The sequence below is a fragment of the Scleropages formosus genome, chromosome 6, assembly GCF_900964775.1.
Source record: "Scleropages formosus chromosome 6, fSclFor1.1, whole genome shotgun sequence".
Taxonomy (NCBI): Eukaryota; Metazoa; Chordata; class Actinopteri; order Osteoglossiformes; family Osteoglossidae; genus Scleropages; species Scleropages formosus.
The window spans coordinates 4506155-4558228 of record NC_041811.1 but is presented as its reverse complement, the minus strand read 5'-3'; the positions used below and the strand labels follow the sequence as shown (position 1 = coordinate 4558228).

At 45.6% G+C, this 52074-nt stretch overlaps 1 protein-coding gene across 3 annotated transcripts; it reads left to right on the top strand.

The window, feature by feature from the left end:
* Positions 1-2420: 2420 nt before the first annotated feature.
* Positions 2421-12405, top strand: LOC108923600 (leucine-rich repeat LGI family member 3-like). 3 transcript variants are annotated; one of them, XM_018734451.2, is made up of 10 exons: positions 2421-2605; positions 2744-2998; positions 3660-3785; positions 5054-5125; positions 6908-6979; positions 7197-7268; positions 7441-7610; positions 8014-8178; positions 10428-10518; positions 10776-12405. In XM_018734451.2, exons 2-10 carry the CDS (start codon positions 2808-2810, stop codon positions 11503-11505), a joined length of 1689 nt encoding a protein of 562 aa, XP_018589967.1. In that variant the 5' UTR covers positions 2421-2605; positions 2744-2807; the 3' UTR covers positions 11506-12405. The 3 variants fall into 3 exon arrangements, with proteins under 3 accessions (XP_018589967.1, XP_018589968.1, XP_018589969.1); XM_018734452.2 differs by having other exon boundaries at positions 2421-2998; positions 3714-3785; positions 10776-12403; XM_018734453.2 differs by lacking the exon at positions 2421-2605 and having other exon boundaries at positions 2723-2998; positions 3714-3785; positions 7181-7268.
* Positions 12406-52074: the final 39669 nt, after the last annotated feature.

The following is a 52074-nucleotide window of genomic DNA, read 5'->3' as shown; positions in this document are numbered from 1 at the left end:
TCTTGGAGAGGTTCTGTAACCAGGTATGCAGGCACGGCTTCCTTTTACCCTGCCTCTCTCATTAGTGGCAGGTGTGGGTGTCAGGCGCAAGGTTGTAGGTATCAGAGAAGTTGTTAGTAATGACAACACCTCAGCATACAGGAACGTAGAACAGATGTTTACAGCAGGGCTGGCTTAGTCCAGACAATTATACATATTAGTCAATCATTTTATAGAATATTCACTGAAACCAGGGCGCTGCCAGTAAAGATGTCCTGATTTCTGCAGCTCCTGTACATTGACAACCATTGAATACAATTTAATGCTTTTGGGCAGCAAGTCACGTAATCAGTTCAGCTATTAACTTTTAATAAAAGGACCAGGATATCAGTCCCTTGTACTGTTGTAATACTCTTGCTCAAGGTATGTAGCATGAATTACACACACACACACACACACACACATTTTCAGAACCGCTTGTCCCATACGGGGTCACGGGGAACCGGAGCCTACCCGGTAACACAGGGCGTAAGGCCAGAGGGAGAGGGGACACACCCAGGACGGGACGCCAGTCCGTCGCAAGGCACCCCAAGCGGGACTCGAACCGCAGACCCACAGAAGAGCAGGACCCAGGCCAACCCACTGCGCCACCGCGCCTCCCTAGCATGAATTAATACAGTAGAATTTTCTGAGCTCTATGAAAGGGTTTGTCACTGTAAGACACTTAGTAAACAACTTGAAATCACTTCATTAAAAAGGTGGAGGATAAATATTTCAGGATCTGCTGCAGATACAGTGGCAACAGTGAAAGTTGGTTTTGAATATATTGTGAATGTTACTTATGGGTTCCAATATTTTCGCTTTTTTTACGTTGACAGACCTTTAAAAACCATGCATATCTTCAAGTTTTACAGTTTACACATCTAATTTGTTGAACCAGTTAAGGTGAAATGGCCTCACCAAAGGTCCAATACAGGCATTATCATATGGAATATTTCCAGATCATTACTCTTCCTAATGCTTAAAGTAGTGACCACAGGAAGCCCTCAATTCCAACAGATACACCCACCTGCCATTATTTGTTTTCCCAATACTGGGTTTTTCATGTATTCAAGATTATAACTTTTTGCTAAATGGTCTGGATTTTCCTTTACAACATTTTTACAACATCCAGTCCAAATCTGAGACCATATTCAAAAATTTTGATAAGTAGCTGTATGACAGACAATGTGAGACGCACTGCATTGTGGGAACAGTGCTCCTAAGCTGTAAATTGTGATACACTGTGGTCTTGCTTTTGTACTCACATGTTTGTGTTTGCATCCTGTGTTTTGCACCATTGTGGTTTAATTTAACCTACCAAGTGGTCTTGCTGGGCTCCCGTTCATCTCCTCAGCCTCTCTCAACTGAAATCCTACATGGCTTGGTACTGGGCCCCTTACTCTTCTCAATCTCTTTCCTCTGCCCTGTCACTGCCTCTCATGGATTGAACTACCCCTGCTACTCTGATGATACCCAGCTCTTCCTCTCATTTCCACCTGGAGAAATAAACATTTCAAGCACATCGCTGCCAGCCTGGATGTCTGATCACCATTTACAGCTCAGCCTCTCCAAAACAGAGATTCTTCACCTCCCAACTGGCCTGTCTTCCTGTCCTGAACCCTCTGTCAAACTGGATAACTCACTGATTTTGCCCACCTCCTTGACTGAGAGTCTGGGACTAAGGATTCACTTAAGTCTGTCTTCCTCCCAGCATATCAAAGCCACAATTCAGACCTGTAGATACATCCTGCATAACATTCGCAGGATCCATTCCAGGCTATGGTGATATCCCACCTGGACTACTGCCACTCTCTCCTGTCTGCCCTTACAGCTACTGCATCAGACCTCTACAGCTGATACAGAATGCTGCTGTACAAGTTGTGTTTGATCTGCCAAAGCTTTCCCACACGTCTCTCTACATTGGCTTCCTATAGCTGCCCGGATCAAATTCAAGACTCTGGTTATAGCCCACAAAAGCATAAATGGAACTGCTCCTAAATATCTGCAAGATCTGATCAGTTGCCAAACTGCTACACTCCTCCGCCTCTGCCTGCTTGGTGGTCATATGTACTAAAGGTCCAAAAGCAAAAGCACAAAGGTTTTTTGGTTCTGGTGCCGATGAGGTGGAATGACCTCTCTCAGTCAGAACTGCTGAATCACTGTCCACATTTAAGAAGGGTCTTAAAACTCACCTCTTCTGGACACACTTCTAGAATGACCTCTTAAATTTATGTAATGTGTAAATGTTCCTGCCAAAATCACCCATTCCACATCAAACAACATGAGGACTCATGGGGACATTGTTGAGAATATGTGCTGCTCTGCAGCTCCCCCTAGTGGTCATGCAACCTCTGCCTGGGTGCTAGGCAGGCTGTTCAATTCGGTGTTTAATAATTCAGCACCGACACACTGGCCTGGGGGCAGCAGTACCAATGCACACAGTGCACGCCCCCGATGTGCAATGTGCAGAGCAAAACAAACCCACACACACACTGAGCGACAGAACAGCCGGGGTGCAGCTTCCGCCCCCTCCATCACCCCGTCTGATTCTTTTCCTGCTGCCTTTTTCCATCCACTTTACCAGGTCTCCTGTCCTGTTAGAGACGATCCACCGCAGCAGCCTTTCGCCACAATGACTGTTAGACTACCGTGCATATTTGCCACAGCGACACTTGCAATCCTGTCGTTGTTTACTTGCTTTTATGTGTTTGTCTCACTGCAGGAGGTGAAGGACCAAGCCGGTGCTGCTGCAGCCCCCACTCGGGCCCCTCTCCTACCGAGGAAGAATGCCGGGAGCCTGTCTGCTGCGTGGGTGGCTTATCCTGGGCCTCCTGCTGTGCCTAGCAGGGGCCACGGGGTCCAGGAGGGTCTCCAAAGTCACCCGCTGTCCATCAAGCTGCTACTGCACTAAGGACAGTGCCTTCTGCATGGAGGCCAAAGCCATTCCCAGGAATTTCCCTCCAGGGATTGTCTCCCTGTAAGTGGACAGTGTCCCCCCCCATGTCTCTGTGTCTCTGTCCTACTGGATACCTCTGTATGTGTCTGTGTCCTACTGTGTACATATGTCTCTGTCCTAGTTTGCCTCTGCTTTTCTTTCTATCCTAGTGTTTTTGGAGACATGGAGATGCTCATCTGATAGATGAATACATGTAAATATAATGTATGTGTAGATTGTATTGTTGTTCCTTTATTCTCCTGCCTGTGTGTCCATGCTGTTGACCTGTCGGTGTTTCTACTCTTCACACTGTCTGTCTTATGATTTGCATGTCTGTCCATCTGTCTGTGACCATTCTCAGTCTGGCTGTGTCTTTGCATTTTATCCTGTCTACAGTGGTTTGAAAAAGTAAGTAAAACCCCAACAAACTTTTAACATTTTTACATATGTCAACACATACATGTCTGATGTTCATCTAAATGCTATAACTGCCTGTAAATGGTAGCAACTGCCTGTTATTCTCTTATGTTGACTTTTTCACATTGCTATAGTGTATTTCATTGGCACACACACAGAGTTTAGTACTCTGTCTGTAACCAGAATAAGGGTGTCACTTTAATGAGTGCCAAACTGACAACTGGTTGAATCCCAAGTCTACTGATAACTACAACATGCCAGTGACTCCTGCAATCAATGACCACAGTGCTGATGGACCAGATGACCCCAGGCGCACGTCTCTTTCTGGTCTCACCTGCAGGACCATGGTGAATGCAGCATTCAGTGAGATCTCTGAGGGAGCCTTCTCCCACTTACACCTGCTCCAGTTCCTGTGAGTCCACAACCCTTCTGTGTCTCTCTGAGAACATAGGCTTAATTCCTAAATTAATCCCAAATGGCATGCTTCTGATTCTTATTCAGATTCTAAATTCCAGGTTATACCACCCCATCAGGTGGCTCTGAGAACTGCACTACTTTTTCTGCTGGCGCTCAGTGTTTGGCTGGATGCTGTGTAGCTGACGGAGACAAAATCAAGCAGAGTGTCAGAGTGGTACCATGGAGGAGTTGATTGTCAGGGCCCTGATTTGGAGAAGATCATTGTTATGATCATGGATGGAATAAGTGGAATGTCAGGGTTGTGATTTGGAGGAGACAAGGATTGCCATTCTGAGAACACTGATAGGAACTTGACTTGGAGAAGCACATTGTAGAGGTTGTGACTTGGAGGAGAGGATGGTCATGTTGTGACTCAGATGTGGAAGAATTGCAAGGACTCTTGCAACCACCACAGTTAAAAAAAAAATGATATTAATACAACTGAGATTCAGCTAAAGCACTACACAGAATACTGCCAGGAACAGGAAGTTACAAAGTGCTTCAAGGTACCAACCCAAAGAGGACAGATATTTAATAAAGAGAGAGACCCTTGTCCACTTCATGGTTGCATCTCATGAACCATTCAGATTTAAAACAAAAGAAAAAGCACTTCAATAAAACATGAGAACTTAAAAATACAGCATCAGCCCTCACAAAAATAAGCAGAGGAGTGATTTAGGGCTGGCTAGACGAGCACCCAGGTGGATTTTGGCACCACTGCCCACAAAGATAAGGAAGGTGCAAGACTAATTATACAGAACAAGTAAGAATTCTTCAAAGGGAATTTTTTGCAAAGCTGACCAGAATTTCACCCTAGATGAAATTTTCAGAGCCTTCCACAAGGACCAGATGACAGTATTCTTACAGGCCTAGAGATGGCTTGAAACACACACACACACACATTTTCAGAACCGCTTGTCCCATACGGGGTCACGGGGAACCGGAGCCTAGCTTGAAACATGGAAGAGAATTAAAAACAATTAAACTCCTGTAAATGGCTTGAAAATGGTTTAAACAGTAATAAAATAAACTTCATTAAACATTTCAACTGTGATTCTGTGCTTTTATAGTTCAATTTATGAGAGCAGCATGTGACACAGAAAGCTGTCAGGTTCAGCCTAGCCATGATCATGTTTTCAACAAGGACATGAATGCAAACCCAAATGTTCTTTTCAAAGCATATGTGTGTATATGTGTGTCTGTCTTCTGTTGCTGTCCTCACAGGCTACTCAACTCCAACAAGTTCACCATGATTGCCAATGATGCCTTTGCAGGTCTCACACACCTGCAATACCTGTGAGTATATCCTCCCATCCTGTACCCTTCCCCCACCCCAGTAGAGCCTGCTGCCTTATTCCTGCATGAAACACACAAATACAGTTTCATTATCTAAGAAGAGTCTCAAAATGCATCTCTTTTCAGAGCCCCTTCTCTCACAATCTTCTATCTGTTCCATAAACTTACATCCCATCACAGTTTTTGTTCTAGAGGTAGTTAGATCTGTTAATTTCTAATATACCTGGATGGTTCCTCTTTCTCTCAGAAATGTTGAATCCTTTCAAACATTCAGGAAGGGTCTCAAATTGCATCTCTTTTGGAATCACTTATCTCTTGATCTCTTAACAGTTCCATAAACTTGCATCACATATATATCGCTAAGCAACTAAAACTCTTAAAAAAAATTCCAAAACTTGTCAGCATACTTTACTCTGTTCCACATACTGCTCACTGCAAAGCAAAAAAGGGAACTGGAAGGGTGTCAGAAGAAAGAATATGCTTTTTTCATAACAGTACTAAAATGATGAGTATTAAGATAAAGATTCATTACTGACTGCCAGCAGGATGGGTGAGAAAATGGGCAGTCTGCTAACTGGGACATTGCTCATGCAAGGAATAACCTGCTCTCTTTGAACTTTAAAGTGTTTCACCATGCCCCCATCCTACTCCATATAGCCAGTCCTGCGTTGCAGGAGGGTAATGTTGAATAATATTTGTGAAGAATACCAACAGTGCTGACTTCTAAAAAAAATTAAAAATGCTGACTGCAAAAAGCTTGTGGCCTCCCTGATATGCTTCCTACTGAAAATGTTGAGAAGGGGGTGCGGTGGCGCAGTGGGTTGGACCGCAGTCCTGCTCTCCGGTGGGTCTGGGGTTCGAGTCCCGCTTGGGGTGCCTTGTGATGGACTGGCGTCCCGTCCTGGGCGTGTCCCCTTCCCCCTCCGGCCTTATGCCCTGTGTTGCCGGGTAGGCTCCGGTTCCCCGTGACCCCGTACGGGACAAGCGGTTCTGAAAATGTGTGTGTGTGAAAATGTTGAATGGTTTGAGCATGCTTCTGATCTGACTGAATTAATTCTGTTTTCATGGTGACCTCAAAAGGATCAACTCAAAAAAACTGGCAATAACTGTATCTGACACTAAGCAAAACTTAATTAATGCTTTTTAGGAACTCTTTAGTAGTTACTGTACTTGGTACATACCTTTTTTTTCTTTATTAGGAGCATAACTGAACATAGTACAGCGATGTAATCAATATAATAAGAACATGAAAATACATACAAGTACATAGCACAATTTAATAGAAAAAGTTTACATTTACATTTATTCATTTAGCAGACGTTTTTGTCCAAAGCGACGTATATCTCAGCAAAAGGACAATTTATGCATTACATTAAGAGAACGAGACATGGCTGCAGACATGTGACTCCCAAGTAAAACTAGTTTGTTACCTTCCACTTGCTGCGCCGATGTTCATCATTCAAGTAAGTGCATAAAACACAGGATAGACAAATCCTGAAACCCTCCTACCATTTTTTTTTTTTTTAATATTATAAGATACACAATCACATACAATGCCAGAGTAGCGGCTGAATAAAGGCTATTATTCAGTTACAGTAAGGGTACTCATAGAGCCAAGTCATTTTACTGTTGCAATTCAGGTAAGTATTGGGTTGATCAAGGGTTTCACAGTAGGAACAGAGAGTTGGACCCAGGTCTTTTGACTGCAGGGCAACAGCTTTACCTACTGTACACCATCTTACCTGTGGCATTAACAGTGTCCTCATTAATGTTTTCTTTTAGGTTCATTGAGAACAATGACATCCAGGCACTGTCCAAGCATGCCTTCAGAGGGCTCAAAGCCCTTGCTCACCTGTAAGTGTCACATGCTTGGGACCATGCCTCTTCCCCACCATTTTTCCTTCACAGCTACTCTCCTGCATTTAGAGCCATAAACGTAATTATAAAGCAATATACAATAGCTCAATGCAATAAATGTCTCATGAACTCAACAACACAACCAGCTACTTTAGCCTTTGGATTGGGATTTAGCACAGGTTGTCTTTTGACATTCAGATCTTCTCACTGGCAGATCCCTGTCCAATAACAACCTGCAAATCCTGCCCCGGGATCTTTTCAGACACCTAGACATTCTGACTGATCTGTGAGTTCACAGTTGACCTGCCTGGTCTCATTCATTCTGCAAATTTCGGATTATTAGGTCAACTGGACTGAAAATTTTTGATCACCTTGATTTTGTTTTACCGTCACCTCTGTTGGGTCCTGACACCTGTGTTCTATGCTTGCACTCTGTTCCTTTCCATTGGCCCACAAAGAGACCTGCGGGGGAATACACTTCACTGTGACTGCAAGATAAAGTGGCTGCTGGAGTGGATGAGTGGCACTAATACATCAGTACTGCCCGTGTACTGTGCCAGTCCACCTAAGCTCCAGGGCCACCAGCTCCACGACCTCTCGGTGCAGGACTTCTATTGCATCAGTTCAGGTCGGGATTCAAGTCCAATCAAAAATAAAATCTGTCATACCCTAATCTAACCATAGTAAGGGAGCAACATGTTGCCACAGTGTTTGAGCATAATGATTAACATATGCTATGAATTCAGTAAAGTTGTCATTGGTATAACCATTCAGGTTAATTCTCTTATCCTTCTGGGTTCAAGCCTAATTAATCATGACTGGTCATGACAGTGTATTTATTAGAATTTAAATAATTGGTCTAATTTGGTTTAAATTATACTTATTTCTCAGCAAATTATTGATTACTTAGCAATCACATGACTGGGCATTCAGTGTAGTTATTACTCATCACAGAGTTGATCATCATAAACTTGTAACTCTAAGCTTATGTTTGTATTTTACTCTCTTTCTTGCTCTTTGTCTGCACATAGACTTTGTGGTGCACGAAACCTTCCAATTCCACGCAGTATCAGTGGAATCCTACAGCTTCAATGGAGATGTGTTTGTGGTCTTTGCCCAGCCTTACACAGGAATCTGCATGCTGTATGTGTGGGACCACACGGACATGGTCTTCAGGAAACACTACAACATCACCTGTGAGTCTGGTTAAGGATAAGGAGCATGAGGCTAGAAATCATGGTAGTCACTACAGCATTGCCTGTGAGCATACAAAACAAACTTAGAATGGGATTCATATTTATTGCCAACAGCTGAAAGAGATTTTAACTTCAGAATATGGGCTTGAGGTCTTTTTGTGAATCAGGCTTTTGCTTCAGAAACTTTCAAATATGTGCAACAAGTGCTGTTTGGTTTTAATTCTTTCTACATTTGAATCTGGGCTCAGTTTGTTTTATTCAGAGGAACAAACAAGCTATCCCTTTGAAGAGTTGATTGTTGTTATTAGTTGTAAAATAACATGAAAGCCTTTTTAAATCTAGAATGCCCAGGAGGAGTGGGCAGTCACTGGTACTTGGACTTCTAGAGGTTTTTTTCTTCTTTGACTTTAATTCGGGAGTTTTTTTGTTCCTTTTCTCTGTGGCAAGTAGGCATATGCATTGCTTTAATAATTACATGGATAATGTATTACTCTAGAATACACAGGCAGTCCCTGAGTTACGAAGGTCCAAATACGTATAATCCGTAGTTATGAACCACCCCTTGTGAAGCCTATTACAGTATATCCCATAAAGCCTATTATATCAAAAATTCAAGTTACATACAATCATTCATAATAACAAACGGGTGCTACTTTGTGATGCGCATCAAAACATTGCCTATCTAAAGCAGTTTGTCAGCTTGTGGGCGCATGGGCCCGAAGTAGAACAGAGACTTTGTTCTTTTCAATCGGACTGTCATGCCCACGACCTTACCTCGAACGTCTGCACCTGCCCGAAATCAGAGCAGCAGGGTACGAAAAAGCTGCACCTGCACACCCTGGTTGCAAAATCTCATTTGAGAAACCCGTCTCTCCAGTGCTCTCAAGTGAACCCATGACAACCTACTCATCTTTCCAAGTACAACGTTCTCCTCAATCCCTTGTTCCTGCTCTTGACGTTCATGGCTCCTGACACTTGCATTGCCTCCTCAACTACGACATTGGAGTCTCCTCAAGACATACATTTGTGCATTGACCAACCCATGCTTGTCTCAGACTACAAATCTCGCGTGCTCCCTTATGTATTGACAATAAAGATCTCGCAACTGGGTCCACGCCTACCTCAGTCTCCTGCCCACTCAGTATGACACTAACCACATTGTTATTAGTGTCTTGTGTGTGTTACTGTATTTGACTTTAATTTTTTTTTGTTTTTATCCTCATTACCATGTGCCATGTTCCGTGTCCGGATGAGAAAGGACGGACCCAAGTGCAAGACGAGCAGGAAGTTTATTAGGGAAATCCAAAGTCATTGTCTCAGACAGGCAAGGGTCACCGAGGGGCTAATGTCATTCAAGGGGATGATCCAGGAAGTGAAGTTGAGAGGAAGGCAAGGGGCTGGTACACAGGAGAGCCAACCAGGTAGGAGGGTACAGGGATCAGGGAGGAAGGAGCAGGGAACACAGGGTGAGGAGCGAAGGCAAGGAACGATGAACAAGAAGCAGGGAGTAGTAGAACAAGTGTCTCATGGGAAGCTTGGGCGCGAGCTGAACAAGGTTCCACGTCAGACTTGGTTTCGTCGTTGTCTTTTATGCTCCCGCCCTGACTGGTTCTCAGGTGCTGGTAGCGCTGGCTTGGCACCATGGCACCAAAGCATAAATGTGATGCAAGTGATGGTGATGCATCAAAGAAAAGGAAAACAATCACAACTGAATCTAAAGTGGAAATAATGAAGTGATTGGAAAAATGTGAAATGCCAGCGAACATTGAAAAAGCAACCATTATAGTTTCTTTAATGTTTTTTCTACCTACTCCACACACACACACACACACACACACACACACACACTCTCCTCCTCGCTCTCTCTATTGTAAATACTGTAGTTACATTTATTATTATTATATTATTATTATGTTAAAGATTTTTTTGTGTATCTAGAAGTGTTTCCTTAATGTTTTCTATGCATAGAAAGGTACACTATATACGATATAATAAGACAAACATTTGAGTTACTGACGGTAGATACGAACTGTACCTAACAGTTCCAACTACTTACAGATTCAATTTACAGAGACTTAGGAATGAAACTCATTCATAATCTGGGGACTGCCTGTAGTTAATTATCTTATCATTTGTCTTTTCCCTTTGTTCAGTGCTCTGTGTCATTGTGTGAGAAGAGCGCTCTATAAAAATAAACTGAACTGAAACTGCATTTGTTTCTTTCCTTCCATATGCACCTTAATTTGAAGCTCGCTCTGCTGTATACTGCAAGCCTTTGGTGATTGAGAAGACGGTCTACATGGTGGTGGCACAGCTTTTTGGAGGATCTCACATCTATAAGTATGTTTGAACATTTATAACATTACCAACCTCCCTCATTTGACATGTGCATGAAACGAAAAGACTTTAAACCTGAAAAAATAGGGTCAGATATTACTCATAAAGTTTCATTTGTGTGTCCATTGCAGAAATCGTCAAATCTCATGAAAATGTATTATGTCCCTTTGCCTTTCTTGGCTTGCAAACAGATTTATGTCAAATCCCGCTTTACAAATTTCCTTGTTCCCACTTCTGACCATTGCTCTTACTCTTGGAAGGTGGGAGGAGGTACCCCAGCGCTTTATGAAAATTCAGGACATTGACACTGCCCGTGTCCTTAAGCCTAATCATGTGGAGGCCTTCCATCTTGAGGACAATTGGTTCTTTGCTGTGGCTGACAGCTCCAAGGCTGGACTGACCACACTCTACCGCTGGAACAGCAATGGTTTTTACTCTTATCAGTCGCTACACCCCTGGCACCGTGATACCCATGTGGAGTTCTTGGAGGTGGATGGTATTCCTTGGCTTATCTTATCCAGCGCCTCCCAGCCCCCCGTTGTTTACCAGTGGAACCACGTGCAGAGGCAGTTTACTCTCCATGGCCACCTACTTGATGCCATTGATGTGTGGATGGTGAAGCACTTCTATGCCAACGGGGTCCTCCATCTCTGCCTCATCCGCTTCATCGGTGACTCCAGGGTGATGCGCTGGGAGGGTCAGCAGTTTGTGGAGGTGCAGGTGCTTCCTTCACGGGGCTCTAAAGTTGCACTGCCCTTTTCTGTTGAAGGCCGCCTCTACCTGGCCATGGGCAGCGACTACTCTTTCTCAAGGGTGTATTTGTGGGATGAAGCTGCTCAGCGCTTCCAACCCTTCCAAGAACTCAATGTGAGGGGTCCCAGGGCGTTCAGCCTGCTCTCTGTAGACAACAGTGACATCCTGCTAGTCGCCAGCTTCAAGGGAAACACCTTAGCCTACCAGCACCTGTTGCTGGACCTCAGTGCCAAGTAGGGGAGAATTTATTACCAGTGTTGGTGTGGTGTATGAGTATGAATGTGTACTTCATGAATGTATGTTTGCAGGCAGATAAAGGATACACTTTTGTTTTTGCATTGATCTCAGATCACAGAAAGATGATTCTCTTGTTGCACAGAATGAGTTCAGCAGTTGTTCACTCAGGTCAGCCAGTCCTGGCCTGTGGCTGTATAAGTCTTACCCACAGATAGCGACAAACTGTTGCAGGTTGCTACAATAATTACATGTGCTTGCAGCTCCTCTAGGTGGTGCTACTCCTACAGCGTAAAGCTGCCTGGTCTGAGATGTCTACCATGGGGAACCCCTGTATAAGAAATGCAAGACTTCTAACTGCATGATAAGAAATGTGTTATGTAATTTGTTCATGTCATGTACAGCATCATTTAACTAAAGCAAATAGCTTGAATCTATTAAAATATAATTTGACAAATTGCAGTCATTTCAACTAATTTCCTTTTGATTGATAAGTTGTTAAAAAAAAAAGACCAGCACTTTTTTTGCTTGATGAATGTTTTGAGTCACATTATGGAATTATATGTGTTTAACCTTAATTGCCGGTATGCTTTTACAGCATCAGCTGTACCCTTACCTGAACTTAACTAAAAATGCATCATGAGCCATGTACAAGGCCCTGTGGAACCCATCAAAGAGTTTTCTGTATTTCCTGCTCTGGTTTCTTTTCCTTAATGTCCTTGAGATGTAAAGTGAAATAAATACTGTGGGAAGGTTTGTAAATTAAAATACTGCTTATATCAACAGAACACTCTGTTTATATACATTTTGCTATGTAGGAAGTTTTGATTTGCTTCTGTTTGTTAGTGTGGGGGGGGCTTTGCCAGGTCCTGCTCTCCAGTAGGTCTGGGGTTCAAGTCCTGCGTAGGGTGCCTTGCGACAGATTGGCATCCTGTCCAGGGTGTTCCCCCCCCCCCTCCCCTCCAGCCTGGCACCCTGGGTTGATGGGTTAGGCTCCAGTTTGCCATGACCCCACTCGGGACAAGCGGTTTCAGCCTGTCTGTGTGTGTGTGTGTGTGTGTGTGTGTGTGTGTGTGTGTGTGTGTGTGTGTGTGTGTGTGTGTGTGTGTGGAGTGAGTTAGGAGGTTAACCTTAACCCTAACCCTAGGCAAATTCTCAGAAGACAATGATAACTAAGCATGAAATTCTATTATTCTCTTTGAATGGGACCAATCAAATTAAAATTTATTTCTGCATTCCATTATGTTCTCATTTGGTATATAAAGTTTTATGAAAGTTCTGCAGTGTGTACCAACAATATCTTTGATGGTGTTAACACATGCCAACTTTATCATATTTCACAGTTATAGTAGATAGTTCAGTGCAAATAGTTTTTTCAAAAGTTTAAATGTCCAAGATGCCCAATTAATAAAAATGGGAAGATTTTAAGTGACAAAGAGAAAGGTTCACAACCATCGACCCAACCTGTGTTAAAGAGCTGAAGCGGGACAGCTGGTAGTGTAGTGGTTAGAGCTACTGCTGTTGGACCCAAAGGTTGCAGGTTTCATCCCCACCTCTGGTTGTAGTAGTTTTGAGCAAGGTACGTACCCTAAAACAGCTCCAGTAAAAATACCCAGCTGTATAAATAGGTAAGTAATTTTATGCTTGTAACTGTAATAATTGTAAGCTTAATATTGTAAGTTGCTTTGGAAAAAAGCATCAGCTAAATGAAAAAAAATAAAGTGATGGATCTAAATGCAGTTTATTATAGAAGATCCTGAGCTCTGAAAGAAGGGGGGGGGGGGGGGGGGGGGCAGGCAGGACTTTCTGAGAATGTGAGTTGAAAAAAATAACAACATACACAATGTTGCAATGCAGAAGCAGAAATGGCAGACTGCTCTTGGACCAAGCGAAAGAAAAATCCTTTGGAAGACAGATTATTAGTCTATTAATCAGTCACAGGTGTGCTTCTTTAGTCCAGAAATGAGATGACAGTGACCTCTTGTGGGTAACAGTAGCAAAACAGGGCAGAAATGTGACACCCTATCTACATGAACGGCCATGAAGCTGATGTTCTGTCTGGACAGTCCGTGTCAGAAGTCTTCAACTACTAAAGAATCCCAGATATCATGAGAAGTGACTAAGATCCACTCCTGGTGCTGTAACCATCCCAGTCCACGAGGCATAACACTGAACACGCTTGTGTTTGAAGTATAGAACACAGAGGTCAGGTAGACAGGAGAGATTATTACTTGGTGGAGCAGAGACTGATCTGATGTTTCAGCTACCTAGTCACACTCTGATCCAGATGCAAAAGGATAGACAGAAAACACCAATGAATTGCTTTGATTTTTTTCTGACACCAAATGGCTTTTGGCAGTGCATAGATGACAGGATGTAATCCCTTTATGCCCATGCATAAAAGGCCATCAAAGTGTTTCAGAAATAAATTCAATGGTTTTTAACCAAAGAATATGGAAAGGGAATGCGATGAAGGTAATAGGTAATGTTGGTTAGGTCCTTTGAAATAGAAAGGTCCTGAGTTTAGATACATTCTAACTGTATTTCAACCTTTTAATGACAGAGCTATTAATATAATCATTAGTTCTAGGTGTGATTGTCTCATAAATGGTGTAACACGATATTGAAAGTTTAGGTTGGAATAAAGAGTATGCTGTCTTTTCGATATCATACGCAAATATCAGATAAAGCTGCAGATACCAGATAAAGACAAAGATACCAGATAAAGGTGCAGTTAGAAAAAAAATGAAATAAGAAGCTCAAGCACACCTCGAAGATTCATGCATTCAGAACCTCATCTAGAGCAACGGCAGCACTTCGCATCATTCTGAATTCTTCACCAGTGTCTTTCCTCCTGTTCGGTTCCTCGACTCTTTGCTCTTGTTTCCTTAGTTCTGATTTCTGCTAACCACTCTGTATGACATTTGCTGATTGACTGACTTGTGCCTGCCCCTGATGATTCTCTTGCCTACCCCAGCTGAACAAACAAGTTGAGTCCTCAGCTGGATCCCGGAGTTCAAAGAGGACAGTGTCTCAAGATAGTTGTTATTGGTCCCTTCGGGCAGGAACTCTGCCTCACCGCTATTTCCTTTTCTCTTTCTCCATCCGTTGTCACCTTTTGCCGCAACTTAAAATCTCTCTCATCTTCCTGCTTTGCCTCTGCTACTCTGTCTGCTCTCCCTTCTGCTGCACAATTCTTAGATTTATCAACAGATGATGCCACTAACATTTTCCTCTCTGCCCCATCTTCCTCTCTTGACTCTCTCTGTCCACTGTCTTTCAACCCAGCACACCCCATGGCTGTCTGATATATCACATGCTAACAGGACCAAACTGCAGGCTGCAAAGAGAAGCTGGCAGGAATCCAAAACTCCATCAGACCTGGATGCCTACCAAGTCAGTCTTAGCTACTTTTCACTCTGCTGTCTCTTCAGTTAAAACCTCCTTCTACCACAACAAAATACTGTCTGCATCTAAAAAAACTACACAGACTTGTTGCCACCGTCTCATCCCTTCTGTGTCCTCTACCACCTCCTCCTCCCTCTTTGCTGATGACTTTGCTTTGTTTTTCAGAGACAAAGTCAAAGCAATCACTGATAAGTTCTCAGCATCACCCAGCCTTGTTCATGCTGGACCTCCATGTGATGCTATCCTCTCCAAATTCAAGCCATTCTCTGAATCTGAAATCTCTGACCTCCTGATATCGCGCAAAGCCACCACCTGCTCACTTGATCCTATATCATCGTCACTCCTACAGAACATTTCCCTGCAACTCTCCACTTTCATCTCTAAGGTCATCAACTCCTCACTCTCCTCTGGCTGTTTCCTAGCTGCCTTCAAAACCCCTCTCATTTCACTTCTGTTAAAGAAACCCTCCCTGGATCCCAATCTGGTCCAAAACTACAGACCGGTCTCCCTCCTCTCCTTCCTGCCTAAAACTTTTGAGCAGGCAGCCTGTGAGCAACTGTCTGATTTCCTCACCTGGAACCATCCCCTTGACGATTATCAATCTGGTTTCAAAGTTGGTCACTCTACTGAGACGGCTCTACTGGCAGTGTCTGTTGCTCTCAAGCCGTTAGAGCCACCTCCCTCTCCTTGGTCCTCATCCTCCTCGATCTGTCTGCAGCATTTGACACAGTGAACTACCGGACTCTACTCTCGTCTCTCAGTCAGCTTGGGATCAAAGGAGTGGCACCAAGATGGTTTGAGTCCTACCTATCTGACAGATTCTATCAAGTAGTCTGGCGGAGCTCTCGTTCTCTGCCTCTGTCAACTGGTGTCCCACAGGGAGGTACTGGGTCCTCTTCTCTTCTCGATCTACACCTCCTCCCTCGGTTCAGTCATAGGCTCCTATGGATTCCAATACCACTGCTATACTAATGATACCCAGATCTACCTCTCCTTTCCTCCTGGTGCGTCAGACATCTCTGCACTCATTGCTGCCTGCCTGTTGGACATCTCTTCATGGATGTCTGATCACCACCTCCAACTCAACCTCTCCAAAACAGAGAATCTTTACCTCCCAGTTGGTCTGTCCTTCTGTCTAGATCAAAGTGGAAAACACATTCATTTCGCTAATCTTGTTATTCATGGAACTCAAGGAGGACAAAAAAAAATGATGTGGCTACGTGGGATGAAAACTTCCAAAAAAGAACCTTGGAAATGTAGGTAGTTTGCGACTTCCAGGATGGGGTCCCAAAGACTCACTGAGTAAATGGCTAGAAATATTTCAGGATATGGCAATGAATCGACAGCAGTGGTGCTTGTCTCGTCATTACCTTTCAGGGCAGGTTGCTTGACTATGACTGTACGCATTCACCCTTGTTTGTTGACCAGATGGCACACCTTTTGTGATACATGTTTAAAGCCCCACCCGTACCTATTTCTAATCAATTTGTGATTGCACTCACTTATGGAAGGTGTGTGTCACGTCCCACGGGGTCACTGCCCCTCCTGGTCAGAGGCGGCGCCACTCAGTGCCGCTAGGTAATGCTCACATATCACCTCACAGTCTCATAGGACACGGAGGTATAAAAGGAGCCAGCGGAGCAGAACTACTTGCGGATTCTTAATCAGCGGTTCTATTGTGCTCTCTTGGTTATTCGTAGTCTCTTGTTCCCTCAGTCTGTTTCCTAGGTGTTCATGTTCCAGTCCCGAGTGCCTGTCCCGTCAGTTCCTGCCTCTTGTTCTTCAGTCCTGGTCCAGTGTTCCAGTCCGGTATTTTGTCACGTCTCGGGGTTGCGGTCATACTCACAGAGTAGCGTTTCACTGTTCACCATAGTTCAAACACCGTGTGTGTTTCCTGGTCTCGTGTTTCCCGTTTCACTTCCACCGAGTGTCTTACAGCACGTACAGTGCACTTTTAACATCACACTGCACGTGAGGTCATTTTACATTTCGTCTGTGTTTGGACGTAATAGCAACGCAGCGTCCGTGTCGGACTCCACAGTGTGGCAGTAAGCAGAGGTTTTTTTTAATGCCTTTGTAATGCTGATGATTTACCAACCTTGTTGGCTAAGAGTCTGGGAGTAACGATTGACACGTCTGTCTTTCTCTCAGCACATCAAAGCCTACAACCTGGTCCTGCAGATACACCCTGCATAATATTCGTAGGATCCGTCCCTACCTCACTACTGACTCTGCCCAACTACTTGTCCAGGCCATGGTGACTTCCCGTCTGGACTACTGCAGCTCTCTCCTGTGTGGCCTTCTTGCTACTTCCATCAAACCTCTGCAGCTATTACAGAATGCTGCTGCACAAGTTGTGTTTGATTTGCCAAAGTGTTCCCACGTATCTCCTCTACTCATTCCTCTGCACTGGCTTCCTATAGCTGCCCAAATCAAATTCAAGACCCTAGTTATTGTCTACAAATGCATCAATATAATTGCTCCCAGCTATTTACCGGACTTGAACAACCACTACACCCCAGCCAGACCCCTTCGCTCATCTACTTCTGCTCGCTTGGTGGTCCCACACACAAAAGGTAAAGTACGGAGGTTCTCAGATCTGGTGGGATGACCTCCCTCTCTCACTCAGAACTGCCTGGAACTTGGTCCACATTTAAGAAGGGTCAGAAAACTAATTTCTTCTGGATTCACTTCGCCCATGATCTCTCAAACTCATTTATGGTGTAAATGTTCATGCACAATAACTTTATATTCATGTCCAGATAAGCCTTTACACAGCCATTACTCCTGTATTGTACATAAATGTTTGTGTACCTTTAAAAAAATAAATTTTGTAGGAAGGTGGTCAGACATAATAGTCTTATGGCTCCTGGCATGTGATAGAGTAGGGTGGCAGTGAGGAGCTCTGCTGATACATTACATTAATATGGTCATCTGAACCTTCAAAAGTTAATTAAGTAGGAACTAAGTGTAATATAACTACCTTAAGGCTTAATATCAACATTCTGATATGAAGAAAAATTTACGGAAGGGGAACATGAAACAAATTCAAAAAACGCTAACTCCTTTCGCAGTCGGCAGTTCAAAGATGGCGCATAACATGGCGGAGACCTCTCAGGATACCACACCGGAGAATACACTCTCTCTTCGGACTTTAAGAGAGGAATTACAGGTAGCTATGGAAGCGATGCTGGCGCAATTAAAAGCCGAAATGGCGACATCGTTTGTTGATATTACAGCAAACATCTCTGCTCTGTGTGAGAAAATGAAAGCAGACATTCGTGCTATACGTGATGAACTAGCACATCTTCGCTCGGCACACACAGAGATAGTTAGTAATGTCGAAGAAATGGGAAACACAGTCAGTGAAACGATAGATAGAGTGATGGCGCTGGAACAAGCACAACAATTGATCGCTAAAGAATGTAAGATAAATGGCTGGATCTAGAAAACAGAAGCTGGAGACAAAACCTGCATCTTGTAGGTATCAAAGAGGGAGTTGAAGGTGGAAACATGATCAGATTCCTTCCCTGAGGTGCTTGGTGCTGAGCACTTCGACTCTCTGGTGATAATAGACAGTGCATCGCACTCTAGCTCCGAGGCCGACCGGGGACAGGAGACCCCGTACTATACTTGTTCACCTGCATTACTACGCGGACAAACTCAAGATACTGGATCTCGGAAAAGTGAGAGGCAAACTCACATACAGAGGGGTCCAGGTACATATTTTCCCTGACATCACCCCAGAAGTCAGCAAGATGCGCGTGGCTTTTATCCAGTGAAAAGGAAACTCCGCGATGCCAATGTCACTTACAGCCTATTCTACCCAGCCAGACTTACCATCACTGTGGACGGCATTAGGCACTCATTTGATTCTCCGCGAGCGGCCGAAGAATTCTTCAACCAGAGCTTTACTAAAACGAGCTGAATTCCATGCAAGTAACATGAATGTCACTCATATTTATAGTCTGATACATTTGGGTATATTTTGATAAAAAGTATTTGTTGATGTAAGGTATTATTACGTATCGAGAACTGAACAAATACAAGTGAACATTACTAAACTGCAGGAACTCAGGTTTATGATTATGTTAAACTGACATGGATGAAAAATATTATTTTTAGTTTCCTTTGTGGTTATTTGCTCTTGCTTTATGGCTAAATTTAATGGCTGATTGAGGTTCAGATGTATAAAATTGATAAATATCAAAGAAGAGCGGAGAGAATTTTATTTGGCTGTTGTTTAGTTTCCTCTCTCTCCTTAAGCTCTAGTGTATTTTTTGGTAAACACGTTATTCCCCTGCTACTTGTTTGGGAGGTGGCAGGGGGTAGGGTGGGTAAATGTTAAAGCGTTTAGAGTTCTTATAGGGTTGAATGTTATTGTATGTGTATGTATTTATCAGATTTTTTTTCTTTTCTTTTTTACTTCTCTTTTGGGAGGACACAAGGATATTCATTCATTTATTTTACCCTCTACCATTATAGAATGTTGTTAGAAACATGAGGGGATCAGTGTCACGTCCCCCGCAGCTGGCACATCGGCGACACCTGCCGTTTCCTAATGGGAACGGCAATAAAGAGGGAAACCGAGGAAGCCCAGATGCGCAACCTTGTTTTGCCTCCTTGTTTCCCTTCGAGCCGTGCTTCAGCAAACCTACTCCGACATCAACCTTTTGCCTGTGTATTCCCAACCATGTCCTTTGCTTAGCCCTTTGTACTACGTTTGCTGATTGCCTGACCCACGCCTGTCCCTCGACTTTGCTTTTTGCATTCTGATTTGGCTTCATTAAACTTCGGTGTATGACAACTCTGCACTTGAGTCTGTCCTTGCTATGCGCAACCATGACAGAAGGTTCCGCCTCCTCCTACCAGGACTCAGTGGAGTATGCGCAACTGCGTACGACGCTCATCACGCAAGGCGACATTTTAGGAGCGCAAGACCAGTCACTGCAGCGCCTACAAGAAAAGATCGAAGGATTGATCCAGGTTCTCCTGGCAAGAAATACTCGAAAACCCGCCTCCCAGACGGCACCCGCGACTCCTGCTGAGCCTGTCCCGCCCGCACCACCCGAGGCATCCGGTAAAGTCGCAAGGATGGCGACCCCAGAGAGGTATGATGGTTCGCCCGATCATTGTCAGGACTTTCTGATGCAGTGCAAGTTGGTTTTTGAGTGTTCTCCTCGCATGTATCAGATGGACGCAGTTAAAATCGCTTTGGTCCTGTCCTTGTTGACCGATCCAGCCTGGGCGTGGGCAGCCGCTGGGTGGCGCACTCGCCTAAGGACTACCTATGGTGCTATTCGCGAGAAGTTCGAAGCGGTTTTTGACCACCCGCATGCGGGGCGCGCGGCAGACAATTGTCTCATGCGTCTCACCCAGGGAAATCGAAGCGTGGCTGAGTACGCTCTTGAGTTCAGACCCCTCATGGCCAAGAGCAGATGGAACTCTCCTGCCCTCCTCACCTGTTTCTGCAACGGGCTGAACCCCCGGATCCAGGACAAGCTCACGTACAGGGGTGAGGATGGGTACTTCGACCGGTTTGTAGAGACCGCCATCGCCATTGACAACCTTGGCAAGAGTCGACAACCCCAGGGAGACCAGATCCTCCCCCCCGGGGGCCGGCCCAGAGGAGGACCGGCTCAGGAGAGAAGAAAGGAGACGGCGCCTGGTGGGGAAACTGTGTCTCTGTTGCGGGTCCCAGGAGCATCTCTGTGCCGCATGCCCTGTGCGACCACCTCAAGGGACCTCCACAGACACGAAGGCGAGTCCAGGGGGTACCGGGGACAGTTGCGGTTGCCAGTGAGTATTTCCTGGGGGGCAAGCTGGGTGCAGGCAAGTGCCCTCATAGATTCCGGAGCAGCGGGCTGTTTTATGGATGTGGGCTTTGCCAAAGTGTACCATGTCCCTCTTAAAACCTGTGAAGTCACCCTGAGCGTGAGAGCCCTGGATGGTCAACCCTTGGGAACTGGGGTGGTTGATACCCGGACTGTACCTCTCCTGCTCGAAACAGGAGCTTGTCACCACGAGAGACTCACCTTCTTTCTGCTCCGAGCTCCAGACACCCCAATCATTTTAGGTTACCCCTGGTTGGCACGTCATGAGCCAGTCTTCAAATGGAGTACCAATGAGCTGGTTTCTTGGGGAGGGTCCTGTCACTCGTCTTGCCTCACCCTTCCTTGTCGGGCCACGTCGGTGGAAGGGGTAGAGGGCCTCCCCCCCACCGGTCATACCCCTGGTCTACGAGAGGTCTTCAGTAAGGTCTGCGCCGCCGAACTGCCTCCTCACCGGTCCTGGGACTGTGCCATCGACCTCTTACCAGGTACCACACCACCTCGGGGTCGGGTGTATCCCCTGTCATTGCCAGAACAACGGGCCATGCAGGAGTACATCAGGGAGGCCCTCGAAGCTGGTGTGATCCAGCCGTCCACGTCACCGGCGGTGGCAGGGTTCTTCTTTTTCGGTAAGAAGGACGGGGGACTGAGGCCATGCATAGATTACCGGGGGTTGAACGCCATAACCATCAAATACCCACACCCTTTACAGTTGATCACCTCGGCCCTGGAAGGTATTCATGGGTCGACCTGGTTTACGAAATTAGACCTCTGCAGTCGTATAACCTTATTCGGATCCGTGAGGGGGATGAATGGAAGACGGCCTTCTCCACTACACTAGGTCACTATGAGTACAGGGTCATGCCTTTTGACCTAGCTAACGCCCCCTCAGTTTTCCAGGCCTTTCTGAACCATGTGTTGGGTGAGTTCCTTCATCACTGCGTCATCGTCTACCTTGACGATATACTGATCTACTCAAGGACCCGAGAGCAGCATATCCAGCAGGTCCAGGCGGTCCTCAGGCGGCTCCTACGACATGGACTGTATGTCAAGACAGAGAAGTGCGGGTTCCACCAACGCCAAATCTCCTTCCTGGGCTACGTCCTGAGCCAGGAGGGAGTCTCCATGGACCAGCACGGTAAGGGCGCTCCAGCGCTTCCTTGGGTTTGCCAATTTCTATCGTAGATTCATACGAAATTTTAGCACAGTAGCCACACCCTTTACAGCACTAATGGCTAGCAAGGACCGAAGACTCCCTTGGGGGGGCAGAAGTGGAGAAGGCTTTCCAGGATTTAAAGAAACGGTTCACCTCCGCCCCAGTGCTGAAACAGCTGGACCCTTCCTTGCCATTTGTGGTGGAGGTCGACGCCTCCTCGGTAGGGGTGGGTGCAGTCCTGTCCCAGAGGCAAGGGGACCCTCCGAAGTTGTACCCCTGTGCCTCCTTCTCCAGGAAGATGACCCCTGCCGAACGTAATTATGACATTGGGAACCGGGAACTCCTTGCTATCAAACTCGCGCTTGAGGAGTGGCGTCACTGGCTGGAGGGTGCTGTCCATCCCTTCGTGGTACTCACGGACCACCGAAACCTTGAGACTGCAAAAAGGTTGAACTCCCGTCAGGCCCTATGGGCCCTGCTCGTCACCCGTTTTCACTTTACTGTTTCCTATCGACCAGGTACCAAGAATGGGAAAGCCGATGCTTTATCGCAGATTCATGACCCAGAACCGATGCCCACCAACCCAGAGGAGATCCTATCTCAGGGATGTGTGGTGGGTCCAGTCCACTGGCAACTCCTCCAGGACATCCAAGAAGCCCAGAACAGCGAGCCAGAACTGCCCGGGAGACCAGCAGGCCGTGTGTATGTACCCATTTCCTTCCGCACAGCAGTGATGAAATGGGCCCATGAGGCTCCGGAGGCAGGGCATCCCGGGATCCGACGTACCCTCTCCCTGGTACAAGGACGGTTCTGGTGGCCTTCACTGTCTGATGACATCAGGGACTTTGTCCAGGCCTGCACCACCTGCGCTCAGACCAGGACTGTACCCAAAAAGGCGGCTGGTCTCCTACAACCCTTGCCTACGCCGACCCGACCCTGGACCCATGTGGTGCTGGACTTCCTAGTGGACCTACCGATCTCAGAGGGTAAGACCGTAATCCTCTCTGTCATAGATCGTTTCTCCAAGGCCTGCAGACTGGTGCCCCTTCCGAAGCATATTTTCAAACTCTACTGTTACCAAAATGTGCTTACAGCTTACTGCTAAATTTATCAGAGTACTCTGCATAATTGACAATCTATGAGAAAGCAATTTACATTGCAAAATCCATAAACTTTCCTGACATTAGTCACCTTTACAGGTTAAAAAATGTCCATGTGGGAAAAAAAAATAAAAAGGAAATAAAAAAAAATAATCATAATAATAAAAATATTATTGAATGGCGGGGGCATTAGGCTATTAAATACCTCATATTCATTAAATCCACTTCTTACTTTGATCACTGTGTATTAAGGGGTAGTATTGTTTAGCTGTCACCTGTAGAATTAATCTCCTTGAAATCTATGAAGTGTTGCCAAATTCTATAAAATTTTTCTTCTTTCTTTTTCAAGGAGAACCTAATGTTCTCCAGCTCCACATACTTCATTACCTCTCTCATTAGATTTATATGTGTAGGGGCAGATTTATGTTTGCAATATAATAATATTAATCTCTGTGTTAGTAAATTGACAAATGAAACCATACTGTATTGAGCACTGTTTTTTTTACTATCTCGTATTCTACTATACCTAGAATCGCCACCAGGGGGTCTAAATCAATAGGCCTTTGCAATACTCTTGACAGTGTCAGAAAAATACCTTTCCAGTATGCTGACAATTTAGGGCGGCTCCAAAACATATGGGACAATGAAGCCAGCGCAAGCCCACAAGTCACATGAAGGGTCTATATCTGGAAATATCCAGTTCAGTTTTTGTTTAGACCAGTATAAACGATGTATTATTTTTGAATTGTAAGCGACTGCGTCTAGCACACACCGATGAGCTATGAATCTGTTTAAGGGCTGCCTTCCACTGCTCTTCTGCAATTTCTACACCCGACTCTTCCTCCCAGGAAGACTTTGTGTTCTAAAGTTGGTATTCTTATCAACTGGAATAGCGTTTTTTTTTTTATATATATATATATGAAATATCCCCTTTCTTGTGAGGATCACGTGTCAGTATCAATTCCATTACAGATTGAGTTGGCAAGTTGGGGTATAATGGATTATTTTGTATAATAAAATTTCGTACCTGTAAATATTTTTAAAAAGTTTTACCTAGGTATGTTGTATTTGCTTTGCAGCTGTTCAAATGATGGAAATTGTCAATAAACATGTCTGAAAAGTTATAAATTCCTTTTCCAACCCAATCATCAAATATAGTATTTTTAAATTAGGGATTTTAGTAATAGGGCTTTGGAGAGAACCAGCTTGCCAATGGAAAAACCGTTGAATTTGTGACCAACTCCTGAGTGTGTGCAAAACCACTGGACCATCCAACAGATCAAGACTCAGAAGGTAAAGGCGAAAACAGTACAGCTGAAAGTGAAGGATAACAGCATGCTCCTTCTGTTTACCCATAATTGGGGTTGTTTTTGTAACCAGTAGGTCATCATTCTTATATTACTTGCCCAGTAATAAAACTGAAAATTTGGCAATCCCATGCCTCCTTTTGATTTGGGCCTCTGCAAAAAAGCCTTCCTTATTCGAGGAATCTTTCTATTCCAAATAAATTCTGAAATGACTTTATCTAGGTCATTAAAAAACATTTCTTTAAATATATTGGTATATACACACACACACACACACACACACACACACATTCTTGGAACCGCTTGTCCCCTACGGGGTCGCGGGGAACCGGAGCCTAACCCGGCAACACAGGGCGAAAGGCCAGAGGGGGAGGGGACACACCCAGGACGGGACGCCAGTCCGCCGCAAGGCACCCCAAGAGGGACTCGAACCCCAGACCCACTGGAGAGCAGGACCAGGTCCAACCCACTGCACCACCACGCCCCCTATATTGGTATACATTGAAATAAAAATAAAATCTTAGGGAGGATGGTCATTTTTATTATATTAATTCTTCCTACTAACGAGATGGGAATATGAGACCATCTTCGCAAATCCCGTATTGCTTGATCCAGTAAATTCGAAAAATTTTCTTTGTATAAATCTGCAAAGACCTTAGTGAGATTGATCCCTAAGTATTTAACTTGAGTAAGTTTTAAAGGGAAAGGTTTCAAAAGAATTTTGGTCAGCCAAGTTGTTAATTGGAAATAGTACACTTTTTCCCATATTAAGTTTGTACCCTGATATTTGTCCAAATGTTTTTTAAAGCAGAGACTATCCCAGGAATAGACTTGGACAGGTCAGAAATATATAATAAGTCATCCGCGTATAAAGATACCTTGTTCTCCTCCCCCACCTTGAGAGACCCCACTATAAACAGTGGAGCTTCACAGACAGATTGCCAGAGACTCAATTGCTAACGCGAAAAGCATCGCCGATAATGGGCAAGCTTGTCTAGTAGAGCAACTTAACATGTAATCTGACCTGACATTATTTGTCTGTACTGACGACATAGGTGATACATACAGAAGTTTTATCCATGAAATAAATGTTGGGCCAAAGCCAACCTTTGACAGGGCCAAGAAGAGATAATCCCACTCAACCCTGTCAAAGGCCTTTTCTGCGTCCAAAGAAATAAGTATCTCAGAATGACATCTTAAACCAGAGGAGTATATTATATCAAGTAATCTATGGATATTATGAGCCATTTGTTGATTTTTAATGAAGCCTGTCTGATCTTCATGAATTATTGTTGGGAGCACTTTTTCTAACCTAATAGCCATTATTTTAGCTAATATTTTGTCTACATTTAGCCGACTTACCAGTCTGTATGAGGCTGGATCAAGTGGTTCCTTTCATGTTTATGTAATAAAAAAATTGATGCTTGGTAAAATGTAACTGGAAGAAGATTCATTAAACAAATCTAGAAGGAGAGAGGCAATATCTGCAAGAAACATCTTGTAAAATTCAGGTGTATACCCATCTGGACCAGGTGCCTTTGAGGATTGTAAACTACATATAGCAAATTTAACCTTGTCCAGCGTAATAGGTTCCTGCAATAACTTCCTATCGCCTTCACAAATGGAAGAGACATCTAAATTATTAAAGTCATCCTAGAGTTTGACATCTTTTGTTGACTCAGTTGAATACAGTTTAACATTAAAAAAAATTGCTTAAATAATTTCTAATTGGTCTTTTGTTATACAACCAGAATCAGTGCGGATTTCCCTTATTAATTTTGATGTCTCAGAAATTCTTACCTGATGGGCCAAATATTTTCATATTTTGTCCCCATATTCATAATATTTATGTCTGGCGCGATTCATTAGTTTAACAGTCTCAGCCGATGATAAAAGATTAAATTCCTTTTGCAATCTTACCCTTTGTCAGAAGTTCAGTATTAGGGAACATTGCATACTGGTGATCGATTTCTGAAATTCGTTCTATTAATTTTTGTCTTTCCTCTTTCTGTTTCTTAGTCCGATTAGCAAGAAGAGAAATAATTTGACTATGTAAGTAGGCTTTCAGAGCTTCCCACAACGTGCTTTTAGAAACTCCTGGAGTTCTATTAATTTGCAAGTATAACTCTATTTGGGACCTTATAAACTCAACATGTGCCTCATTTAATAATATACTATTATCCTTTTGCTAGGTTCTGGAAGTATATCTATAAGAGAAGGTTAGTTGTAATTTTAATGGGGCATGATCCGATAAAACAAAAGCATCATAATCAATATAATTCACTGACAAATGCAATTTAAAATCAAAAAAAAAAACAAAAAAAAAAAATCAATCCTAGAATAAGAATTGTGTGACTGTGAGAAGAAGGAATATTTTTTTCTGAATTGGGTGTGAATGTCTTCAAATGTCTATTTGCTGATTTCAAAAAGTTCTGGATCAATTTGGCTGATTTAGACACGTTGTTGCCTACTTGATGATCTGTCCAATACTGGGTCAATCACCAAATTAAAATCTCCTGCTAGAATTAGGTTATGACGATGAAGGATTGCTAATCTTGACCTTATAAAGTTCTCATCATTGTAGTTAGGGGCATAGATATTTGCCGAAGTTGTAGGAGCATTATAAAGTTTTCCAGTTGCGCTAATGTATCTACCATTCGGGTCCGAAATGATATCTGAAGTGATAAAAGGGATTTTTTCCTCCCAGCTTCTCGAGATGAGACAGTATATTGCCTCTCTTCACAGCCGCATTCAGGCCATTACAATTCCAGGTGACAAACTGCACATTCAGCTTATCGAGTGTCATCAAAGTTCCTGATGGTTGCGCGTAGCAAGGACGGACTCAAGTGCAGAGTTGTACAGCGAAGATTAATGAAGCCAAATCAGAATCCAAAAAGCAAAGTTGAAGGACAGGCATGGGTCAGGCGATCAGCAAACGTAGTACAAAAGGCTAGGCAAAGGACGTGGTCGGGAATACACAGGTAAAAGGTCGATGTCAGTGTAGATTCGCTGAAGCATGGCTCGAAGGGAAACAAGGAGGCAAAACAAGGTTCCGCGTCTGGGCTTCCCTCTTTATTGCCGTTCCCATTAGGAAACGGCAGGTGTCGCCGATGTGCCGGCTGCGGGGGGGGGGGGGGGGGGGGGGGAACATGACAGTATGGTTTTTGTTTCTCACCTTCGTGAATAAGGTGGGTGGGCTGATACTACATAAAGTTCATTGGAAGTTGCTTTGGAGAAAAGCACCTCCTAAGAAATGTAAAATATTTGTTGTGATTGGTCCAATGAGTAGAAACGCTTAGCTAAAAATAGCAAACATAGCTATGAGAGCAATAAACTAGTATTCCATATGGGAAATAAAGCTAGAATTATAAAATCACCTTTTATTTACGGAAAACATTCTGGCCGAAGTAATTGTGGAAGAAATGCTTGCTGGCAGTTAGAGAGACGAGCATTTCCGTCGGCAGGAATGCACAGTGAGAGAATAACTCCTGGGTTGTTTGCTAGCATCGCTCTTAAGGAGGCATGAAGAAACTGGCAGACATGCTTTCTGGCACTCAGACAGGCAACCAATTCTGGGGGCAAGAAGGCACATTGACAAAACAGCTTCTAGGTGGTTATACACCAAGATGATGATAGATGCATGAAGTTATTGTGGTAGAAATGTTTGCTGCCAGTAAGAGAGGCATGCATTTTCTGGGCAGGCATGCAATACAGAGAACAACGTCTGGTTTGTTCAACAGCATCGCTGTTACGGGATGTGAAGTTGCACTAGTAGACATGCTTGCTGGCAGTAAGAGAAGCAAGCATGTCCGTCGGCAGGAATGCACATTAACAAAACAGCTTCTGGGTGCTTGGGCACCATCAGATAAGATAGGCATGAAGTTACTGTGGTAGAAATGCTTTCTGGCAGTAAGAGAGGCAAGCATTTCCGTTCGCAAGAATGCACATTATGAAAACAGCTTGAAGGTGGTTATACACCATCATGACTATACATGCATGAAGTTACTGTGGTAGAAATGCTTGCTGCCAGTAAGAGAGGCATGCATTTTCTGGGCAGGCATGCAATAGAGAGAATAACGTCTGGTTTGTTCAGCAGCATCGCTGTTACGGGGATGTGAAGTTGCACTAGTAGACATGCTTGCTGGCAGTTAGAGAGGCAAGCATTTCGATGGGAAGGAATACAGATTGACAGAAGAACTTCGAGGTGGTTCTGCAGCATCACGATTAGGGCTGCATGAAGTTACTGAGGTAGAAATGGTTGCTGGCGGTAAGAGAGGCAACATTTCCTGAGCAGGACTGTACACTGACAAAACAGCTTCTGCATGCTTGGGCACCATCAGATAAGAGAGGCATGAAGAATCTGTGGTAGAAATGTTTGCTGCCAGTAAGAGAGACAAGCATGCAGTAGAGAGAACAACGTCTGGTTTGTTCAGCAGCATCTCTGTTATAGGGATATGAAGCTGCATTAGTTGACATGCTTAATGGCAGTTAGAGAGGTAAGCATTGCCCTGGGCAGGAATGTCCATTGACAAAACAGCTTCTGTGTGCTTGGGCACCATCAGATGAGGGAGGCATGAAGTTACTGTGGTAGAAATGTTTGCTGCCAGTTAGAGAGGCAAGCGATTCGATGGGCAGGAATGCACATTAACAAAACAGCTTCTAGATGGTTATACACCATCATGACGTTACTGTGGTAGAAAAACTTGCTGGCAGTAAGAGAAGCAAGCATGTCCGTCGGCAAGAATGCTCATTAACAAAACAGCTGCTAGGTGGTTATACACCATCATGACTATACATGCATGAAGTTACTGTGGTAGAAATGCTGGCTGGCAGTAAGAGGGGCAACATTTCCTGGACAGGAATGTACATTGACAAAACAGCTTCTGGGTGCTTGTGCACCATCAGATAAGAGAGGCATGAAGTATCTGTGGTAGAAATGCTTGCTCGCAGGAAGAGAGGCAAGCATTTCCATTCGCAGGAATGCACATTAACAAAACAGCTTGTAGGTGGTATACACCAACATGATTAAAGATGCATGACGTTATTGTGGAAGAAATGCTTGCTGGCAGTGAGAGAGGCAAGCATTTCCATCAGCGGGAATGCACAGTTAGAGATCAAGGTCTGGCTTGTTCAGCAGCATCACTGCTAAGGAGATTTGAAGTTGCATTAGTAGACATGCTTGCTGGCAGTAAGAGAGGCAAGCATTGCCCTGGGCAGGAATGTCCACTGACAAAACAGCTTCTGGGTGCTTGTGCACCATCAGATAAGAGAGGCATGAAGAATCTGTGGTAGAAATGTTTGCTGCCAGTAAAAGAGGCAAGCATTTCCTGGGCAGGCATGCAATAGAGAGAACAACATTTGGTTTGTTCAGCAGCATCGCTGTTAAGGAGATATTAAGTTGCATTAGTAGACATGCTTGCTGGCAGTAGGAGAGGCAAGCATTGCCCGGGGCAGGAATGTCCATTGACAAAACAGCTTCTGGGTGCTTGTGCACCATCAGATAAGAGAGGCATGAAGAATCTGTGGTAGAAATGTTTGCTGCCAGTTAGAGAGGCACGCATTTCGATGGGCAGGCATGCACATTAACAGAACAACATCGAGGCTGTTCGGCAGCATCACGATTAGGGAGGAATGAAGTTACTGTGGTAGAAATGATTGCTGGCAGTAAGAGAGGCAAGCATTTCCGGCGGCAGGAATGCACATTAACAAAACAGCTTCTAGGTGGTCATACACCATCATGACTATACATGCATGACGTTTGTCTGGTAGAAATGCTTGCCGGCAGTAAGAGAGGCAAGCGTGTCCGTCGGCAGGAATGCACATTAACAAAAAAGTCTCTAGGTGGTTATACACCATCATGATTATAGATGCATGAACTTGCATTAGTAGACATACTTGCTGGCAGTTAGAGAGGCCAGCATTTCCCTGGGCAGGAATGTACATTTACAAAACAGCTTCTGGGTGCTTGGGCACCATCAGATAAGGGAGGCATGAAGTTACTGTGGTAGAAATGTTTGCTGCCAGTTAGAGAGGCAAGCATTTCGATGGGCAGGAATGCACATTGACAGAACAACTTCGAAGTTGTTTGGCAGCATCACGATTCGGGCTGCATGAAGTTACTGTGGAAGAAATGTTTGCTGGCAGTAAGAGAGGGAAGCATTTCCGTTCGCAGGAATGCACATTAACAAAACAGCTTCTAGGTGGTTATACACCATGATGATTATAGATGCATGAAGTTATTGTGGTAGAAATGCTTGCTGGCAGTAAGAGAGGCAGGCATTTCCGTTGGCAGGAATGCACAGTGCGAGAACAACATCTGCTTGTTCAGCAGCCTCGCTGTTAAGGAGACATGAAGTTGCATTAGTAGACATGCTTGCTGGCAGTTAGAGAGGCAAGCATTTCCGGCAGCAGGAATGCACATTATGAAAACAGCTTGAAGGTGGTTATACACCATCATGACTATACATGCATGACGTTTGTCTTGTAGAAATGCTTGCTGGCAGTAAGAGAGGCAACATTTCCTGAGCAGGCATGCACATTGAGAGAACAACGTCTGGTTTGTTCAGCAGCATCGCTGTAACAGAGGTATAAAGTTACTTAGGTAGACGTCCTTGCTGGCAGTTAGAGAGTCAAGCATTTCGATGGGCAGGAATGCACATTGACAGAACAACTTCGAGGTTGTTCGGCAGCATCACGATTAGGAGAGCATGAAGTTACTGTGGTAGAAATGCTTGCTGGCACTTAGAGAGGCAAGCATTTCCCGGGCAGGCATGCACATTGAGAGAACAACGTCTGGGTTGTTTCGCAGCATTGCTGTAAAAGAGGCATGAAGTTACTTAGGTAGACGTCCTTGCAGGCAGTTAGAAAGGCAAGCATTTCCATCGGCAGGAATGCACAATGAAAGAATAACGTCTGGGTTGTTCGGCAGCATCGCGATTAGGGTGGGATGAAGTTACTGTGGTAGAAATGCTTGCTGCCAGTTAGAGAGGCAAGCATTTCCGTCGGCAGGCATGGACATTGAGAAACCAACGTCTGGGTTGTTCCGCAGCATTGCTGTAACAGAGGTATAAAGTTACTTAGGTAGACGTCCTTGCTAGCAGTTAGAGAGTCAAGCATTTCCGTGCGTAGGAATGCACATTCACAGAACAGCTTCTGGGTGGTTAAGCACCATCGCTATTACGGAGGAATGAAGTAACTTTGGCAAACATGTTTTCTGGCTCTTAGGCAACCAATTCTGTGGGCAAGAAGACACACTGACAAAACAGCTTCTTGGTGCTTATACACCTTTGCTATTAGGGAGGCAAAGAAGTTTCTTTAGGAGACATGCTTCCTAGCAGGTGTTAAAATAAGCATTTCTGCGGGCAAGAACGCACATTGACGGTTTAGCTTCTGGGTGGATAAGCGCCATCGCCATTAGGGAGGCATGAAGTTACTTTGGTAGATATGCTTGCTGGAAGTTAGAGAGGCAACCAATTCTGTGGGCAAGAAGGCACATTGACTGAATTGTTTTTCGTCAGTTTGAGTAGGAAGCATTTAGGTAGTCAAGAACCCACTCATTTACAGACTTGCTGTTGCGCAGTTAGACATGTACACTATTGGGAGGCCAGAAGAATCTTTGTCAGACACACATCCTGGAAATTACACAAGAAAGTATTTCGGAAGGAAAGAACTCAGCATGGCAAACACTTTATGGTATTTAGACAGGTACCCATATAGGTAGGCAAGAACTCAAACTGACAGACTCTCATTGATGCAGTTAGAAAGGTCAGCATTTAGGGAGGCAAGAATGCACATTGAGAGAACAGCTTCTGGGTGGGTAGGCACCTTTGCTATTAGGGAGGCAAGAAGATATTTTGGGAGACCGGCTTCCTGGCAGTTAGTCAGATCAGCATGTCCGTGGTTGAAGAACGCACATTGACAGAAGAGCTTCTGGGTGGTTATACACCATCGCAATCTGGGATGCAAGAGTAACTTTGTCAGAAATGTTTGCTAGCAGTTAAAGAGGCAAGCATTTCCGTGGGCAAGAGGGCAGCTTGACAAAAGAGCTTCTTGGATTTTTTTCCAGGTTATCTGATACGTTGGAAAGAAGGTACTTTGGAAGACATGCTTGCTGGCAATAACAGAGGCAATCAAGTCTGTGGGCATGAATGCACATTGACAGAATAGCTTTTGGGTGGTTCAGCAGCATCGTTATTTGGGAGGAAAGAAGTTTCTTTGGCAGAAATGCTTGCTGGCAGTTAGAGAGGCAAGCATTTCCGTGGAGAGGAATTTACACTGACAGACTCGCTTTTCATCAGATTTTAGAAGGAAGAATTTAGGTAGTCAAGAACTCACATTGACTAACTCGCTTTTGGGCAGTTACACACACACACACACACACACACACACACACACACACACACACACACACACACACACACACACACATTGTCTGAACCGCTTGTCCCATACGGGGTCGCGGAGAGCTCTCCGGCAACTCAGGGCGTAAGGCTGGAGGGAGAGGGGACACCAGTCCGTTGCAAGGCACCCCAACTGGGACTTGAACCCCAGACCCACTGGAGAGCAGGACCTGGTCCAACCCACTACGCCACCGCACCCCCTTCGGCAGTTAGACATATACACTGTTTGGGAGGTGACATGGTGTCACAACCGAAGAACGCTGTATGGGTTCAGAAGGTGAATCCAAAAAGTGTTGGTCAAAACTCAATCCAAGGCTCACCAATGTACAAGCGTAACCAGAGGGACAATCCGAAAGCCGTAAACCTTGAGACAAGCAGGGGATCATGGAAACCGTGGAGTCCAGAGAATAAAAGAAATGGAGACGGGAGAGCCGGACTGAGGATGGGAGGATCAGGAAAGGTAAGGTTTCAGGAAGCACAGACTAGAGCGATGATCAAGGCTGAGCGGGGGACATAGTGCTTCCCAGCGGGCTTACCTGGAGGTTCGGGCTTGGTAGTCTGGGTTTGGGCGAGATCTTGTGAGACTTAGCCTGGGGACTGGGGCTACAAAGCAGGTGCAGATAAAGCCTGGGTCATGTTAGGCAGGTTTCCGCTTGTACATGTGAGACAGGGCACCGGCCTCTGTGTTTTTACTGCTGGGTCAGTAGGTCATTGTGAAATTGAAACACAATTGAAACTGAATGTCGATCGTAAAGAAGAGGACCCAGCTGGCTTGTCGGGAGTTGAGTCGTCTTGCCATTTGCAGGTATTCCAGGTTTTTATAGTATGTGAGGACAACAAATGGATGTCGGGCCCCCTCGAGCCAGTGTCACCACTCCTCCAACGGCAGCTTCATAGCCAAAAGCTCCCAGTGCCTGATGTTGTAGTTCCTTTCGGCCTGGGATGTCCTTTTAGAAAAGAAAGCACACGGGTATAGTTTGGGTGGATCACCCTGACGTTGGGAAAGCATTGCCCCTACCCCGGTGTCAGAGGCATCCACCTCCACCATGAATAGCTTGTCCGGATCTGGGTGATGGAGGATGGGGGCCAAGGTGAACCGACGTTTTAGGGCCCCAAAGGTGCATTGTGCCGCTTCTGTCCAGGGGAACCGCGCTGCCTTGGTAGCGGTTAAGGCTGTCAGGGGAGTAGCCAGTGTGCTGAAGGCCCTAATGAAATGTCAATAAAAATCAGCAAACCCGAGAAAGTGTTCGAGGGCTTTCATGGTGGTAGGTCTTGGCCATTGGAGGACAGCCTGGACTTTTTCTGGGTCCATGGCAAGGCCATCCTGACTGAGTAAAAACCCTAGAATAGAAACCTCTGGTTTTTGGAAAAGCACTTTTCTGCCTTTTGAAGAGGCGATGCTGCAGCAACCGGCGCAACACCCAATGGACTAGCTCCACATGTTGTTCCCGGGTAGGAGAGTAGATGAGGATGTTGTCCAAGTAGACGAAGACACCGTTGTTGATGCGATCCCCAAGCACGTGGCTGAGGAAAGCCTGTAATACACTGGGGCGTTAGTGAGACCCAATGGCATGACCAAGTACTCATAATGACTCATGGAGGTGCTAAAAGCAGTTTCCATTCGCCCCCTTCCCGGATACAGATGAGGTTATAGGCATTGCGGAGGTCCAGCTTGGTAAACCACCAAGCTTGATGGACATGTGCAGTGATGAGTGGTAAGGGGTGAGGATATCTTACTGTGACGCGGTTAAGGCCCCAGTAATCTATGCGAGGGCAGAGGCCCTCGTCCTTTTTTTTCTACAAAAAAGAAACTGGCCAAGGCCGGTGAGGTGGAGGGACGAATGATACCTGCTGATAAAGTTTCGGTAATGTAGAGCTGCAGGGCTTGCTGTGCGGAGATGGACAAGGGATATATTGGCGTCAGGGAGGTGTCGCCTTGGGGAGGAGATCAATAGCACAGTCCCATGGCCGATGTGGAGGAAGGACTGCCGCTTTCTCCTTACTGAACACCTCAGCCAGGACCTGATGTTCAGGGGAATGTTGACCTGCAGGGGAGAGTCTGCACACTTGATAGGAGTGGGCCTGCAGGGGAGCTACAGACATTTTCTTTGAGATCGAGGCCCCCATGATACCAGTTCTCCCCTGCTCCATTGAAAAACTGGGTCATGCAGGGAGAGCCAAGGGAAACCAAGAATGACTGGGGCATCAGGTGAAGAAAGCAGGTAAAACTATAACTGTTCCTTGTGGCAAGCCCCCACCCCCAAGTCTAAAGGACAGGCCTGGGTATCCACATACCCTTTGCCCAATGGCTGTCCATCCAAGGCGCTCACCCTCATCTGGATTTTACACATACGCTGGGGGACCTGATAGGTCCTCGCAAACAAGGTGTCCATGAAGCACCCTGCAGCCCCTGAGTCTGCCAGAGCTCGCGTTGTTACTGTGGCGGAGCCCCAGGACAGAACGATGGGGACCATGAGACCGTTACAGGCAAGGATACCACTCACCTGGGGCTTGGGACGGACAGGGCAGGCGACGCGAAGATGTCCTGGATCTCCACAATAGAGATACAAATGGTCCTGGAATTTCCACTGTTGTTCTTCTGTAGTGAGGCGGCCATGCCCTAGCTGCAGGGATTTGGAAACTTTCCACGACAGGGAACATGTCGCTGGAGCAGGTCTCAGGCAGGTTGTCCAGCATGACTGCAGTCTCAATGAACTGATTGTGCATCCATTGTTCACCTCAGAACACCGGCTCTTGTCATAGCCAGCCCATGCCAAAAAACGGCGAGCAAGGCCTTCCGGTCCCAGCCACTGAGCGTGGCAAGGGTCCTGAACTCCACTGCATAATCCTCTGCTGAGCGGTCACTTTGCACCAGATATAGGAGGCGTTCGCTGGCAGTCTGGTCGGTGCAGGGAATCCCAAACACAACCTGAAAGTGGGCTTTGAAGTTTTCATATGAATACTGGGAACAGCGCCCCCATGCAGCGGTGGCCCAGTCCAGCACTCACCCGGTGAAGAAAGAAATTAGGAATGTAATCCGGCTCAGGTCTGTGCAGTATACCTGTGGCAGACTAGAAAAGAAAAGCTTGCACTTTAGCAAAAAAACCAGTGCAGTGTGCAGCGGTGCCATCATACTTGGCAGGAGTGGCTAGCCATAGATCTTGGATTGGCACCAATGGAGAGGGGGGCGGAGTCCAGGGTGTGCTCGGTGCATGGCGGTCTCTCACCGCCTCGGATCGCGCGGAGCGGATCCTGAAGAGCGTCGCGAAGGTGAACAAGTGTCTGTTCATAAGCCCCCAGCTTTCCCCCATGGGAAGTGAGTGTGTGCTGGAAGCACTCTTACTCCGCTGAGTCCACTTGTGAGGTAGAACCTTTTGTCATGGTGTCACAATGGAAGGAAGTCGTCGGACCCAAGTGCAGAGCGCTAGAGTTTAATAGGAGAATCCAGGAACCATAGTCAAAAACCAAGCAAAGGGTCGCCAATGTACAAACGTGATCACAAGGACAATCCAAAAGCCATAATCCGGAAAGCAGGCAGAAGATCATGGAAACCATCGAGTCAAGTAAAGGATGGGAGAGGAAACAGGAGAACAGGATAGAGGACGGATGGAATGGGAAAAGTAGGCAAGGTAATGAGCACACACTGATAGTGAGGAGTAGGGCTGAAGCAAGGTTCAGCATGTGCTCCGAGCCACCTTTTTATGCACCCATGCTCTGATCTGCCGTAGGTGATCCTCGTTGTGCTGAGGGGGGCATTACAGTCTTAATGCTTTTCAGTGTGTCTGCCAATGAGTATTTTTACATTCTTATATGCTTTCCTGTCCTACTGCCTTTGGGCTTGCTTACCAATTGGTCTTTTTGCCTTCCGGCTTCCTTCTCTCAATGCCAAAAACCGTCTACTTACAACCCTTTTGTGGTACATAAAATGCTTCCAGAAAAAATTTATCATGAATTTCTAAAAGGCCCTGAAAGGTAAAAGGAACATCGTACTGGTTCACATTTAACTAAGTACTCTGTGGAAGAAATTTTGCACCACCCAACTTAATAAAAGACAGGAGAAAGGTTCGCTAGTGCTATCCTTTAATTTGGCTGAAGGGGGAGTCCCTCACTTCCAATGGAGTTCAGAGAATCTCCCAAACATTGAAAACTCACAATTTATAACAAACTTCATGCTGTCATGTTGCAGGGCTACACGATGCATTGCTGAACAAAGTCCTTTATTAATCCAAAGGTTAAACAGGAGATGGGGTCAGGAGACAGGCTAGGTTCAGGAGATGTGCAAACAGAATCCACTGGGGAGCCAAGAGCCGTAGTCAGACGAAGCGAAGATCTGAATCCAGGAAAGCAAACAAATGTGGGACTAGGAAGTACATGGGATCTGAGCACTGCAGTGTCCTGCGAGGAAGTTCCACAGTGAAAAGCTTCCGGACGCCCCTTTCATGCTGCTTCCTCCTAATCAGCAGCAGGTGTTGCTAAAGACGTGGGCATGACAGTACCCCGCCCTACGCCAGGAAGGGGGTCTCCCCCGTTAGGATATGGCGCCAGCCGATCTGGTTGATCCCTGTGGAAGGATGTAATAAGATCAGGGTCCAATATGTCACAGGCACTCACCCAGGACCTCTCCTCTGGCCCGTATCCTTCCCAATCAAAGAGGTACTGCAAGCACCCCCTGCCGATGGCGGTAGTCCAGCAACTGCTTGACGGTGTATGTTGATTCCCTGTCGACCTACACTGGAGGTGGGGGTGAGCTGGACACAGCCGACTGTAAGAGCAAGGTCCCATAGAGCTTCAGAAGGGCCACATGGAAAGTGAGGTGTATTCTCATGCCCGGCAGCAGTTGCAGTTTGTAGGTGACTAAGGATACTTGGCGGAGTACCTTGAATGGTCCTCTGTACCTGGACAAAACATCTGGCTGTCCACAAGGGACCTCCGGTTGCAGCTGCCCTCTGGGAAACTTGTTCCTAGGTACATAGGGCCATAGGTACACAGGGTCAGACCTGCCGTGTAGGTCGGCCTGGCACTTCTACGGAGCTGTGCTGGACTCAAGATGCTTTCTAACCAACCGCCAGGTCTGACCACTCTCCCGGTGCCAATCCTCCACTGCGGGCATCTGGCTGAATGTGGTCTCCCATGGGAACAAGGTAGACTGGTACCCTAGTATACACTGGAATGGCGATAATCTGGTGGAGGTTTGGGTAAGAGCATTATGGGTGTACTCTGCTCAAGCAAAGGACCAGGCTTATTGTTGCTGTTTTTCAATGCAATAAGACCTTAAATAATGGGAGATCTCTTGCTGGAGGCATTCGGCCTGACCATTGGCCCGCGAATGTTACCCCGAGATGCGACTCGTCTGAACTCTGAGTCAATCCCAGAAAGCCTGCCGGAGCGTCAAAATGAACTGGGGTCCTCGGTCCAAGACAATGTCCTCCAGTAGGCAATGTCCTCCAGTAGGCCAAACTGTTGGAACACCTCAGGGAACAGGAGCTTGGCAGTCTCCAATGTGGTTGGGAGTTTAGGCAGAAGGATCATACGACACGCCTTCGAGAACCTAGGAACCAAAGTAAGGATCATGGACTTGCCAGCCAAGATGGGGAGGTCTACTAGAAAGTCTATGGCCACATGTGACCATGGCCGAGAGGGGATTAGCAGTTTTTCCAGAAGCCTTTCAGGTTTCAGTGTGGTGATCCGGGCCTGGGTCTACATGGTACAGGCCTCCTTATACTCTTGGACATCGTCCAGCATGGACGGCCACCAAAAAAGTCCCTGCGAGAATGAGAGAGTCCTCCGGACTCCAGCATGGCCTGAGGATGGAGAGTCGTGCCCATTGTAATAAGGTGGATCGCATCCAGGTAGGCACATAATCTTTCCCATCTGGTGTCTCTGGTGGAACAACCACGGACACCTGAGCCGCTTGCAGGTCCTGGAAGAAATGTCATTGACCACACACCTCTTGGGGAGAATTAGCCCTGGGATCTCTGGAGCAGGTTTGGGATTGTGTAAACAAGACAGGGCATCTGCTTTGGTATTCTTGGATCCCGGTCTGTAGGACACTGTGAACTGGAAACTAGAAAAGAATAAGGCCCAGCAAGCCTGTCAGGAGTTGAGCCGGCAAACTGTCTCCAGGTATTCCAGATTCCGGTGATCAGTCAGGACTAGGAAAGGATAGACGGCACCCTCAAGCCAGTGCCTCCATTCTTTGAGTGCTAATGTGATGGCTATAAGTTTGCAGTTTCTGATATCACATTAGGGCTAGGCAGGGGTCAGTTTTTGTGAGAAATAGGTGCATGGTACAACTTCAGTGGGCCCCCTTAGCACTGTGACAGGGCGGCACCCACTCTGACCAGCGAGGCATCCACCTTGACCATGAACAGCAGGGAGGGGTTGGGGTGACGGAGAACTGGGGCAGATGTGAACTGTGTCTTCAGGTCCTGGAACGCTCTCTCGCCTGCATCTGTCCATGGCAATCACAGGCCCTTGGTGGCTGTGAGCACCATGAGGGGGGCTGCAAGAGAACTAAAATCACTTATGAACTGGCAATAAAAGTTTGCAAACCCCAGAAACCATTGGAGCACCTTCACCATGGTGGGTCAGGGCCATTTGGTCACTGCCCTTACCTTCTGGGGGTCCATTTCAATGGGGAGCCAAAAGCCGTAGTCAGATGAAGTGAAGTTCTGAAACTGAGGGAAAGCAAACAAATGAGGGACTAGGATGTACATGGGATCGGAGTGCTGTGGTGTCTCGCGAGGAGGTTCCGCAGTAAAAAGCTTCCAGGATGCCCCTTTTTTTTGCTGGTTCCTCCTAATCAGCAGGTGTTGCTGAAAACATGGGTGTGACACATGCATATTCAGCGTCTCACTTATTCAAGATATACATTTCATTGGCTACAAGGTTGTGTAAGAAACGAGGCAGGAAACAGGAGATGCAGTTGCCCGTAGCTGTGGGCTTTTATTTGCCTAGACAGCGGAAAAGGAAGGAGATGGGAAAGGGGGAGCAGGGAACAGGTGGGGAGAAGTTTCGTCCTGGCCGGGGGGGGCTGGGAGAGTCGGGCCGATCGGGACGTGGGCTTCGTGTCAGGGTTCGGGTCTGCAGTCGTCTCGGTCTGGTTCTCCTCCTTGGTCTCTTCTCTCTACTGCTGGGCACCGGGGAAGAAATAGGGGATGAAATCAGCCCCAGATGTGGCTGCTTTAACCCTGTCTCCGCCCCCTCACTGGGCAGCCTCAGCGTGCTACAGGTTGTTTATTTGCTTTCTATAGATTCTTTGCTCACTGCTACCAAAGTTCTCTGAATGGAGCGTTCCTTACGAGAATGAGAATGAGTTTCTTGGTCAAGTGTGTTGATGCACACAAGGAATTTCACGTTTCAAGTTTATTCTCATAGGTACAAGTACCTTGTACACACACACACACACATTTTCTGAACCGCTTGTCCCATACGGGGTCACGGGGAACCGGAGCCTACCCGGCAACACAGGGCGTAGGGCCGGAGGGGGAGGGGTCACACCCAGGACGGGACGCCAGTCCGCCTCAAGGCACCCCAAGCGGGACTTGAACCCCAGACCCACCAGAGAGCAGGACCCAGTCCAACCCACTGCGCCACCGCACCCCTCGTACCTTGTACAATTATCATGAAATTCTTTTTGAATGCTTCTCCACAGACTATGGACAAGGACAAAACAAAACAATGACAATGACAGTGAGAAATTCAATAACAATAATAACAATAATACCAGTAGACAGCCAAAGAACTCAGGACGTGGGAATGAGAATGCTTAAAGTGACAGTGTAATTTACCAATGTGCTTGGTAGAGCAGTTCAACTCTAGTTACTAAAGGTGGCACATTTACATTTACATTTATTAATTTAGCAGACGCTTTTGTCCAAAGCGACGTACATCTCAGCAAAAGTATAATTTATGCATTACATTGAGAGAAGGAGACATAGCTGCAGACATGAAAGTCTCAAACAAACCATTAGTGAGTGTTGTATACTCTTACAGCATTGGGGTAAAAGTTGTTCCTGTACCTAGCAATGCGGGTTCGAATAGACCTGAGCCGCTTTGCAGATGGTACTGCCGTAGTTCTTGACGCTGCCAACTGAACAGTAGGTGTGACGTGTCCGAAAGGAAAGTACACTGTTCTTTGGAGGTTTTACAGAAACACAACAGCGGAACACTTTGAGTGCACATAATAAAAGACTTTATTGAGAACAGCAGCTCATGTCACATTTTGTCTGTGGACCATTTTCTTTTTTGCTCCCACATGAAAAGCCAGTGTTAGACCCAGGGCAGCCAATAACAAATTCCAGCTTCAATCAAGAATTGACCAATGACAATTAAGCAACTTTTACCCTACAGGCTGGAAGGAACCTTTCTTTTACAAAACTCTAAATGATGTGCTCCTAGTCTAAAACACCACAGCTCCTCATCTGTAGCTTCCAATATCTTACTAGTCATTAAGAGAACATTTCTTAGCAATCCTTAACCTCCAACCAGAACAAACATTTGGTGCTAACTTATAACCAACACACATTTTTTTTCTTTTTTTGGGTTACAAGTTGAAATTTTTCCCTTGACATTGCTTACATTTCTTTTTTTTACAAATTCAACCTTTGCAGAGCACACCTGCTACAAACAGGACAAGCTTTCACAGAAACACTTTCAGTGGGTGATGAAGGTGATGAGGACGATGCAGATGAGGGCAGCACTACTTCAGGTGCTGACTGCCTCTGATTCAATCTCAGCTCTTTCTGATATGACAATTTCATTGTCCCTTTTAACATCCATGTCAATGTCATTATAGTCCCAGTTTCCTCCCTTGTAAGAAACATGACCTTCTTCAACAGCAGCACTGTTACCCATGGATTTACTACTCAACATCTGATTTACATGTCTCTTTACAGTTCCCATTCACATGAACCATGTAAGTTACTGGACTCAGCACTTTTGAAATGATACCATTCAAGCATTTCTCCCCTCCCCGGTAATTTTTTACTAAAACCATTTGCCCAACAGTAAAGGTCCTTACTTTACAGGGTTTTTCCAGTTTTAGCAGAGCTCTCACACTTCAGTGCCTGTGAAAAGTGTGGCTTAACAAGAGACAACAGAGTACAAACTAATCTCTTGAGAAATTATTCTGCTGGTGTCTTTGAGTAGTACTATGAGGTGTGTAGCAGTAGCTGTACACAAAATTAGCAACAGTGCTGAAGCGTCCAACCCCCAACTGTTCTGTTCTTTGAAAGTGCTATTTTTAGATATTATGCACTAACCATGTGGCCAATCCATTTGAGGTAGGATGATACGCAGGAGATTTAGTGTGTTTTACCCCACTGAGCAGTTAGAATTCTTTAAATTCTCTGAATGTAAACTGGTGGTACCTACCCTCGCTGCAGCTAGGGTGCAGAGATGGTCCTTGATCTTGTCTGCATACAAGTATGAAATCCAGTACAAGAGATCAGAATAGCATGGAAATGCTGATGGTTACTGGTGGTAACTTCCTCAGTTACTACTTCCTGAGGAAGACCGTAAGATGCCAAAAAATTTCTCAGTACTTCAGTTGTCTTTGCTGAAGTAGTTGATTGCATAGGAACAATCTCAGGGCATCTAGCAAAAGCATCCATTACCACCAAAAACAACTGCTGGTGATCCTTAGCAAAATCTAAGTGGATTCTCTCCCAGGGTCCTGATGACCATTTCCACATATATACAGGATACACCAAGAGCATGCTACGCTGCTGCTGACACGTCACACTGAGTAACTACATTCTCAATGTTCATATCAAGAGCAGGCCACCAGAAAAACTTCTGGCCAAAGAATTCATACCCCACCATACCCCAGTGACTGTCATGAAGTTCTGCCAATAGTCTGTCATGTAATTTTTCAGGTATTACTACACGATATCCCCAAAGAAGACAACGATTTCCAATGGAAAGTTCAAATTTCTTTGAAAAGTACGGCTTAAGCACTTCTTCAGATACATGCTTTGACCAACCACACACTACATATTCCTTGACCTTTTTAAGCACAGGGTCAGTCTTTGTTTCTTGTCCTATTTCTTTTGCAGTGACAGATATTTCTTCAATATAAGACACTCTATACACTGGATTGGCCCTAATAGAGTCATCATTATTCATGGATAGTCTCAATAAGGCATCAGCATTTCCATGCTATTCTGATCTCTTGTACTGGATTTCATACTTGTATGCAGACAAGATCAAGGACCATTTCTGCATCCTAGGTACCTCCATTTTGGAACCTAGGATTTTCAGCAGTGGCTTATGATCTGTTACTAAGGTAACTGTCTACCAAACAGATAATCATGGAATTTCATTACTCCGAATGCCAGTCGTAAAGCCTCTTTTTCAATTTCAGAGTACACACACACTTTCTGAACCACTTGTCCCATATGGGGTCGTGGGGAAACGGAGCCTAACCCGGTAACACAGGGCTGGAGGGGGAGGGGACATACCCAGGACAGGACGCCAGTCTGTCACAAGGCATCTCAAGTGGGATTTGAACCCCAGACCCACCAGAGAGCAGGACTCAGTCCAACCCACTGCACCACTGTGCTCCCCAGAATTTCAGAGTAGTTTCTCAGTTTTTGTCAGCATCCTTGACAGCTAGGCCTTTCACTACCATCACACATTCTGTGGGAGATTACAGTACCAACTCCTACAGGAGATGTATCACACGCTAACGTAACAGCATTGAAATCAATCAGGATTTGAATTCTCAAAAATTTCCTGACATTTCTTTGACCATTTCCAATTCACATCTTTATGCAACAACTCTCTCATGTGCTGTATGATAGTGGAAAGATTAGGAATAAACTTGCCATAATAATTTAGCAGGGCTAAGAAAGACCTGAGTTCCGTCACATTTGTGGGAACAGCAGCCTTTTCAATGGCATCAGTTTTTTCTTTCATGGGGTGAATACCTTCTGCATCAATGGCATGCCCTAAGTAAGACATGCTACTCTGAAAAAAGGAACATTTATCTCATTTTGCTTTTGAGGTTACATGCTTGCAGCCTCTTTAGAACTCCTTATAAAGCTTTCATATGCTTTTCAGTGTCACTTCCTGTGATCAAGATATCATCAAGATTGTTTTACAGAAACACGGCAGTGGAACACTTTGAGCGCACAAAATAAAAGAGTCCATTACATTTTCTGTGTGGAACCTTTTTTTTTTTGCTCCCGCACGAAAAGCCTGCATTAGACCCAGTGCAGCCAATAACAAATTCCAGCTTCAATCAAGAACTGACTAACGACAAGTAAGCAACCTTTGTCAGCTTACACCCTACAGGCTGGCGAGAACCTTTCTTTTAGAAAACTCTAAATGATTTGCGCTTAGTGTAAAACACCACAAGGTCATCCATATCAACTAGACTACAACTTCTTGATTTCTGCTTTGCGTCTATTTACCATTAGCAACACATTTAGTAACAACATCCTGTGTCTTCTATTATCTGCACATGGAAAATTAAACATACAATGAAGCATATAAGAACATACAATGTAAATGTTTAAACTTTTCCTCCACATCCCTAGTTCTAATTCCATTCACTGATAGATAAAATTGCTGCTGCTGTTCTTACCTGGTAGGATGACCAGAATCAGACCCAGTAAGTTCAGTGTCTCATCTTCCATCTTTGTTGTTACTGTTGCTGCCAACTCTTCCTCATTCTCTGTTCACTGGGTGTGCAAAACTTACTTTTTCATTCTGAGAAACCCATCAGATCTTTCAGAACTGCTGCCACTGCATTTTGCAGCTGAAGATATAGGCAAGATGATGATGAAATCTACCTGGAATGTCTTAATTCTGCTTTTTGCTCTTGAACTATGGATAGTGTGTGAAGGAGAAAATGTGAAGGAGATGAGATGTAGCCATCATACTGAGTTTTAATTAGACTTTTAACAGTTGGCCAGAGGTAGAGCCTTGAGCTTCATGTCAAGCTTAAAAAATAATGAAAAATGTGTCATTACAGACTTTAACACACACCACTTCATACATAGATAGATTTGAGGTTTTAAGCAAGCTTCACAAGTCTGTCTGAACAATAGAAAACAAAAATACAGAACAAAATATACTTTGTGCTAATAACATAAAAATTCCATTAATACTTCATGGTAACATTAATCTGTATTTGCAGATTCATGTAAAACTTTTAAAGATTGAAAATCAAGAAGAAAAAAAATACACAACCTTGAAAATATCAGCTGTCATTAATACATTTTGGTTACGGTATACTCTGAAATTCAAACTGAACTTCTCACTTTGAACATCCAATTGGAACATATTAGATCTCTCTTTTCCATCTTTTGAAGTACAGGCATAGTTTCCACAGTGATTGAGAGAGACAGGACTGAAGCTAAGTGTGGACTATGTCTCTGGGATACATTGGGATACTGGGATACATCTCCTTAAACCAGGTGAACACTCACTGGTGGAAGTGCAGCTCTCAGCTCCCACTGTGACACAAGTCCATTTAACTGAATTTCTTATTCTATTTTCTCCGGAGGCGCTCATCAGCACTCTTAGCTCTGTATAGTAATAAAATCAGAAGGAACTGTTAACACACTGGAAGGTTTCCTTATTAACAGTCAGCAGTTTAGTGAAACCGTACATTATTTTAAGAAATTATTTGGATTTTTGGGTTTGATGGTGTTCTAGTCAGGGGTGGGATTCTCACTGACCTCAGTCCACAATCAAACCCCTACTTTTCCTACTTTCCCTGCCATGTCTCCAGCTCTGTCACCTCCCAGGTCACCCCAACCTATGGCCCTGTTATATACTTATGTAAAACAGCATAATTCTGTCAGAATGTATTCTGAATGAAATCTTACCAGTAATATTTTGTGACTCAATTGTGACCACTCCTTTGATCGTTATCAGTACATTCCAGCATCTGTGGTTGTAATGTTCTTAATCTTCAAAGTGCAGTTATTTTCTTTATAGCACAAACACTCTGATCTGTCTTTGAACTGGAATTTTTAAAAAATTTTTACTGACACAGTATTTTGTGTATTGGCAGTTTTGGTTATTATGACACCACATAGCCTCCTTCACTTGGTTTCACTCTGGATACTCATATGTGCAGTTAATAACTACAGTAGATCTTCTCACTGTACAGACTTGTTCCAGTAGATGCTGTCCAAAACTTTCATCATCTAGGAGCCCTGGAGCATATTGACTTTGAATGGTAATTCAGGACATGGTAGCACACTAAGTAAATGAAGATATTGAAGGCATGTAACACACACGCACAGAGTTAGAAACCGCTGGTCCTGAGCGGGGTCATGGCGAACGGGAGCCTAACTCGGCAACACAAGGTGGAAGGCTGGAGGAGATGGGGACACACCACGGCCAGGATGTCAGTTCATTGCAAGGCACCTCAAGCAGAACTCAACCCCAGACCGACCAGAGAGTAGGCCCTGGCCAAGCCCACTGCGCCACCACGCCCCCCCTGCAGACATGTAACAGCGTAACATTAATAACTCTAAAATCCATCCACACACACACACACACACACACACACACACACACACACACACACACACACACATTTTCAGAACCGCTTGTCCCATACAGGGTCACAGGGAACCAGAGCCTACCCAGTAACACAGGGCATAAGGCCAGAAGGGGAGGGGACACACCCAGGACAGGACGCCAGTCCACCGCAAGGCACCCCAAGCAGGACTCGTACCCCAGACCCACCAGAGAGCAGGACTGCGGCCCAACCCACTACGCCACCGTCCATCCATCTTCCATCCCGCTTGTCCTAATAGGGTCGCGATGGCAGCAGGGAGAGCAGAGAGGCCCAGCTGCCCATGTCCCCTGCAACTTCCTCCAGCTCAGCCTGGGGGATCCCCAGCCGTTCCCAGGCCAACTGCGAGATATAATCCCTCCAGCGGGTCCTGAGCCAACTTCGGGGCCTCGTCCCAGTTGGCTGTGACCAGTATACCTCCAAAGGGAGGCGCCAAGAGGGCATCCTTATCAGATGCCCGAACCACCTCAACTGGCTCCTCTCAATGTGGAGGAGTAGCAGCTCTACTCTGAGTTCCTCCCGGATGTCCGAACTTCTCACCTTGTCACGGAAAGTGAGTCCCACTAACCCTGCGGAGGACTCATTTCAGGCGCTTGTATCTGCTATGTTATTCTTTCCTTCATGACCATAGGTGAGGGGAGGGACGTAGACCAACCGGTAAATGGAGAGCTACGCCTTATTGCTCAGCTCCCCCTTCACCACTACAGTCTGGTACAGCGACTGCATTACTGCTGTCGCTGATCCCAGTCTGTGGCCAATCTCACGCTCCCTTTTTTCCTCACTCGTGAACAAGACCCCAAGATACTTGAACTCCTCCACCTGGGGCAAAAACTCTCCCCTTACCTGGAGGGGGCATGCCATCCTTTTCCGTGACAGAACCATGGACTCAGACTTTGAGGTGCTGATCCTCAGCCCCACCGCTTCACACTCGGCTGCAAACTGTTCCAGTGTGTGTTGGAGGCAACCCTGTGACGGTGCCAAAAGGACAACATCATCCGCAAAAAGCAGAGACGTCACCTTCCGACTCTCACGCAGAATGCCCTCCTGGCATCGACTGCACCTTGAAATCCTGTCCATGAAAACCACAAACAGGAGTGGAGACAAGGTACAACCTTGGTGGAATCCAACACCCACATTGAACAGGTTTGACTTAATGCCGAGTATGTGGACACAGCTTTCGCTCCATATGTACAGAGACAGAATGGCCCGCAGTAGCGGCCCCGGTATCCCATACTCCCTAAGCACCTCCCACAGAATTTCCCAGGGAACATGGTCATAAGCCTTCTTGAAGTCCACAAAACACATGTAGACTGGATTAGCGAACTCCCATGCCCCTTCAATTATCTGTGAGAGGGTAAAAAGCTGGTTCACTGTTCCACGGCCAGGGCGGAATCCGCATTGTTCCTCTTCAATCTGAGGTTCAACTATCGGCCAGAGCCTCTTCTCCAGCACCCTGGCATAGACTTTCCCAGGGAGGCTGAGAAGTGTGATACCCCGATAGTTGGCACACACTCTCCCGTCCCCTTTCTTAAAGATAGAGACTACCACCCCAGTTTGCTAATCCAAAGGCACTGTCCCTGAGGTCCATGCAACATTGCAGAGGCGTGTCAACCATGACAGCCCTGCAACATCCAGGGCCTTAAGCAGTTCCGGGTGGATCTCATCCACCCCCGGTGCTATGCCACTGTGGAGCTTACCAACTACCGCAGTGACTTCCACCAGTGAAATGGACTCTGACAGCCCGAAAGTCTCAGGCCCTGACTCCTCTAAGGGAGGCATGTCACTTGGGTTTAAGAATTCTTCAAAGTGCTCCTTTCACCTGCCGACAATGTCCTCATCAGAGGTCAGAGTTTCTCCACTCGTGCTGAAACACAGGCTGAGCGAAACTCCTTCGACCCCTTCTGAGTTGCCGGATGGTTCTCCAGAACCTCTTTGAAGCCCACGGATAGTCGTTTTCCATGGCCTCTTCAAACTCCTCCCATGCCCTGGATTTTGCTTCTGCAACAGCAGCCGCTGCTGCCTTTTTCGCCTGCTGGTACCTGTCTGCTAAGTCAGGAGTCCCCAGAGCCAACCAGGCCCTAAAGGCCTCCTCCTTCAGCTTGACGGCTTCCCTCACCACCGGTGTCCACCAGCGGGTTCTCAGGTTGCCGCCCTGGCTGGCACCAACAAGCTTTTGGCCACAGCTGTGCCTGGCTGCTTCCACAATGGAGATTTTGAACAGGGTCCACTCAGACTCCATGTCCCCTACCTCCTCCAGGACATGGGAGAAACTCTCCCGGAGGTGTGAATTAAAATCATTCCGGACAAGGTCCTCTGACAGTCGTTCCCAGCACACCCTCATTAAACATCTGGGCCTACCGGGTCTGTCCATCGGTTTTCCCCGCCATCTGATCCAACTCACCACCAGATGGTGATCGGTTGACAGCTCAGCACCTCTCTTCACCCAAGTGTCCAGAACATGTGGCCTTAAGTCAGATGAAACGACTACAAAGTCGATCATTGACCTTTGGCCTAAGGAGCTCTGGTACCAAGTACACTTTTGAGCATCCTTGTGTTCGATCATGGTGTTTGTTATGGACAAACCATCGCTAGCACAGAAGTCCAGTAACATTTCACCATTCGGGTTTAGATCGGGCAGGCCATTCTTCCCAGTCAGTGCTGACATGAGCGTTCATGTCCCCCAGCAGGACTATGGAGTCTGTAGGTGGAGCCCTGTCCAGAACTTCACCCACCCTCTCCAAGAAGGCCAAATACTCTGAACTGCTGTTTGGTGCATAAGCACACACAACAGTCAAAGTTTTCCTCTCTGCAGCCCTAAGTCGCATTGAGGCGACCCTCTCGTCCACCAGGACAAATTCTAACTGTATGGCAGCCAGCCGGGGGCTTGTGAGTATCTCCACACCCACCCAGCGCCTCTCACCCTGTGCAACTCTTGAGTAGGAGAGAGACCACCCCCTATCGAGGAGTTTGGTTCCAGAGGCAACACTGTGAGTGGAGATGAGCCCAACTATATCTAGTTGGTATTTCTCAACCTCCTGCACCAGTTCCGGCTCCTTCCTCCCCAGTGAGGTAACATTCCACGTATCAAGAGCGAGTTTCTGCTGCGAGGGGCTGCGATGTCATGCACCACCCTGCCCTGACCCCCATGATGGACCCCTCCGGATGGTGGGCCCACATGGCCCCCCATGATGTCTTTTTGGGCTGAGCCCGGCCAGGTTACGTGGGCTGCCTGGCCACCAGGTACTCGCCTAGGAACGCTACCCTCAGGCTTGGCTCCAGGGATAGGTCCCAGTGACCCTATTCTGGGCAGAATAAACGTTTTTCGGTTTCCATTTTTCATAGGGGTTTTTTGGATCGTGTTAGTCTGGCTCTTCACTCCAGACCTGTTTGCATTGGGAGACCCTACCAAGAGCATACTGCTTCCGACAACATAGCTCTATAGATCCCTAGATCACGCAAGCCCTTCCACCACGCCAAGGCCCCGATCCAGGAAGGGTAACTCTAAAATGTAACTCAGTATTAGACAATATAACATATTGCAGTATGATAGGGCAGCAAGTAGTTTCATGGATAAGGATGTGCACATATCAAGTAAACAAAGAGAACTAACAGCATTTACTGGTTGGTTTAATATTGGAGCAATCATGTGTGACACCCACTGAAGTGTGGTCAGACTATAGAATGGTTTGCTACAGTGGTGATCTCTTTTCCAGAAATATATATCTTTGGACTGTAGGAGAAAACTGTCACACCCACATCATCGGCGCAAAGAGGAGCACCTGAGGCGGCTCACGGGACAGAAGTATGAAAGGTGTGAGCGGAGCAGGGGCGAACATGGAACCTTGTTCAGCCTTGCGACTTGCTCATCTTTGCTACTCAGCCTTCTTACCGTCCCTGTTCTCCCATCCTTGACTTTGTTCCCTGCCCCTCTCCTGTATTCTCAGAACTTCACGGTATCTTCGGCTAGTTTCTACGGATTATGACTTCGGATTTCCCTTTTGACCATGTACGCTCGGTGACAATTTGCCTGTCTTGTGGCTACGTCTCTTGGATTCCCCTAATAAACACCGTTACTCTGCACTTGGGTCCAACGACTTCCTTCCAGAACGAAATCATGACAAAAACACTTATGGACAGGGTAAAAACATGCAAACTGTACAGAGAATGAGGTGAATAAGTATATTAATAACATGTTTAAAGACTGTATAAGGGATGATCCAAGGTTACACCCTCTCTTCTAGACTAAGGAGTGCACAGGATGAGGAAAAAATGAGAAACAGGTGTGGCCAATTAACCTTGTCCTAGAATGGTAAAAAGTTGAACAGAAGTAAGAAAAGCTTTTTATACAGTTGTTTTTGAACATTAGAAGCTATAGTTCTTGCTTCAGGAAATAGATGTTGCTGCAGGTTTTTTTTAATTACTTTTTGTGTATTTGAACCAACATGTTTTTCATGAGTTACTCTGATGTTAAATTTGGTTTGCTTCAGTTGTTGCAAGAAGGAAAAACAATACAAACACAAAGGTCAATTGTTTCTGCTTTATGCTTGGGTACTTCTTGAAGCACATGTTCTCAGGTGTTTGACAGACATGTCTGAAATTTAGTGAAAGTCTAGTAATGCTTTCCATTCTCAAAGTGGATCTTTATTGCTTAATTTATATGAAAGTTTTTATTGCATCTGTAGCATCTGGACGGGAGTCCGACATAGACGCGGGTTGTTATGTCCACAGACGAAACGTGACCTCACGCACAGGGTGATGTTAAAAGTGCACTGTGCGTATTGTAAGACACTCAGTGGAAGTGAAACAGGAAACACGAGACCAGGAAACACACACGGTGTTTGAACTACGGTGAACAGTGAAACGCTACTCTGTGACTACGACTGCAACCCCGAGACGTGATGAAATACCGGACTGGAGAACAAGAGGCAGGAACTAACAGAACGGGCACTCGGGACTGGAACATGAACACTGAGGGAACAAGAGACTACTAATCGCCAAGAGAGCACAATGGAAACGCTGATTAAGAATCCGCAATCGGTTCCACTCTGCTGGCTCCTTTTATGCCATTGTGTCCTATGAGATTGTGAGCTGATACGTGGCTGTTCCCTAGCGGCACTGAATGGCGCCGCCTCTGACCAGGAGGGGCAGTGACCCCGTGGGACGTGACAGCATCTCTTTATATTTAAATGTGCTTTCACACTTTGACTATATACAAAATGACTATGCAACAGGTGTGGGGACAAGAGCATTAGAACTATACAGCTGGACTCCTAATGAAGTGTTGATTTAAAACACTTCAAGGTTAAGTAGCTGGTATGGATGAAATGGTAGGAAGTTCTGTTGTTTTCAGCCAGTTAAACATTGACATTTATTCTTTTAGCAGATGTTTTTCTCCAAATTAGTGCACATCTCACAGATAAATACAATGAGTGCATTACACAGTGATCATGGGCTTGAAACCTGTAATTTGCTGATTCAAGTGCCAGGGTCTGATTTATTTTCCTAAATATTTTCTGCAGAGTGAAATGTCTAATTGTATAAATACACAATTGCAAAAAGACCTAGATGACTAATAAGTGATAAACACCATAAAAAATAACTACACCAAAACAGTGCAATAACTGCCATGTGTCATGCTGGGGACAGGCAGGCTGGAGACAGGTGAGTAGTGGACCCCCTTGTGGGTTGGTTTAAATCTTTTAACAAGGTTCATAGTACAGGACACAATCAAGGTCAGGCAAATGGTCTTTCCAGGTGTGAACATCACAACACAGGCAATCCAAACTCAGCTGAGGAAAACAGGCAAAGGTCAAAAACTAGGAACAAGTAAG

Bases quoted from the DNA above. Each gene is read 5' to 3' on its own strand.
- LOC108923600 (XM_018734451.2), top strand. From the start codon at position 2,808: ATGCCGGGAGCCTGTCTGCTGCGTGGGTGGCTTATCCTGGGCCTCCTG. The intron at 2,999-3,659 runs GTAAGTGGACAG...CAATGACCACAG, and splicing joins CCTCCAGGGATTGTCTCCCT to TGCTGATGGACCAGATGACC. The intron at 5,126-6,907 runs GTGAGTATATCC...GTTTTCTTTTAG, and splicing joins CTCACACACCTGCAATACCT to GTTCATTGAGAACAATGACA.